Below are 72,089 nucleotides of genomic sequence, written 5' to 3' on the forward strand. Positions count from 1 at the left end.
ATGTCTCATTGTTTCATGATCTAGATTCCTTTACCTGTCAATTAAAAGCATTGTTAGACCGAGCAAAAGTTTTTTCAAAGAAATAGCTGGCCACATCTTGAATATGAACTATAGATAAGCTGTTAGTAAAGAAAGAAGAGGGAATGAAATGATGAAAGGGCAAACAAGGTCACAAGTTTAATTTTCAGCTACTTGTCCTCTATCCCAGGAAGCAGGGAGGGAGTAGCTACATCTGTGTACTAACAGGATGAATGTGAGGCTTAGGGTTAAGTCACTGGTTGAGTGGGTGTTCCATGGGAAAGGAGGTTTAAAATGATAGGAGGAGGAGACAGTTTCATAAACAGGGTACACAAGAATGTTACACAGGCTTTGTTCTGGGTCCTTTTTTTGTTGTCCTGTTGTCAACCCACCATTTTGAACTGCAGAATGAGTTTATATCCTCTAACCACTGATTCTGACCTATTGTACATTCCTAGGTTTCCAAATAGAGATTATGACCTGAATTTTGGACTGAAGTTTCACTTCCTTTTTTTTTCTTAGATCTAAGAGATTTTTCAATTGTGTACTTGTGAAGGAAATGTTAGGTATAGTTGAATATATTTGCATATGCTTCAGTTTCTGTCAGATTGTGAGTCAGTCCATGAAAAGATATGGCTCTAGGAAATCAGAGTAACGAACTTCATTGTCATAACTGTTTAGCTTAAGTAGGGGATGCTTTTTGTTTTTGTTTTTGGCTGAATCTTTTAAAATATATGTGTGTAATATGAAATCACAGTAAATTTGTTTCTTAATGGAGACACTATCTAGTTTTAAACAGCTGTAATTCTGTGTCATCAGGCATATATTATAGTGTTATTGGGAAAAGTAGGCACTGTACTAATCACTTTACTGTTTTTATTAACTGATTTTTATCCTTACAACAACTCTGGGGTCTAGGTACTGTTATTATCCCAGTTTTACAGATGAGGAAACTAAGGCAGAGATTAAGTGACTTAGCTAAGGGTCACATAGCCAGAAAATGTATGTAGCTGGATTGTACTCAGGTCTTCTTGACCCTAGACTTCATACTCTATCCACTGCATCAATCACACTAAAATAAGTATATTCTCATAACTATTTCGTGAACTGTATTGTGATGAGTTTCAGTCTCCTTTTCCTTTTGGAGTTAGGCCCAGGTTGGCCATTCATTAGCATTATGGTCCTCCAACTATATCTAACTTTCTGGACTTTACCACCAAGTCCTGTCTCCTCTTTGAGGATGTAAACTCCTTGATGGCAAGGAACAGACTATCTATCTATCTTTTTGTTTGTCTTTGGATACCTAGTGCTCAGCACAGTACCTAGAACACTGTTGTTCAGTCGTTTCAGTCATATCTGACTCTGTGATTCCCATTTAGGTTTTTTTGTTTTGTTTCGTTTTTGGCAAAGATGCTGGAATGCGTTGCCATTTCCTTTTCCAGCTCATTTTTACAGATGAGGAAACTGAGGTAAACAGAGTTAAATGACTTGCTTAGGGTCACAAACTAGTAAGTATCTGTGGGCTGGATTTGAGTTTAGGAAGATGAATTTTTCCTGACTCCAGGCCCAGTACTCTATTCACTGCATCATGTAGCTAACCAACCTAACACATAGTAAGCACTTAATAAATACTTATTGCCTGTCTACCAGTCAAACTGTAGTGTGTCTGGTGTTTGGTGAGAGGAGCTTAAGTCATGACAAAGACTACAGGAAAGACCTAAGCACATTTAGCCTAAAGAAGAGAATATTTGAAGGGGTAAGGGGATGGTGAAAAATAGCTGAATCCATATAAGTGAAGAGTATTCATAAGAAATCTGATTTGTTCTGCTTGACTCGAGAGATCAGAATGAGAGTAATATTTAAAAAGTTGCAAAGAGGCCTTAATGTATGAAAAAAAATCATACCAATAGAAATGTTGAAAAGCAAAGCTGACTGACTTGATGGTCCTAATCACTGGCAGTCTTCTAGGTGATGTTGTGACAACAAGGCACATGACAGCTACAGATTCCTGGTGGGTGACTGTTCAATTCAATTCAACAAATGTATTAAATACCTACTAGATGCGAAATGTTGTTCCATAAAAAACAAACAAACCAGAAAAAGAGTTCCTGACCTTGAGGACCTTACACTGTACGATACTACAGAGAAAGGTTAGGGAAGAAAAGGAAACGGGTAGAGACCAGCCAAGGCACTCTTTTAAAAAAAAGGGAGGGGCAGCTAGGTGGTGCAGTGGATAGAGCTCTGGCCTTGGAGTCAGGAGGACCTGAGTTCAAATCTGACCTCAGACACTTGACACTTACTAGCTGTGTGACCCTGGGCAAGTCAAAGCAAAAAAAAAAAAAAAGCTTGGAAAAGAAAAGATCTGAGAGATCTGGAAAGCCATACAACTTTAGGGGCAATAAAAGGGTTATAAAAAAGTAAACATGATGAAGGAGCCTATTCCAAGGGTAATGGGTGAGGACTTAGTCTACAGAGTATGTGTTATATATCCTTCCTGGTTACAACCTATATGAAAGCCTGTTGACTGCTTCCTGACGTATGTCAAGGAAGAGTCCTTTCTTCTCCTTCCCGCCCCCACCCCCATTTCAGAAAAGTGGTAGATATTTTTTGACTGTTTCTTGTTTGAGTGCTTTGTGGTGATAAAAAAAAAATTGGTTTCTGAATCTGAACGAAGGTTGCATTTAAAAGTTTTGAGCAGATAATCTGTGGTTTCTTCTATGATGGTTTTTGAAAAAGAACTGTTGCTATAAGCCTTTAGATGGAAGGAAGGACAGCAGCTCCTGGTATTTGGTCTCCTCCTGACAGCCAGGCCTTAACACGTCCATGAATGCAAGCACCTATGCTCCAGGTGTGTTTCTTTTGTCCTCTTCTTAGGTGGATGCCTACTCTGAGATGGGAGTGTCCAGTGACTGAAGAGACCAGGAGCTCCACCAAGGAGAATTTCCAGGCAACCAACAAGACTGGAAGATCCATCAAAGCCTTTTGAATTTCTGCTGACAATTGTAGTCTTGCTGATAGTTGCAGTAGTACTTTATTGACAGTCTGCTTTTCCTACTCCCCTTAGCCTTCCAGAAACATACATTATCCTTTATTGAAGAAGGAGGAAGAGGAGGAGAAAAAGAAGAAGAAGGAAAAGGAGAAGAAGAAGATGATGATGATGAAAGAAAGAAAAACAAAGAAAGGAAGGAAAAAGGAAGGAAGAAAGAAAAAAGGGAAAGGAAGGAAATCAAGAAGGAGAGAAAGAAAGAAAGAATAATAATAATGAGAGCCCTTATTATTACTTTGTCCTACCTCCTAGGCAACAGTATCCTGCAATGTTTTGATTTTCTAAGTCATGATCGTTAGAGACTGCTGAGTGATCAATAGCAGGCTTTTTTATGGTCAATAATGAGAATATTAGAGAAGCAAACAAACAAAAAAGGATAAGTCAGGCTTATAGGGATAGATTAAATTCCTGTTACTACTCTAATTTGAAAGATAATTAAATCACTTCCAAAGGAAATGCTTCAGGAACCCATTAAAATAAGGCAGATATTAACAATGCTGTCAGTATAACTATTCTTTTGGCCTCCTGCGACCTTCTTAACTACAACCTAAACTGGATAGGAAGTTATGTTCCTTCTCTCAAAAATGTTTTCAGGGGAAACATTTCTCTCTATTCACTTTGATAAAGCTAGTCCAAATCTGATAATGATCATAACCTCCATTTTTTTTAATGCTACTCAGAATCAGAACTTCAGAGTTGTATGTAACCTCAGGTTTAACCACAAACACGTTTTTCTTCCTTTTCATCTTTACATAATCAGGTGACATCAGGTACCTTTAGTTTTTCTGAGGAAGAAGTAGAGCCCAAGGAAAATTCTCTCAACAGAAACCAGGATTAGATTTCACTCTCACCAAGTTGTCATTCTGTTGAGTAATCACTGTGACTTTGCTGAATTAGAAGAATAGCTTGGTATCAACCTGCCTTTATCCTGTCCAGATGGTCCTGACTGAATTCCTTTTTGGCTACTAAATCTGAAACATTGCCAGCTGCCTAAACCTGGAGTAGTTCTCAGAGTATACAACCTGGTTGCCTTTGACTGAAAAACTGGTGAAAGTTCTGAAGGGAAAAAAAGCCAAACAAATGTCTGCTGGAATCTATTTTCTGTTACCCTTTCAATTCTAGGGAACATGTGAATTATTTAATTTCAATAAAATATATTTATTAAGTGTCTCCTATGTCTTTGACATGATTCAAGACATTGTGAGGAATATAAAATAAGTAGAGGGCTAGTATGGGTGTAATGGAAAGGACTTAGCGTGAGGAAGACCTGAGGCCCCATCCAAGTACTGCCACTAATATCTATTGGGTGCATGATGCTGGTAAGACTCAGGCCTTCACGCAACTCTTGAAGATTATAAGTTTCAGAGATAATGCTGTTCTTCAGTGCTTAGCACAGTACCTGGTATATAGTAGACACTTAAAAAATGTCTGTTGATTAACCTGTGTAATAGAGGAAGTTCTTCTTAGAAATTCCATACATTGATGAAATCATTGACCTCTTCAAAATTTGAACTAAAAAGTACAATACATTGTTGCTCCTCTCAAAGACTTCACATTTTCATTAGGTAGATAAGATATAGCCCTATGAAACATTTAAGTAAAACAAACAAACAAACAAACAAACAAACAAAAACCCAATAGGGAGTGGACCTGGGATTTCATTCAGGGAACTCCCAGATGGGAAAATTCTCTCCATAAATTCAGGTTGCCACTGTTCCTGAGACTTACAGTCTTGCAATATTGCCTAGAGCACTGAGCAGGTAAACTTAGAGTTGTATAGCTGTTAGGCATCAGAAGTAGGAGTCAAACCTATGTATCCTGGCTTCTTGGCCAGCTATCTTTCTAACCATTATACCACAGTGTAAAAATATAAAGTACTATATTACTGAATGAAAAAATTATCACTAAAATCAATGAGTTTAAAGAAAGGAGACTATGACTATCATGAAAAACTAAAACAGTGTCTTATCTCTGAGAGCTCTAGTTGGAGTATAGCTGGAAGCTTAAGGATATGTATATTTGGGATAAGCCCATTTCAGGGATGGGGCTGCATGGACAAAGGTTCAGAGGTGTTGTATTTGAGGAACAATAAGAAAACTGGCCAGTGTGGGGAGGAAAATTGATATTGCAAAGGAAAGAAGAGTACACACAGTACACACAGTACACATAGGACACACAATAGAGGACCTTAAAAACAAGGTTCTGCAGGGAAATCATTAGAGCAGGAAGTTAGAGTTGGGAATTCAGTCCTGCTGTTACTACTAACTGTTGACCTTGGTCAAGTGCTCAAGGCACTTCATTCTTCTAGGTGTTAGTTTGTGAACAAGTGTTTCTCTCCCAGCTTTAAACTTGTATAATTCTATAATGCTTATATTTAGAATGTTTTGTATCTGTAAGTCTCAGAGAATGGGAAGTTAGATGGACAGTAAGAATAGCTATAATAATGGCAAAAATGTATATGTTGTTTTAAGGGTTGCAAAGAACTTATGATAAATTATCTCATTTTATCCTCACAATAAGGAGGTGTGTACTATTATTATCCCTCCATTTTGTGGATGAGGAAACTGAGGTAGATAGAGGTGACCCATGACAAATAGCCATTTAGCATCATGAGAAAAACAGTGTTGTTAAAAACTGCATTCAAGAAATGTTTTTCCTCAAAGGACCTACATGTATAAAAATATTCATAGCAGCTCTTTCTGTGGTGGCAAAGAATTGGAAATTGAGAGGATGTCCATCAATTGGGGAATGGCTGAGCAAGTTGTGGTATATGAATGTGATGGAATACTATTGTGCTATAAGAAATGATGAACAGGCTGACTTCAGAAAAACCTGGAAAGACTTGTATGGTCTGATGCTGAGTGAAGTGAGCAGAACCAAGAGAACGTTGTACACAATAACAGCCACGTTGTGTGATGACTAATATTGATAAACTTAACCCTTCCTAGCAGTACAAGGATCTAAGACATCTCAAGAGGCCTTGTGATAGAAAATGCTATCCACACCCAAAGAAAGAACTATGGAAGCCGAATTGTTATTTTTTTCTCTTCTGTTGAGTTTTGTTTCCTATTTCTGATGGTTCCTCCTATTGATTTTAATTTCTACTTATAACATCACTAATGTGAAAATATGTTTAATATGAATGTAAATGTATAGCCTATATCAGATTGTGTGCCGTCTTGGGGAGGGTGGTGGGGAGGAAGGGGGAGAAAAATTTTAAACTCAAAAGCATATGGAAGTAATTATTCATAAATCAAAAAAATTAATAAAAAAAGAAATGTTTTTCCTCCCACTTTGGATAGTTGTGTGAGTTCAACTCAACAAATATTTCTTAAGTTAACTATCTTGTACAAGACAATATGCTAGTCTTGGAAACACAAAAGCAATAATGAAATAATCCCTTTCCTCAAGGTGCTTATATTCTACTAGGGGATCTAATGTGTATATAAGAGGTAAATATAATTTGAAAGTGTGATTTGAGAAGGAAGAGAGCAAGACCAGCTAAGGGATGAGGGAAGGATTCATGAAGAAGGTGACAGTTGAGCTGAATCTTGAAGTAAGATTAGAATTTTGAGGGGCAGAGATGAGAATGTATATTAGTCATGTGGGAAGGTTTGTTTAAATCAATTATGATTTTGAAGTCTATAAAATAGAATAATGTAAAAAAAGGCTTAAAAATATATTGATGCCAGGTGTTGGATGGCCTTAAATGACAGTCTAAGGAGTTTGTAATTTGCCATAAAGTCAATAGAAATTCACTGAATATTTTTGAGCGAATGACATTTGCTGAGTATATTTTGAGAGCTGAATATATTTTGAGAGAATGACATATCTCACTTATGCCTTTGGAGATTATTTTGACAACTGGGTAGAGAGTGGTCTTGAACAAAAAGATGCAGGAATTAAGACCATTAGGAGGTGATTAGTCTATGCAAGAGATGATGAGAGCAAGAATTGTAGTGGTGGCCATATGAGTGGAAATAAAGGTTAGGATGAATGCTATGATGTCAGACTCAATGGAATTTAGCAACTGATTTGATGTGGTGGATGACTGAGAGAGAAATGTCAAAGAGTACTTCAAAATATCAGATCCCCATGACTGGGGAGGATAGTAGTACCCTGAATAGAAATAGAGTAGTTGGGAAGGGAGGGGTAAGTTTAGGGAATAAGATCAATTCTATTTTGGATATATTGACTTTTTCACCAGATGGAGACTTCTGGCAGACGAATCATATTGCAGGACTCCTGTTCAAGAGAGAGATGAGGGTTAGATATTCAGATTTTGAAGGCATTTGTCTAGAGATGATTGTTGAATCAGTGAGAATGAATAGGATTGCCAAGGAAGAGAGTGCAAAGAAAGAGAAAGAGGCTAATAAAAAAACTAACCTTGAGAGACATCCATGCTGAAGAAGGAGAAAATAAAAGATAATCCCCCTCAAAAGGGGACAAGAATCAGACCAGCAGGATGAAGAATTAGGAAAGAACTCCAATATGGAAGGTAATGAAAGAGACAGTATCTAGGAGAAGCTGTAGCCAACAATGTCAAAAGTTGTCATATAGTCAAAGAGCTCAAGGACTCAGAAACTGACATGAGATTTAGACATCATATCATTGGTAATATTGAAAATAATAGTTTCTATGTAGAGGTTGAGATAGGAAGTCACATAGAAAAGGGTTGAGGAATGAGTGGTGGTAAGGAAGCTGAGAAAGAGTGAGGAAAGGACTTCAAGTGAGAGGAAGGAAAGATACTGAATAAGAATCTAAGAAAATGGTAGGGCGAAGGTAAGGTTTTGTTTAATATGGAAGAGACCTGAGCATTTTTGTTAACATTTGGGAAGTCAGTAAAAAGGGAGAGTCTGAAAATTAGGCAGAGAAGAGTGGAGAAGATGGAGAACGGAAGAGGGAGATGATATGGAGAGAGAGGAGAAAAGAAAGAGGGAGGGAAGGAGAGAGAGAGAATGAAGAAGTTGGAAAGGGATATAATCAAGGCCACCAATAGAGAGGGTATCCCTGGCAAAGAAAAGGGTCTTCTTCAAAGACTAGAACAAAGGAGAATAAAAGTGAAGATTGCTATGGTTTTGTTTTGTTTTCGAAACTGTGTCTTCCTACCTTGCCCACCAACCACTCAAAGGCTGATCCTAGTGCCAATCATCACTTAAGCTTTGATCTGTTCCATTTCTGACCTAGGTTACTTTGTTCTCCATTAGGCTGCCTTTTGCCTACTACCCTCAACTCCAAAGGGAGGGCTCACTGTATTGGTGCCAGACAACTGATCAATTTTAGCCCTCCTGTAGGTCAGAGCTCCTGAACTCAAAATCCTTCCTATGCTTAGCATAGTGACTGATACCCAGTAGGCACTTAATAAATGTTTATTGGATTGGATTGTATTGGATCCACCAGCCTCAGCCATCTCCAATAGGATGAATTACACAACCCACGGCTACTGTAGATTCCAGTGAAGGGCACTGACTCAATATAATTATTACATCATCATCTGCAACTAGGATTATTTAAAGAACTTTGCCATCAATGAGGATTAATGCTTTGGTTTGGACTTTATGTAGTACATCTTCTAGGATAATGTTTCATAGAAAATATAGCTTCCTATTTAACCCTTTGTCTACTGCAAATATGTGTGGAGGTTGTGGATAGAGGAGTTATGAAGAGTTGATTCAAGTCTTTCCTGTGCCTTTCCTAGTTACCTGACCAGGCAAGTCATATATGAGCTTTCTATTTCTATATTAGTAGGATGAATGAATTCCCTTTGAGGAAATCACCAATACTTTTTGTGTTCCTGTATTGATATATATTAATAATTCAGTTTCTTGAATACTTGTTAAATGCCAAGCCCTGAGTTAGTCACTGGAGAAGATGGGGAGGTTGGATGATACGAAGACCCTGCCTTCAGAGTTCATTTTTTAGTAGAAGAATAGGAAATAAATATCCAGAGATAATTTTCATTAGAAGGGCAGTTTATTGATGTTAAAAAAAAAGGTTGGATCTGTAGTTTGGAGACCCAGGTTTAAATCTCAGATCCACTTAATTTCTCAGTCTTTGCTTCCTCAACAATAGAATAGTTATGATAATGATTGTTTCATTAGAGTTGTTATAGGAAAATCACTTTGTAAACCTCAAAGTGTTATGTAAATGTTAGCTCTTAATTTTTACGATACATGAAAAATGTACCCAGGATATAAAAAAGTGTGGTCTAAAAGGAAAGATTACTCACAGGGTTGAAGCAAGTTATCTCATTTTGGAGATTTCATTTCAGTAAGTCAAGATGGCTGTCCCTTAGGCAACAACATACAAGTGTGATCATTTTTGTCATTTGCTAATATGCATTCTTTATCTCTGCCTTCAGCATTATCTGCAGATGGGATTATGTATACTACAAAAGTACTGAAAAAAATAAAATGAAACAAACCAATAGATAGACAACCATGTCTGTTTCCTACCAGAGACACTTCCTGAAGCCATAATCTTTTCTTCATGACATGGCCAATTACTAGCTGGCTTTGAAGGTAATTCTATGACATGCAGGATAATGACTACAAGCAGGAAAAAGGCATCAAGAAGAGATTATTAATAGGAATACAAAATCTTTGGGGGTAAATACTCTTATTATAAACCAGAAGGAATAGCAAAGGTGACTGTATCCATCACCAGAATGAGATCTATTTCTCATGAAATAAAGGGGAGAGGGGACAATAAATGTATTCTTCCTTAGAAGAAAATCTAAAACCAGAATTACCTTCTCAGTATCAAAGCCTATATACATAGTAATTACTTTCTCACCCTTAGGGCCTGGATTCAACTTGATTCTGGAGCCATCAGTATATGGCAGCTACTTCTTAGAGAGATAACCAGAGAATAGTTTGATGGGTTCCTTTCCCAGGGGCTAAGGGTCTTTTAGCCCTAGATTTAGTCACTGTTGACTTGACTTGGGTTCTAAAAATTTAGCTGAGTTTTCATCCAAGATTATCTGTTTGGTGTGTTCCTTTTCCTGGTAGGCAGTCTCTGCACTAGGTACATAATGAATAGAACACACTTTATTAGAGCCTGCAGTAGACTAATGAGGTTCTGGGAAAGCAATTATGTGATGCCAGTAGACCACTGCAAACCCTGTGCCGCAATACACTCTTCTTTGACATTTTTTTCCCTACCAATAAGCCCTACACCATGACTCCCTGGAACTCTTTAATTATTTCTTACTATACTCTGTTCCTCCTATTCTATACTTAGTTTCTCTTTTCAACTGGTTAGCCTATATGAGAGGATAAGTATAGCCACGTGGTACAATGGAGAGAGTTCTGGACCTGGAGTGATGAAGCCCTGAGTTCAAATCCAGCTTCAGACACTTATTAGCTCTATGACTTGGGCAAGTTATTTATCCTCTGTCTGCCACAGTTTCCTCATTTATAAAATGGGAACAATGATAGCACCTACTTGCACTTCATAAAATGCTTGGCACATAGTAGGTGCTTAATAATATTTATTGATTGACTGACCTACCTCCCAAGTTGTTCATGAGGATAAAATGAGAGAAGACTTCATAAAGCATTTTGCAAACTTAAAGCACTATAGAAATGCTAGCTATATTTATTGTTGTCATTGTCATTTTTATTATCATTTATTGTTGTTGTTATTCCTTCTTTACTCTTTCTTTTGGAGAATCACCTCCTAAAAAAGCAATTCTTCCTTTAGGCATTTTAAGGGTTTTATTACTGACAGCATAGCACAGTGGGGAGAGAGAGAGAGAGAGAGAGAGAGAGAGAGAGAGAGAGAGAGAGAGCTGGCCTCCGAGTCAGGAAGACCTGAGTTCAAATTCTGCAGCTGAATGATCCTGAGCAAGTAACTTAACATCTCATTTCTTTAGTCTAAAAGACTATTAAGTTTCAGCAGAAGTGCAAGCCTGTGTCAGTAAAGGGAGTTCCAGTACTGATAAATCACAGGTTTAGTCCCTATTCCTTAACTTAGGGATATGCACATACAGCCAACAGGGCCTTTTATTTTTTCTTTTTCTTTTTCAGTTCTTTCTTTGCTTCCTGACAGATCTCACTCCTACTGATCTTATCCTGGAAGTCACCTGAGCTTGTCTTCAATTCCTGGCAACATAATAGAATATCAAATTGAAGGGATGCTTTTGAACATCTAAAAAGGGAAGCAGTGGCCACAGATGGCTCCACCAAGGGCTTCAAGTCCTTCTTCTTCTTCTTCTTCTTCTTTTTTTTTAGGCAATTGGGGTTAAGTGACTTGCCCAGGGTCACACAGCTAGTAAGGGTCAAGTATTTGGTCTAAGGCCAGATTTGAACTCAGGTCCTCCTGACTTCAAGGCTGGTACTCTATCCACTGCACCACCTAGCTGCAAGTCCTTCTTGACAGAGTTATGAGATTGTTAGAACAAGAGATTGTAAATACAGTTTACCTAGATTTTAGCAAAATATTTGAACATCTCATGCTATTTTTTTTTCTGGAAAAGATGAAAAAACATAGGGTAGATGATACTACTGCTTGGTATTTTTTGAGCAGATTGAATTCCCATGCTTTAGGAGCCATTATTAATTGGTCAACATCAAGTTGGGAAGAGGTCTCTAGTGGAGTTCCCCAGGGATTGCTCCCTAGTCTTATTCAATTTAACATTGTTATCACTGATTTAGATGAAAGCACAGATTTCATTCTTATCCAATTTCTAGATGACACAAAGCTAGGAGGGTATAGCTAACATGTCAAATAACAGGGTCCAAAACAATCTTGACAGGCTAATAGAATGTTGGGGAAAATCAATGAGATGAAATTTATTAGGGATCAAGCCCTACATGTGGGTAAGTAAATCAATTTCACAAATACAAGATGGAAAAGATGGGGCTAGACAGCAATTCATTAATAATAATATAAAAAGCATAAGTCTTTTAATTGACTGCAAGCTCCATGTGAGTTAAAAGTGTAATATGACAGCAAAAAAGGTAATATGACCTTAAGCTTTACTAATATGCAATATAACTACTTTTTTCATTCCTTTTTATTTATTTTTAGTTTTCAACATTCACTTCCACAAGATTTTGAGTTTCAAATTTTCCCCCCATCTCTCCCCACTCTCCTCCCCCAGATGGCTTACGTTCTGATTACCTCTTCCCCCAATCTGCCCTCCCTTCTATTACTCTTCCCTCTTCTTCCCTCCCCAAAGGTAAGAGATTTCTATACCCCATTGCCTGTGTATCTTATTTCTCAGTTACATGTAAAAACAATTTTAAAAATTCATTTTTAAAACTTTGAATTCCAAATTCATCCAAAGAATGGTCCCCAGAAAGAAATATGAGAAGGCACTGTCACCCAATTCTTTGCAGAAATGGTGAACTATGTGTATGGAACATTGGATATAATGGCCAACTTTTTGGTTTTATTTGTTGAACAGTTTTCCCCTTCATTTTTTTATTCTTCATTATGGGGAATATTTCTCTTGGAGGGAGAAGAGAGATATTAGGAAATATAGATGATGTAAAACAAATGTAGGTAATGTTATAATGATAATACTTTATTTGTAATAAATGCTAAATAAAAATATTTTAAATATTTTAAAAATAAAAATAAATTTTAAAATTCTGCTTTTGCAGTTATTGATGAAACTAATTTCCTATCCCTATTGCTCTAGATTGGCCTTTGGGGCCCTACCCCTATAGAAATCACATAGACTTCAAGCCAAATGAATTAGTTTATGATGATCTGCTTCCCTGAGCTTCATGTCCCTGTGCTGCCTCCATTCCAAGTTCCCTTCTTTTTTGAGCTTCTGCTTTCCATCTAATCATGGATGAATTTCCAATCAGATTCCTTTTTTCAGAATCCTCTGGCTCCCAGATCGTAGACCTAGAAGCCAATAAATACCCGGCACTTTTTCTAGCCTTTTTATTGTTCTACTTGACCTCCTGCTCTCAGGTTAGGGATTTAGAGCTAAAAGGAACCTTAAAGACCATCTATCCAAAGTTATTCATTTTAAATTGAAGCCCTTAGAGGGGATGTTACCTTCCTAGGTAGTAAGAAGCAGAGCCAGGAATTAAAATCTAAGTCTAAGATTCCAAATCCAGTGCTATTTCCCAGGACCATGACTAGGAATTATTGTACCTGGGGGCAAGCAGCATGAAAGTCACTCTCAGTATTGTGGAAAACATCTGATAGGAAGAGATAGAGACCATAAGAAACTATGAGACCACTGCTATAAAGACTTCCTCTCCCTCACTAAAAGCTTCCCCTTCAGAAGTAACAGGCCATTTGAGAGCTTCTATTTTAACTAATTATTCTTCACAATAAGGTGCTAATGTTGTTTCTTTACAGTTGCACTCAGGAAGCCTGATTACAGGTGTTGGGGTCAGGGTGAAGTGGTAATCCTTAGGGCCAAAAGATAATTACTTTGGGAGAAGAGGCTGAACATGGGGTTGAAGCAAATTTCTCCCCTTCCTCTCCCCTTACAAACTTTTAAATGATCACTTTAGTACTGGAAGGGACCATAGAGATTGATTAATCCAACTCTTTCATATGACAGGAGAGAAAACTCTGGCCTCAGAGGGGACGTTACCTGCTTTAAGATCACAGAAGATCATAGAGTTAGGGCAGAAACGGAGCATGGTTTTCAAGATCCTCATTTTACAGGGAAGCGAATACAAACTGAGAGATAGGGCAGAGATTAGATCCCTGGTCTCTTAACACACTGCCTAGCCTGTCTTCTCTTTTCATGGACACACTGACAATTAGAACTAGAAGGTACATTAGAGACTACCTTGTCCAATCCTTTCATTTTGTAAGGAAGAAAAGTAGGCCTAGAGTTAGTATCAAACCGGTACCAGAATCCAGGCCTCCTGATTTCTAGTCTAGGGCTCTTTGAGCCAGATTGTTGAAATTTGTTCACCCTCAGAGGTACACAAACACTGTTCCTCCAAGAGCAACAATCTCTGATCTCCTGACTAAAGACAAACAGTTGGGCAAGAAAGAGGCTGTGGGCCTTCTAGGTGCCCTTTGGCCAAAAGCTCACTCCCCACCTTCTTCTCTTCTGCTTCATGAGAAAGTTTGAACATGTGGGGAGTGTAAAGCTTCCAGGCAAAGATAATGTTCACAGGATCAGAGAGCAAAAGCATCTCTATGGCCTTATAACAGGTCCTAGGGTCTATGTCCATCCCTGGCTTAGGACCACAGGAAACCCATCTCCCACCTCATTTTCTCTCTCCCATGTTCATAGGCAGCTACAACCAAGTATTGGGAAACCATTTTCCCCTTCCTGAGCTCTAGGTCTCCTTTCCTTCACATTTCAAATGGCTCTGAAATGCTACCTTCAGCTCAACCCAGTTCTCCTGAACCATAAGTTTGAGAAGATAAAAAGGCAAAACTTCAAAGGAAAGGAAGGGTCACCAGGTTTGGAGAGATAAAGGCTAACCAAATAAGGCCTGACCCTCTAACATGAGTGGAATCACTGTGTCTCTTTCCTTTACTTTTGCTGCCTGAAGTACCCCCACTCTTCAGGGAGATCATTGATGAAGCCTGCTTCTTAGCCCACCAACAGTCCCTGGGCTCCAGGAATGCCAGGCAGACGTGCTGTCCTCTCTCCATCTTCGTAGTGAGTAATGCTATGAGACATCCCTTCCTGTAAGGAACCAACAATGTCTACACTAAAGCAAAGTCTACACTTGAAAGGACACAATTCACTGGGCTAGGTCAGGGCCAGCCAGGTCCTCTTATTCACTTCTATGCTAGTCTTAACTCAATTTCAATCTGCTATAACCTCTGCCCATTCCTAAGAAACACTGAAAGATTTTTAGGTTGTGTACCCAGAAGGTGCTTGCTTTGCCCAACAATACAATCATCCCCAATAACTCTATCCCTCTCACTAGGCCCAACCCCATCTCATCAGGTTCTGCTCTCACCTTCTTCCTTAAAAAAAAGTACATGTATTATCTTTGGTCCTTTATATTTCCTTCCCCCCCCTTTTTTTTTTCTGCGGGCAAATCCTTTTCCATGAGAAAAAGCCCCAATTGTTCCACCCTAGTTACAGCTCTGTTCTTTTCATTAAAACATGCTACTTTCCTTGGAAATGGGCTTTCTAGTATACAGGCTTTATAATTTAAAAAATATTTCAACATTTCAATTCACAGTATCAAACAATGGTCCTGTTTCTATAAAAGCAGGACCTGGTTCTACAGACTGACTTTGGTATTAAAGTTTCATTAGAGAGTGTTCATTTTATGTGACCCTCAGAATCTAACATAAGCAGACTAGGCCTCTGAGCTGGGCACTAAAGAAAAAAATGTCAAATACCAATAGCATTTTTCTTCTAAGGTATGGAGCTTCTGTGCAGCTACGTGACACAGTGAATAGAGCTCCAGCCTTGGAGTCAGGAGGACCTGAGTTCAAATCTGGCCTCAGACACATTACACTCACTAGCTGCGTGACCTTGGGAAAGTCACTTAACCCTGATTGCCTCACCAAAAAAAAAAAAAGACATGAAACTTCTATTATACAATAATTAGTTGTCTTCTCCAGTATGTTATCTGATCTCCTGTTGTCTTCAGCAGCAGCACATAGCCTAATAGAGAATTGAGTTTGTCCATATCACGGGGGGTTAAAGGGTAAAAGGCATTTCTTATTTTTCTTCTGTTCTCTCTTCTTAGTAGCTAAATAATTTGATAAAAACATCTTAATGGAATTTGATAAACCTAACTCAATGATTAATTCAGATCACTGCATGATAGAGCTCAGTGATTGGATGACTAACATTTAATATGGTCCCTCAAAGGGAATTGAACAAAACAACAAACCTAGTAATATTCTCTTGGTTTTACTTATCAACTTCATAACACCATATTTAGTTTATAGAAGAAGGAAAAATATGAAATGTTTTTATGTGTTTCAAAGTCTCATTTTATTTTGCTTTTGTTCATTGATTTGATTTGGAAATTAGTTCCCTTAAATACTGAAATTTCCTGAGAATATTTTCTTGAACAAGTAAATTTTACAAAGCATAAATGTTATTTCTTTTTTTTAAATATTACATTCAATTTGACTCAACTAAATCACTTAGGGTTTTTGTTTTATTGTAAAAATTCACATTAGCAAAATGTACATTGAATTCAAAGTCAAAAAATCCTGGGTTCAAATCCTAGCCTGGATGATCTTAGATACTTCACTTAATGATTCTGGGCCCAGTTTCATTGTCTTTAAAATGAGGGAATGAAACTCCAAGCTTTATTCTACCTTTAAATCACATACTTCAATGCTTTGAGATAAAGATCTTACATGAATTCTAAGATGTGATATCTAATTTTTCTAGTCTTGTTCTGGACCATCATTTGCCATTTTTATTAAGACACTTTACAAATAGAGTTGTATAGATAACTTGTTTTTACATTGCCTAGATTTACCCCTTGATCCCTTCTCCTTTCCTATCCTGGAGACCTTTCCCATGTAACAAAATTTTAAAGGCATATTTGCTATGCATCTCCTCATCTTCATAATGGGGATGACAATACCATTATAAACAATATAAGGTTTACACAGTGTTCATGTCACAACAACCCTATGAAATAGTTTGTGAAATCATTATTTTATTTTATAGAAAAGAAAACCAAGCCTCAAATGCATCCATTGATTTTCCCATTCTGTGGTCACATTCTCTCTGGTGGAACCTAAGATTTGATTCTAAATGTTCTGGTTTCTAACAGTGTTTTGACCATCATGTCCATATGCCTTTCATAATAATACCTTGGGTAGTTGTATTATTTTGTATATTTTGTGGTGTAAGTGAAATTGTAACAGTAAAGTGCTACTATCATCACCATCATTATTTAAGTGGCAGTTTAGTGGAAATGAAGGTTAACTTCACAGTCAGAACCCCCTGGAAACAAGCCCTGTTTCTGAGATGTACATATTTTGACCTTAGATAAGTTGGTGACCTAGACAACTCTCTCTGACTATAAATTATAGAACAATTATCTGATGAAAAAACAGATCTGGAAAAAAGAGTTGTTATCATTTATGTCAAAAAGAGCTATGATTTCATCTGAGTGGGAACTCCCTTGGCTAATGATTTCACATGTCTTAGTACATGGTTTCATGAATTATTATGTCAAAAAAATTTTCATCACCTGATAGCTTATCTAATGATGATGATGATGATGATGATGATGATGATGATGATGATAGTGATAATGATAGCGATGTTAATGGTGGTTGGGTGATGATGATTGTGGTACAGGAGGGCAGGGACTAATTCACTTCTGCATGTGTGTTGCTAGCACTTAGTGTGGTGTTTGGCACATAACGTAGGCTTATTAAATTGTGGTTGATTAAGAGGCAGCATGGCATAGGAGTTAGGATTCTGGACTTGAAGTCAGGCATATCTTAATTTAAATATTACCTCAAATACCTGTTAATTTTGTGACTCTTGGCAAGTCTCAGAGGCTGGATCTGAAATGGGGATTTAAGAGGAAAGAAAGAAAGAAAGAGTAGGAACCTGTAATAGGAGTCTTTGTGAAAGAAAGAGAAAAGGGGCAAGGGAAAAGAAGCAGATTTACTAAGATTAGAGCAAGGGTATTGAATGTACTTCTTGCCTAATACTCTCTCTTGCTTTGTAAATAAGGGAGAAGAAGGAAAGAGATTAAAATATAAAAGACATTAGGATGGGTGATGGAAATAAACAATTAAGAATTTTGAATTTGAATGGAATAGATAGTCATAAAATTGAAAAGTCTGGAAGAACTGCTCTGAAAGCAGAATCCCAACAATATTTTGTTTTCCAGACCATAATGATACACACACATGATACATATATACACATGAACACACACGCATACACACACACGCAGTATTGTTGTATTATAAGGGCCACTGAAGAAAAGGACTGAAAATTAATTGAAGGCTAAATGACAATCCTAAAGAATCAGTAGGTCAAAGATTAAATTATGGGAACAATAGATAATTTCACTAAAGAAAATGACAATGGTGAGATAATATACCCAAAATTTTTGGATATAGCCAAGTCAGTCTTTAGCAGAAAATTTTTAAATCCAACAAAAGAGAAAGAGCAAATTGACAAATAGGTCACATGTAAAAAAAAACCTAGAAAAGACTACAATTTTAAGAAGCATAATTTCTGAAAATTAAAGAAAAATATACCAAATTGAAAGCAAAAAATCCATTGAATTAGTATCACTAGAAACTGCTTTTGTTAAAAAAGACAACATAGATATACAAATAGCTAATTTGATTTTTAAAAAAAGAAAGAAGGAAACCAAATTACCAGTATCAAAAAAGGAAAAAAAAGTGATCTCACAACAAATGAAGAAGTTTTAAAAATTATTAGAAACTTTTTTGCTCAATTGTATAACATAAATGCCATATAAAATTTACAGCCTAAATGTAATGGATGGAGGTTTAGAAAAAAAAACAAACTGAAAATGTACAGATTAACAGAACAAGAAAAAGAGAGTCTAAATTACTCAATCTCAGAAAAATAAATTGAACAGTGTATACATGATATTCCAAAACAAAGTGGGAGGTGGAGAGGGAGAACAGGAGCAGATGGATTCACAAGTGAATTCTATGAAGCTTTCACAGAACAGTTAATAAAAAATTACTTATGGTCTTTGAAAAAATTAGAAAACATCAGTAACTCAATAAACATTTATTAATGTGTCTACTATGTGCCAGGCACTATGATTAGTGTTGGATATAAAGAAATTTTACAAAAGACAATCTCTGCTATCAAGAAGCTCACCATCTAATGGAGGAAGGCAACATGTAAAAAAGAAGATGAAAAGGGGAGAGGAGAATACCATGATAACGTCTTGTAGCTGGGTGAGAAATGATGAGATGGTAGTTATGGACACTCTCCTTAAATGGTGGATTTGGAGGAGCTCTCCAAAGTCTACCCTCCACCTTTTCCAGTCAGAGAGAGAGAAGTACCTTAGGGCCTGAGGGCACTGAGGAAGAATGAGTTATAGAGCTTAAGTAAACAGGAAGATGAGTTTCTGGAGACTATGATGAAGTCCAGAAGAGCTACTATGCAGGAAAATCATGTGTTCTGGGCTGGACCTGACTCAGGTGCAGTTTAGGATTGATGTTGGAATAAAATAAGACACACATACATCATTTAGCAGTTAACAAAAAAAGATATTTACTTAGCCATAGCAGGAGATGAATATTTAACAAGGACAGGTATTAAGAATCTCTTGAGTTGATTCAGTTGAATAAAGCTCCCTTTAAGATCTACCAGCCAAGCAGCTGAGAACCCCTCCAATTCCAAATAGCTGTTTTGTACCCAAATGGTGAGAAAGAGATACCAACTATCTGAACCTTTAGTTCTCTGAGTCAATAAAATCTCGAGGAATATCTCAATGCCATTTAAGGAAAAAATGTAAAACTAAAACTAGCCTAACCTGCATGGGAGAAGAGTTAGGTTATTTCTTCTATAATAAAAGGAATCTTTCAAAATTCTTTCCATGGTCTTGATATCATTACCAGATAGACTGAAAAGAGAGAAAGAAAATCATTGTTCAATAGCTGTAATGAACCTTGGCACAAACATTTTAAATAAAATATTAGTAAAGAGCTTACTGCCACATATCAATAAGATGACACATTTTGACCACGGTAAATAATAGCTAGAATGCAGGATTGATTCAATATTAGCAAAACTATCAACTTAAAAGATCAAATTAAATACAAGTACAACAAAAACATATGATTATATCAAGAGATGCAGGAAAAAAATCTTGTTGACAAAGTATATTAATCATTTCTTTTAAAAACACTAGAAAACATAGTACTAACTGGACTTTTTCCTAATAAGATAAGTAGCATCTATCTAAAGGTAAGAAACAGCTTTATTTATAATCAGGATAAATTAGAGACATTTCTAATAAGATTGGGGTAAAGCAAGTATGTTCATCATCAATGTTTCTATTTGGTATAGTACCAGAAATGTTAGGTATAATAACAAGAAAAGAAACTGAAAAATAAACTAAGCAAAGAGGAAATGAAACTATTGCTTTTTGCAGATAGCAGTTTACTTAGAGAACCAGAGAGTCAACTAAAATTTAATTGAAACAATAAGCAGAAAACTGCAGGATACAAATATATCTATATTAATCATTAACATATAAGTATTTACCAATAAAAGCCAGCAGAGGCTGAAAGAGAAATTTCTTTCAAAATAACTATATAATATATTAAATATTTAGGAATCTATCTAAGCATAAATATTCTGGGAGTATATAAATTCAACTACAAAATGTTCTTATAGAAATAAAAACAGATCTAAATATTGTAAAAAAAAACAAATTAGTTGTTCATGGGAAGGCCAAATCAATACCAAAAACAAAGACAAAAACAATACTACCTAAATTAATTTACTTATTTAAAGGTTACATCAATCAAAAGTATTTTAATATGGCTAGGAAAAAATGGAAGTCATCTGGAGGAACACAAGGTCAAGTATCTCAAGGAAAACAATGTGGGTGAGAAGGGATTGTATTAATACCAGATCTCAAACTCTTCTACAAAGATGTAATCCTCAAATAATTTCTTACCAGTTAAAACAAATGAGCTGATCAGTGGAACAACATAATGAAGCAGAGGAACAGAGTAGCCTAGTGCTTGATAAACCAAAGACCCCAGCTACTAGGGAAAGAACTCAGTATTTGACCCCAAAAAACAAAAACAAAAAACCCTGATGGAAAAACTGGCAAGCAGTCTGACAGAAACTTAGTATAGATTAACATCTCATACAATCTACCAAAATAAGCTGATTAAAGAAATATGTATGTATATATAATATATTCATTATATTCATATATATACATTTTATTATATACAGATTATATATATCATATACATACATACACATACAATTGTATTAATATATTTTAAATCAACTTTGCCAATCTTATGAAAGTGGGTTAAAACATTAGTTATTTTAATTTGCATTTCTCTATTAGTGATATGAAATATTTTTTCATATAACTTGGTAGCTTGAATGTCTTCTTATAAGAAATACCTATTCATATCTTTGAGCATTTGTTAATTGAAGAATAGATTTTATTCTTATAAATTTGAATCAGTTCCTTATATATCATGGAAATTATGCCTTTATCTGAGAACTTGCTGCAAAGATTTCCCCCTCCCATTTAACTATTTCCCTTCTAATCTTAAATATGAATACACACACACACACACATATATATATACATGTATATGTGTGTATATAAATACATGTATATGTATATGTATGTGTAAGTGTGTGTGTGTGTGTGTGTGTGTGTGTGTGTGTGTGCAGCTAGGTGGTACAGGCCTGGAGTCAGGAACACTTGAGTTCAAATCTGACTTACTAGCTTTGTGACCCTGGGCAAGTCACTAACCCTTGTTTGCTTCAGTTTCCTCATCTGTAAAATGAACTAGAGAAAGAAATGGCAAACCACTTTAATATCTTTGCCAAGAAAACTCCAAATGGAGTTAGGAAGAGTCAGACAAGACTGAAATGACTGAACAACAATGAAAATGTGTGTGTGGGTGTGTGTGTGTGTGTCCACCAATCTAAGATTAGAAGGGAAATAATAATAGTTTAGTTAGATACTAGTATTTAAATAACTATCAACCAATGAACAACTAGGTGGCACAAAAGATAGAGTGCTGGGTTGGGAGTCAGGAGGATTTATCTTTCTAAAGTTGAATCTGGCATCAGATAACTACTAAATGTGTGACTCTGGGAAAGATTCTGGGGAACCCTGTTTGCCTCAGTTTCCTCATTTATAAAATGAGCTGGAGAAGTAAATGACAAACTATTCCAGTATCTTTGCCAAGAAAACCTCAAATAGAGTCAAAAAGTATTAAAGATGACTGCAAAGTGACTGAACAAAAACAACAACAGCTAAATAAATGCTCAAAGCTATGAACAGGTAGTTCTCATAGAAAGATATCTAAGCTACCGAGGTCTATGAAACAGTGTTCCAAATCACCAATAGAGAAATGCAAATTGAAAATAACTGTGATGTACCACCTCACCTCCATCAGATTGGCAAAACTGATAAAAAATAAAACAAACAATTTGGAGGGGCTGAAAGAAAACTGGTATATTATTCAATTGTTGGTGGAACTATGAATTGGCCTAGATTCTAGCCTTTCTGGAAAGCAATTTGGAACTATACCTCTAAAGTTACTAAATGATACATACCTTTTTTTAATTTAAATTTATTTATTTATTTTTAGTTTTCAACATTCACTTCCATAAGATTTTGAGTTCCAAATCTCCTCCCCCTCCATTCCCTCCCTCCACCCCAAGATGGTATGCAATCTGATATAGGCTCTACATATACATTCATATTAAACATATTTTCACATTAGTCTTGTTGTAAAGAAGAATTAAAACCAATGGAAAGAACCACAAGAAAGAAGATATGTGTGTGTGTGTGTGTGTGTGTGTGTGAGAGAGAGAGAGAGAGAGCGAGAGAGAGAGAGAGAGAGAGAGAGAGAGAGCAAATAGTATGTTTTAATCTGTATTCAGACTCCATAGATCGGGGTGCAGAGTCAAGATAGCAGAGGAAAAGCAGTGACTTGCTTGAGCTCTCCCCCAAACCTCTCCAAATACCTGTAAAATGGCTCTAAATAAATTCAAAAGCAGCAGAACCCACAAAAAGACAGAGTGAAACAAATTTCCAACCCAAGACAGCCTGGATAGTTGATCAGAAAGGTATATCATGCCCCATGGGGAGAGGTACCCAGTTTGGCATGGAACACAGGCAAAACAGGCCTCAGTGAACTTGGAGCAGGCCTCAGAGGACTGAATCACAGGCAGCTGTGGCAGTTTGCAGATTTCTCAACCCACAAATGCCAAAGACAACTTAGAAGGTCAGTAGGAAAAGTCTATGACTGCGGTGAGAGAGAAGCTCAGTCCTAGCCCAAGTCCCCAACCTGTGGCGGGGACTGCCTCTGCAGCTTCCAGGCCACAGACCAAGGGGAAATCAAGTGGCTGATTGGAGGGGCTTTGCAGAGATCTCTTTGCCAGTGCTGAGGCAGGAATCTTTTGCTTTGCCTGTGCTTGGATCTGGGTTACAGTTCTGGGTCATGGTCTTGGGGCGAGGAGGAGCGCTGGCATGGTGGAGGAGAGGGAATCCTCCTTATAATTTCAAGGCAGAAAAGAGTGCTTGTGGTCACTCATAGAGCACAGGTCAGGAAAGGAGTAAACACCTATCCCCTTATCATACCACCTTGGAAAAACTGAAAATTTACAGGTCTCTAGAAGTATCTCTGAAAACAGCTGCACAAAACCCCCAAGCTTGGGACAATATATTCTCCACACTGGAATCAGACCCCTACCTTAACAAAGAATTTAAAACTCAAGTAATTGTCTGAGATCATGATCAAACAAAGGCGCAAAAAAGTCAGACCATAGAATCTTTCTTTGGTGACCAAGAAGGTCAAAACATACAACCAGAAGAAGACAACAAAGTCAAAACTCCTACATCCAAAGCTCCAAGAATATGAATCAGTCCCAGGCCATGGAAGAGCTCAAAAAGGATTTTGAGAACAAGTAAGAGAAGATTCCACTGCATGTGGATAGTATTTTCCATTATGAGTCTTTTGCAGTTGTCTTAGACCCCTTAACCCATTGATGCAGGATTGCTACTATTTGTCCTATATCTCAAAGATATCAAAGAAATAGAAAAATGATCTGTAGTGAAAATAACTTATAGAAATTCTTTGTGGTGTCAAAGAACTAGAAACTAAACAGATGCTAGGGAATTAAACAGGAACATATGAATAGTTTATGGTATATGGGAGTACTGGTATACTATTGTACTGTGAGAAATTATGAAAGGGAAATTTTCAGAGAAACCTGAGAAGACTTGTATGAATAGATGTAGAGCAAAGTTTGCAGAAGCAGAACAATTTATACAATAACAGCACTATAAATCCAAACCACTTTGAAAGACTTAACCACTCTAATCTATGTAATGATCAACAATGATTCTAGAAGACCAATGAAAAAGCATAATACCTATCTCCTCACAGAGTGGTAGAGGCAGGGTACAGAACTGTGCATATATATTTTGGTTATGGCCAAAGCATATGCATTTTTACGAGGGTTTTAGATCTTATTTTGTTTTCAGTGGGTCATGAATGAAAAGAGAATATACATACTTACATACATACCTACCTACCTACAGATAGATAGATAGATAGGTAAGGCAATCAGGGTTAAGTGACTTGCCTAGGGTCACACAGCTAATAAGTGTTAAGTGTCTGAGACCGTATTTGAGCTCAAGCCCTCCTGACTCCAAGGCCAGAGCTCTATCCACTGTGCCACCTAACTGCCCCTGAAAATAGATACATTTTTAAATAAAAAAACTAATTTAAATATTCCCAGTTTTGTTTACTAACTGTGTGATCTTCCATAAGTCATTTGCTCTCTTATTTTCACTTAAAAAAAATCTGCAACATGAAATGATTGGATCAAATGACCTCAAAGTTCACCTTCACTTTTAAATTCTCTGACCTAGAAAAGAACAAGGGAAAATGACCTCAGATTAAATAATAGAGTAGTTAAATGAGACATTTCATGATGATGACAATGGGTCAACCATGGAAAAATATGACACTTTCTGAAAGCTTTAATTTAAAACAGCAATAGAATGGATGATTACATACTGAAATCCATTTAACTTCTTTTTTAAAGTTTCTTTTTATTTATGAAATAAAAGAAGCATTTCTATAACATAATACAATAAAAAAAGATGATTGCACACAAAAGTGCAAATCTACTGTGTACAACTTACTATTCCATTTATATATAGGACAAAGTTATCATGTCAATTTCTTTTCTCATTTTTTTTGCTCCCCTGCCCCAGAAATGGCCAACATTAGACACAAATAAGTATATCTATATCTATATCTATATGCTCAAAATCTTAAGTCTTTATACTTGTCAAATACAAGATTATGTTTATTTACTGCTGTAAATTGTATGTCTACTCCATTTCATTGATCTACCTTAATATTTCTTAGCCAGTACTAAATAGTTTTGATAATTATTGCCTTATAATATAGTTTAAGATCTGATACTGCTAAACCTTCTTCCTTTGCATTTTTAAAAAAATTTTTTCTTTTGGATTTATACAAGATTTCCAAGGTTGTGTTAAGGTACTCACTCATTTCATCTTCACAGCTTTTTTCTTCTGGTTTCTTATAATCACTGAATGTTTTGAACTTCCTACGTGTGTCCTTGCTGAAAGCAGCTGTTATTCAACATCTACGTATCATTTTTTATTTTTATCAAAATGTGCCTGTCCAACATCTCATTCCCTCCACACATAACTCATTGATTTCAAGGCAGTATTTTATAGTAGAAACAACACTAGTCATGAAGTCAGAAAACCTGGCTTCTCACTCTATATCTTCTACTTTCTAACTATGTGATTTTAAGCCAATCAATTTACCCCTTCTGAGGGTCTACTGTCTCTTACATAAAATGGACAAAATAATTACCAAGTCCCTGAAATGGAATGAATTTCTGATGGTAAAAATTTCATTCACTACAGAAGACTGTTGAGGGACATATTTTAAGCTAGGAGGTCTTTGGCATCCTTTAAAGGAACATGTAAATGCAGCTATTTATTTTGCCTACCCAGCACACCACTTTTGTGTAGCTTCAATTAGAGTGAACTTTCCTTTTTTTCCCCAGGGTTTCTGTGACTCAAATAACTTAATTAATATTCTTTTAAATAGAAAAAAAGGATTATACTACTCTCTATAATCACAGAAAATAAGAAGGTGGATGCTTCAAGCCGAAAAATCTAGGGTTTCTGAACTGAGAGTTACAATCATGCCACAGAAGGAAAATAATCAAATACTGCATCCCTTATAGGCAGGCCTTTGGAAGATCATTTATTCATGGGCAACAGTGTCCATCTCTCTTTATGGAAAAAGTCTTCCAAAAATTGTCTTTTTATCGGCCAGCCTAATCCATAAAAAGACCAGGCAGATGGGGGGAAATGTAATTTCTTTGCAGCTTAAAATAGCTGATCTGTTGTCATCTCCTAAGAACTTTTTAAATTCTTAAACTCATGTGTCCATTTAAGTAATCCTATGGGTGTTCCCTTGTGAAATGTGGTCTTAGTGCCTTTCTTCCTTCTAAAAAATTACTCATTTTAAAAGCTAGTAAAACAGCCCTGGGTGCTACAGACTTAGGAATGAACTCCGGTTTCCCTACTTTGAGCTGCGACCGGTTAAACTTAAAAAAAAAAAAAAAAAGACCCCACCCGGCAAAGAGAAATATTATTCTAAGAACATGATCTGTTTAGAGATACTCCCATTATTCATTTCTGGCCAAAATGATCCAAATCTTCCTCTTCCCCTCTCCCCTTGCAAATGACAAACCTTTGAGTCATCAAATCAAAGTTAGACTTCTTGAACTTTCTCAAGCAAAGTAACTCAGCTCACAAAATTTGTTTCCTTTCTTGATCGATTTCTTTCTGTTGTAGCATCTATATTTCAGCCTTTTCTCCCATCCTTGTATTTAAGGCATCGTTTATATAAAGACTTTAAAAGTAACGAATGCCCCATAGCTACATTTAACTCAGTGTAGTGTATCCATATATAAATGTAGCAAGCTAAACCTTATAGTTGAGAGGAAGTGGGGTGAAACTTTTCCCTTGGCAGAGTCCATGAGATTGTTCTCTTGCTCTGCATTTAATTTCCATATTGCAAATATCAAATGCTTTGGACAATATTTGTACAACCCATCTTTCCAATCCCAGGATGTTTTACATGCTCTCCTGCTGCCCCCCAGACTAATCTTTTATCCCTTTCAGGCAGAGAGTACTTTAAGTAAATTTACCTGTGTCCATAATAAACAAGCCACAGCTCAAGGCAGCTGACTTCTTGTTCACCCAGATGGAAATCAAACTGAAATGTGGATAATGCAGGCACCTGCCACAGTCTTCTTAAAAATGCAAGACCTTAACCAGGCAACAGGGTCCTGTTTCAAATAGAGAGAAAAGCCTATGAAGTGTCATAGGATTGTTCACTCTCTAAGCTATCAAATGGCATGCCACTAACTTCATTGTTTTGGGGATTTTCTCCCCTCATTTGGAGACTTCATCTGGAATTCTAGGAATTCTAGTAAATGTTTATTTTCTTTTCCTTCCTTCCTTCCTTCCTTCCTTTCTTTCTTCCTTCCTTCCTTCCTTCCTTCCTTCCTTCCTTCCTTCCTTCCTTCCTTCCTTCCTTCCTTCCTTCCTTCCTTCCTTCCTCCTTTCCTTCCTCCCTTCCTCCCTTCCATTCTTTGTCCCTTTTCCCATTCCCTCTTTGCCTTCCTGCTTCCCTTCTTGCTTTCTTCCTTCTTTTCTTTTATCCTTTTTTCCCCCCTGCATGTGTTCTTCCTTCTTCTTTCTTCCTTCCTTCCTTTTCTTTCCTTGGAAGCACTCATGGCTGGGTATTAGAATTAGTAAAAATGTTAGACTATGTATGTTTATTCAAAGCTTTAGGTAGAGCTACTTGAAATCTCCTTGTTTTGGGGGGCATTCAATTACCAAACATTTGTTATGTTCAGACACTGTGCTAAGTACTGGGGATAGATAGACAAAAATGAAATGTTTCAGATCCCAAAGAGCTTTTATTCTATTGGAAGAGATGGCACATCCATTTATAAAGTTCCTACAATATAAATATAAGGCAAGATAGAAAGGCTGGCACTAATAGCTAGGGAAATCAGGGAAGGCCTCATGTAAGTTGTAGCACTTAAATTGAACTTTGAACAGTTCTACAAGCTTTCTAAAAGGAAGAAGTGAGGAAGAAGCATACTCCTTATCTGTAAAACTAAGGGCCTATAAGGGCCCTTCTCACTCTAAACCTATTATTGTATTTGGTGAAGGGAATTACAAAGTTCACAATCAAGGAGTTAGTACAATATGACTAGAGGAATAAAAATATGTTCACTATTATAGGTGGTTCAGTTAGAAAGAAGGCAAAGATCATAGAATTGAGAAAATGGATGATAAAGGAAGGTAAGATGTGAAGTCACTAACTGCTTGGGGGCTAGAGAGAGACACTTAAGAATGACCTAGAGATTGATCACAACAACGTTCTGGACCACTTGACATAAATTTGAATCTCAGAGGATAGAATGTAAACTTACGGAAGCAGATAATCTGGAAATAGAATTTCTCCTCCTTAACTAGTGTTAAGCTGTTAAACTGATTTTGGAGTTCTTTCTATGTCTTTGTTGGACTAGTAATAGGAAATAGTTTGTACTGCTTCTTCCTATCCCACAATCTTTTTATTTTCCCTTCTCAGCAATTTTTGAAAATTGTTGATCACTTTTTCCTTCTAGATATTCTCTCCTTTTTTGGCTTCTATGAAACTGCACTCTTCCAGGTTCTCTCTCTACTTTTTGCCAACCCTAATTCTCCTTTTCTGTGTTTTCATCCATGTACTGCCTACTACTCTTGGGTGTCCTCCAAGGCTCTAATCTGTCCCTTTTTTTGGCATTCTTGATACACTCTACTTTTATGAGCTTATGTACTCCTATGCATTCAGTGATCATCTCTATGAAAAAGACTCACGTATCTATATATTCATATCTAATATTAATCCTGAACTCAAGTCTCACACCACTCACTTTTTTTTGAGGCAATTGGGGTTAAATGACTTGCCTAGGGTCACACAGCTACTAAGTTTCTGAGGTCGTGTTTGAACTCAGGTCCTCCCTAACTTGAGGGCCTGCCCTCTAACCTCTGCACTACCAGGCCACCCCAATCCATTCACTTTTGGACAACTCTACCTTAATGTCCCATCAGACTCTTATATAAAATACATCCAAAAGACAATGCATTGTTTACTCCCCTAAAGTTGCTTCTTCTCCAATTTTCTTTTATAGCTCATTTTAAGGACCCCTCCTGTGAGTATCTTTTACTAGGCCTATGTGTTGTTACTACTCTTTTCCTTTCCAAATCTTCTCATTTATTTATCCTTGAGTATGTTTTCATAGGAAGTATGTTCCTTTCAAGAAAATATGGTCTCATTTTTGTTTTTGTATGCCCAGTATCTATACATTGAACATAATAATTGCAAACCTTTTCCTACAATACTGGAACCATGATTAAATTAGCTCTGCCTTCATTCCTGGATGAGATGTGTCAATCTCTTCTCCTGTGGCTTCACTCACCATCCCTATAATCTTCCAGACTAAATCTTCCCTTCCTGTCTATCACTCCCCTATGTGTGGTTATTCCCCCATTTCAACATTAGCTCTTTGAGGGTAGGGATGTTTTTTCCTTTTGTATTCGTATCCCCAGAGCTTAGCACAGCTTGACATGTAGCAGATGCTTAACAGAATCCCCTCATTCCCTTCATTCTTTGAAATTTATCAGTGAGATGGTATAATAGAGTATGGGAATTCTTAGCCCGGGTCTCAATTTCTTTTAAAAACATTGTGATAACTATTTCAAAATATTTGGCTTCCTTTGAATTCTACATATTTCAATTTATGATTTAAAATATCATTCTCATAAGGGGTCCATAGATTTCATCAGACTACCAAAAAGCTTTATTATATACAAAAAGGTTAAGACCCCCTATTGTTGTACAAAGGGAATTGGATTTATAATCAGAGACCCTGGGTTCAAATTCTGCCAGTTATAACCTGTGTTACCCCTCTGGTTTTGGTTTTCTCATCCCCAAAATTATATATTGGACTAGATAGTCTCTAAATGGCTTTTTCAGTGTCATGTCCTATGAAAATATTACAATGTATGTTCCAGAAATAAAATAGTTTACTGTGCTATAGCCAGAACATGATGAAACCAACTTGGAGGCCAAGAATTATGAACTGTTATAGGCGAGTCATTTGTATGAAAGACAAACAAACAAAAAATTCATTGAAGCTATAATTATAAAGCATGACCTTTTACAATGTTTGAATGTGAATAGTTTTCTTACTAAACTTGGGAGTGAAAACATCAGGCCACACCTCACCTTTGCTTTAGTGGCAACTTTTGAAAGGAGGGATTTGGAATGAAATTAATCATAATGACTAACAAAGGGCATGATGCAATTTATGTTCTCTGCTCTTTGGCTTACCTATAGAAGAAAATAGATGCTCTAATCAATGATAACAATGGATTTTTGAAATATTATCTTGTTAATCCTCCACTGGGAAGTGTCTTTTATGAATCACCAAGAGGGTTGGGTGACTTATCTAAAGTCATACTAGGACTTGGGCATAGAGATACCACTAGAATTTGGATTATTGCTTTTCTAATAGTGAACTCCATTTTGAGAAATGACAGGATGTGATCTGATCACAGGTATAGCAATTGTCCTTACCAATCCCATAGTTCAGGGAAACAAAATAAGAAAGTGGAAAGTGAGAGTAGCAAGAGTGTACAGGAAGAACACATATTCAAAATGTCAGCTGATTAACCTATTAACAGTTTGGTTGGTAGCCATGACTGAAGTCACTTATAGATTTTGTGTCCAGTTCAATAGTGACGAACTCTTCCTTCCTTAGACAGCTCAACTGTCCTCCTTAAAAATGTTTGCTGAATTTTATATAAAGCACCCAGCACATCATGATATCCACCTAAGAATTTTAAAAGAACTCAAGGATGGAAATGTGGAAAAGTTGGCCAAAAATACTTTTAGCTCTTTATACAAATGCCTGGAAAACATCAATATTAATGAACTGATTTCTATATAAGAGTTTTAGAGTGGGTGACATGCTCAGGGCACACTGCTGAGTGCTATTGAAAGTAAGTCAATCATAGTCCTGACCTCTGTTTGGTAGCAAGTTGAAATCGTCTACTTTAATAATGCATTATCTCCAATTAAGTATGGACTCTGCCTAGCAATGCTAGCAAGTGAATGGAGTTTTGTGCTAAATATTATGCTGCAATTAGCCTCAAGCCATATTCTTTCATTGTTTGCCACTAAATTCAGTTTGTCCTAAACTTTTTTTTGTTTAAATAACCTTCATGTAATTCCACCAAACTATTTTGGAAAGGAACTTTAATCTTCTATATTGGGGCTATTTTCCCTCCTCTCTGTTTACTAGGTTGAGTCATTTAATCTGACATTTCGCACAATAGAACTTTGTGTCTTCATCCCTTTGTCCTATCGGAATAACTGAAGCATTGTAGAAATACCTGAATAATAGTACCTTTCCTGGAAGTGATCCTAGAAAAATCCTCATTATTTCATCTAAAGAGAAAGGATTATTTGGATAATTTGGCCTAGCACACTTAGATTTTTGGCAAATCTCTCAACTGGATTTTCTAATGTTTCCTTACACTGCAGGTTTTGCTAAATCACTCACTATGTTATTCTATGCTATCAGATTTTTGTATATGGAATACATAGAATCACTAGAAAGGAAAAAAGTTATAAAGATGTATCACTCTGTTACCAGCAGTTATAGTATTCTTTCTTTCCTTTTTAAGTGGGTGGAATTATAAATGAGTCATCAGCATTCAGAAACCAGAATAGGGATGAATCACAGTCCTGAAAATGTTAACCTAGCATTTCATTCTAACAACAGATAGAGGCCACAAATGGTCTTTAAGTGTGTACATTGGCATCAATTATGTTTTCATTCATTTCTGCCAACATACTTATTATTTTTTTCTTGTTTTAAAATGTGCTAATAACCTATCACCAGGATAATTAGTAGATCTTTTTCTTTCTTTCTTTAAGAGTGGGAGTTTCATTTTACAATGGTGTGACTTTATCTTGCAATTATAGCTGGTTGTTTAAAAAATAAAGCCTTTCCACTTTATGTTTAATTTTTAAGTATTCAATGCTCAGAGATTTTCCAATAAATTTGAATCCAAAAGTATAAACCACATCCTTTAGAGATTTTTATGCTTATCTTCTCACAACAGCCACAACAACAATAATAATCATAATGATAAGTGATTGCTGAATTTGCTTAAAAAGAATAAGGACCATCTTTGTTTTAAGTTTTTGTCATTTTTCTGGGTTGGAGCCAGTAAGACCTGACTTCAGTCCTGCCCCAGACACGTATTTTAGGTATGTGACATTGAGCAAGTCAGTCACTTGCTCTTTCTCAGCCGCAGTTTCCTTATTTGTAAAGTGGGGGAAATAACTGTAGCATTTCCCTCCTAAGCTTTTTCTAAGGGTCAAAGGCAATCACATATGTAAAGCACACTGCAGACTTCAAAGTAGGAAGGAAATAAACATTTATTTATTTTTTGAAATACAGATTTTTAAAGTGCCTACTATGTGCCACGAACTGTGCTAATTTGTGCTACAATTGTGATTTCATCTGATCCTTGTAATAACTCTGGGAGCCTAGCGCTATTGTTATTCCCATTTTTACATTTGAGGAAACTGATAGATACAGTGGTTAAATGACTCACCCAGGTAAATGCCTGAGACCAAATTTGAACTCAGGTCTTCATGATTCCAGTCAAGATTCACTACACTACACTGCCTAGCTACCTCTAGTATTATATAAATATCATTCATAATGATGTAAACTTTGTAAATCCCATTTTATAATTACATTTTAATTAGTAATCATTTATATTTCCAGTTATTCATTAAAAAAACTACTGGAATCACTATTGATGTTAGAACAAAATCTCCACTCTTACATCATACAGGAAAATTCTTAGAACACCTGTTCTGTGATACCTCATCATCCTTTCATACACCTTATAATCCTACTTCGTTGCTTCGCATTTATTTTCACATTTACAAAATTGCCACGAATTTATTTGCTTTAGAGTTAACATGTAACTGAATCCATACAAAAGAGGTTACACAGACATACCTATTCCTGATAATAATGATTACATCATGGTATTGTAGATCACTTCCTTAAACTTTTTTGGGTGGAGATGCAATATGGAGATCCTTATTTTTAATAGACAGCAAATATCTCATAAATCAAAGCCACAGGTTCAAATTTATATTAGCAAAATATAAGACTGTGGAAACAAAATAAACAAACAAGGCCTCAAAGGATGCCAAGATCACAGTGTTTTACATTTTTAAAAAATGCATTCATGCATTTAAAAAATGTTTGAAACAGTGAGACCAATTTATCACTGTGGCATTATACAATTTTTCCAAAATTATTTTCTAGAATAATTTAGGAATTTAAAGTTTGGCACAAACAGAACTGAACTACCTTGTAGGCCAACTTTTCTTCCTCAAAACCTACTGGCAAAAACCAAAAACAAAACAAAATAAAAAAAGAAACTGAGTAAAACCTATAAAAAGAATTATTTCCCCCCAACGTATTCCTAGATTTTTTTTTTCTTTTTTGGGGGGGAGGTGGGTGGATTTTATATTCAGCATCAAATGACAGATAATTAAAATAGTTGAAATTTCAACTTGCCATGGGGGTAGGGGAGGAGAGGGGGAGGAGAAACACTAGGAAACAAACCAATTTCTCTTTTTTAAGTTTCCTACCCATGGCAAGGAATAACCCTGGGAGAAAATCTATCTGCCAACTGTCTCAATTCTCTGGTCAGGATACTGTACTGTAGCTAAATACAAGAGCAATATTTTTCAAATTGTGCTTCCAGGAACCCTGAAATACCTCAAGTATGCATGTGTATGGATGTGTTCAGTGAACCTTGGTTTGTTTGTTAAAAGCATTGACATATTAATTTCAGAGAATTTTACTCATTATGCAGACTTATGCAAAAGTTTTGTTTCAACTGAAGGTTCTATCTACCACTACTATGGAAAAGTTTGAGAACCACTGATATAGAAACTTTCTGCCCTTGCCCTAGTTCCTTGCTCCTAACCTGCTACTTTAAAAGAGAGGATTCCAACAGCTTTCTCTAGCTCCTTTTGGAGGGAAGTTAAAACCAAGAGAACTGATAAATTGCAGAGGGATTCACGTTCATCCTTCAGGAATCAAAACAGGATCACATATTGAGAGGCACATTTAGAGGTCATCTAATCCAAAATTCATATTTTACAAATAAAGACATTGAGGATCACTGAGACATGCCGAAAGTAATCCAGGCAGGAGGAAGAGCAGGGATTTGAATCTAAATCCTCTGACTCCTTATCAATATTTTTCCCATGTGTGGGCTACACACCTTCTATATGTGGACTTCTTAGGCCAAGTCATAGCTGTAAATCTTGGAACTTAAGCTTAGTAGAACATAAAGACATAAGCTACCTGAGGGCAACGACTTTACTTTTTTCCTTTATATCTCCAATCTACATTGTAGTGGTTTGAACATTGTAGGCATTTAACAAATGTTTTTGGAATTGGATTGTCTCTGAGTTTTCCTCAGTAACATTCCACATATAGAAATCTTTTTTTTTTTTTCATGGTTAAACAGAAATAAAAAGTAAAAAACAAAATTAAAAAAGTGACATATTCATCCTTCCTAATCTGTTCCCCTTCCTTTTTTTTCCTTTTTCTTTTCTTTGAGAAGTCAGTTATGAGCTGGCTAGCTTTGCAAGCCTGATTGCATTTTGTTTAAGGGGAGGACTTAGTCATGTCCTAGACAAAAGGCAGCCAATCACTGGAGTTTGTACTACAACTCTGGTTGCTAGGTGTGGTCAGTCCTCCCAAATATATAAAAATTACAAGCCTGGGTTTTGCACTTCCAGCTTGAAACTTTCTCTGAAGGTTCTTTCATTAGCTGTTTGGGAGAGAAAGAAAAAGGTGAGTTTTCATTTCCTCCTTAGGAGTAGTCTGCTGCTTTTTAAAAACTTCCCTAAATTCCCTATCCCTTAAAACTTAGCTCTTAGAAGTGGTTAGCTCTGGTATTTACAGAAGAGGTGGGTGTGACTTGCTATTTTCTAAGTCTTTTTTTTTTTGGTAAAAGTGTTTATGCAATTATTTTCAGAATCAATGTGTTGAAATCGGCAAACTGTTTACTTTTGTTGTCCACTGGATAAAAGAATAAAACAGGAAGAATGACGTGTGGCCAGTTTACTTGGCATTAGAATCCTTCACTTTCTGGGCAGTTACCATGGAAAAGGGTGTTTTTTCTTTCCCCTTCCCCTGAAAGTTAGGAGTTTCCACCAAAGCTATGCATGCCTTATATGGACAGGAAAGGGAGGGGAAGGGAAGAGGGAGCCTGTGGTTTTCAGTGAGTCTCTGAGAAAAAAAGGAGGTAATTCATAGTGTAGTTTATTGCTGCTGGAAGCCAAGTTAGCTTAATCTGAATTCACAATAGTAGCAATTGTTTCTAATTAAGCCATTTCGAAATTCATGCTTTTGTTTTAATTGTCCTTAGTAAGCTACATAAAAGCTTCTTATCACTTTTCCTTTACAAGGGTGTGGTCACATTCCTTTTCTAGGTAGTTCATGTGCTAACCTGTTTCTCAATTATGTGTGTCATACTTGAGGGGAAAAAAAATAAATGATTTCCTGGGTGGTGTACAGTAACGGTGTACCTTGCAGAAATGGGAGCTGGGCCTCCAAAGCCTTCCTCATTTTAGGGACCACTGTCATTGAAGAAATTGATGGGTGGGGCAAGCAAAATGAAAAGAGTCATTGTGGAGGTGCTGGATTAGAATTTAGAGGAACTGTATCTTTAAGTTTTAGTTCTGCTTTTTACTACCCTTTTTATTGTGGACAAGTTACTTAAGTACTCTGTCTCAGTTTTCTTATCTTCTCAGAGGCAGCCTGGCAGTGTTCCAAAAATCAATCTGAGTTCAGGTCCTGACTGCTACATATTAGTTTGTGACCCACACCTCTTTGTGGTGCCTGCAGATCTCTAAAACTCTAAAGCACCAATTTGGATTGCTATAGGGAGTTCCTAGTATTACAGACTGTGTTCTGAAAATCCCTAAACAAATCCCCTCTCCCTCAAAAAGAATATTTGAATTACATGAACTCTACCTTGCCCTTCTAGCTCAAAATGTATAATCTTAATGAAATTTCTTATGTTTTGAGGCTTAAAAATACTGGGGCTGCACTAAATTGGAGCTATTCATTATCTCAAACTATCCTTTAAAGATTATTGCTGAAATCTTTTTGTGAATGTTAAGTTTATAAACATTTAGTAAAAGTTTCTAATAGTTAAATACCATGTGCATAATTAAGCACTTGATTAATTTAAGTTTAGGATGCTCTTAAAATCTTCCTCTATTCTCACTTTTGGAAGATTCATGTTGAAAATAATTTAAATGTGGTGAAATTTTGATTCAATCATATTCTTAATAGTATAATTTTGGCTTCACCATGTGTGCTACCTAATTTGGAAGGTGGGGAATTAAAACCTGGTTAAGTTGATACTTAACAGGTAATTAGTAATGATTTCATTGTCTAATCTAATAATGATTTTGCGAAATGTTAAAATGTGTACTTGTTTAAGAGCTTCCTAAAGAAGAGTAAATTGTTAGAAATCTAAACCAGGTGAACTGAGTACCTACCTCCCGGTTCCATTATTCAATTCAATAACGATTTATTAAGTGCCTATGGTGGTAAGGTGAGTGATTGCACAAGGTAACATGAGAGACAACACGATTTGTTGGAAAGAAGTCTGGCTTTGAAGTCAGGAAGACCTGGCCTCAAGTCCCTTCTCAAATACATACCATCTGTGTGATCACAGACAGCTCATTTGACTAGTTATCTTTTCTTAGTTTCCCAAAGAACTGAATTCTAAGACTATAAGGTGAGTTGCTGATCTGCATTATCAATGGACCAAGTTTCCACAAGAGGAGTTTCCTAAAGGAATTAAATTATAGATTAGAACCATCTTTCCTTCTCTCCTTCCTTTTCTTTCTCACTCACTCTCTGCCTCTCCCTTCTCTCTCCCTCTCTCTCTCTCTCTCTCTCTCTCTCTCTCTTTCTCTCTCTCTATTGGTCTCTGTCTCTCTGCCCCCCAGGCATGGGGGACAGCACACACAAAGTCTATAGGTATGCCCAGGGAAGGCAGATTTTGGAGAAGAACAATTAGATCAGTTTGACTGGAATATAGAAAATTTGCAGGAGAATAATGTGAAAGAAATCTTGAAAGATAGGGTAGACTCAGATTTTGATGGGCTTTAGATGTCAAAGAAAGTCACTTATGTTTTCTCCTGGTAGCAATAGGAAATCACTGAAGATTCTTGAAAGTGAGGGGCCGACATAATCAGACTTATACTTTGGTGAGATTACTTTGGCAGCTGTGTGTATCTCTAAAACAAGATTTTTGTTTGAAATAAACTGAAACATAGGTAATATTTTTTTTCCCTGTAAGAACACTAATCCGAGAGGCTTCAGTCCCTGCTGCACCACTAGCTAGCTAAATAATCCTGTAATTCAAGGGAACTGAGGCCAAAGAGTTTTAGTAACTCTACTGAAATCACATTGTGGGTTTCCTTCCAATAAGATTATCTGCTAAAATGGAAATCTTAGCAATTAATACAGTAATCTTTTCACTACATTAATCAACAAGCACTAAAATGCCTACAATGTGGAGGCAGCTAAGTGGTATAATATAGTATACTGGGCCTAGAATCAGGAAGGCCTGAATTCAAATCTGGCCTCAGACACTTATTAGTTACGTGACCCTGCTCAAGTTTCTTAAACCTCAGTTTCCTCATCTGAAAAATGAGATAATAATGGCACTTGCTGCCCAGGGTTATGGTGAAGATAAAATGAGGTCGTATTTATAAAGTGAAACTGAACGTGCTGTTAATCACTTTTGTTCCTACTGTGTAACAGGAGCTGTGTTAGATGCTGGTTGATTTTGGGGGAATGGAGCAAAATTAAATTAGCTGCAGTGTTTTGCGATTCCTTATGTGGGAAAATTATGATTTTCCAAAAAATTAGCATGTCATTTACGTTTTCAGGGGCTAATCTCCCGTAGTTGGTATTTGTGGAAGGGTAGACCAATTGTCTTTCTCATTTACATAGGTAGGTATGGGAGATTCTTGTAGGCAAGACATAACAGGGCAGAGACTGACAGATTTTTTTTTTTAATCCACCCCTAAGTGCCTTTAGAAACTTGCCACTTACTGACTCAGTCTCCAATGAGCATATGCTTTCATTTTTAAATGAATTTGAATTGCAAGTGGAAATATTACATCAACAATTGAGTTGCAAAATGCTCTAGGCCTTGGAATTATGATGGGTTGCCATATTTGAGTTATGCTCTAGTCTAGGTCTGTCATCAGGATAATTCCCTAGCCCTACCAGAAGTTTGTCTTCTCAAGCTCAAGAAACACGCAGTCATTAGGTAGTGAGAGCAGATAGCAATTAGGAAGAAAACAATTAACATTTTAAAAACTTGAAAAATTTCAAGGTCTATTCTATTCAAGTGAGTTGTCTAGTATTATTAATATATTTCTTTCGGAATGCTTTTATCTCAGTTTGTACTTAAAAGGTGTTCTTTGTTTATTTGGTTGGCTTTAATATTGCTTAATAAAGCAATTATTTGCCTTGTCAAAATATTCCTCACTGCAAAAACCGAACAAAGGTCTCTCTGGACATGCAAATACAGAAGCATCACTAATCTCTTAGAAATCGACATATTCAGTAACAGATATCCTAGGATTAGTGAAGAGTGATTGTTTAGTAACATATTAAAGAGAAGAGATATGTATTGCTGCTGCATATGTGGCAGGGGAGGCTTTACACTTTACAATGAAAACAGCCACTCTGCAAAGGGATTGGCTTATTGATCTTAATATGAGAACCAATGAAGCACAGAGAAGCTTTATTTCTGGGTTATAATATGAAGTTAGTGTTTTGTCAGTGTTTTTATTAAGAGTTCTGGATTTGGAATCTGAGTATCTGGGTTCAAATTCTGCTCTGTCATTCCCATTCTGGGAAAGTCACTAAACCTCTCAGCCATCATAAGTTTCTGTAAAATGGGGGAGCTGGACAAGATGACTATCAAAGTTTCTTCCAGGGGCAGCTAGGTGGCGCAGTGGATAGAGGACCAGCCCTGGATTCAGGAGGACCTGTGTTCAAATCCAACCTCAGACACATAACACTTAGTAGCTGTGTGACCCTGGGCAAGTCACTTAACCCCATTGCCTAGCCAAAAAAACAAACAAACAAACAAAAAAACCCCAAAAAACCCCAAAGTTTCTTCCAACTTTAAATCTTCAGGTCCTTTGACACGCTGGCAGTATTGCCATGGGTAAGCTGCTTGTCTTCTCAGTGCCACAAACTCTCAAAAGCTATGCTATTAATGATGTTCTGAGGTCAGAGGACATAAAAAAATCACAATCTGAAACCCAAATCCCAAGTTCTTCAAGTATTTTCAAGGCATAAGAAACTCTGAATGAATAAATATTGCAGACAATGAAATATATTTTTTATTTAAAAGTAAGTCTAAATCTTCAATTAAAAAATTCTAGTCATTTGATATAAAGAAAACAAAATGCATTTCTGCCTCCTTGGAATGTATCAAAGATAATTTAATCTTTGCCTCATAATTATAAATATATATTGTTTATATAATGTGCAGTATATTTTTAGTATAATATACACAATAAATATATACTATATACATTATAAATATATATATATACAAACATGCATGGATACATATAAAAACATACATATGCATGTATACAAATATATCATTATTAAAATAATACATTGTGCCTTCAAGGGAATGTATTGCAAATGTGTACACATGCACATATGTATGTATATGCATTCATGGGGGTTGTTTATATATGTACATTGTTGTCCTCAGGGGTTATTTGCACGTATAGAGCCGAATGTTCTGACTTTTCCATGAAGGTTAGCTTTCAAGTCTCAGTCTTAGAGTACTTCCCTCTAATTGACTGACTTCCTTACTTCCTTTTTTTCTACTTACAGTTCTCTGTGGGCTATGAAAGTAGATATCAAGATTATTAGAATGGTGAGTCAAAGAGAATCTATACTGAGTGCAATCCTAAGGGTCTCTGAAAGAAGTGCATGAGCTTTGTGTTAGAGATAGGAGCAGTAGTTTCTTCTTCAGATTCTCATTTTTGTCTTCTGATAGAACAACCCACCTCTATCAAAGTCAAGTGTGATTAGAAAGCTGTGTGGTGTATAGCTTACCTCAACTACCAGTTACAGTGGATTTGTGGCAAAATACTCCAGGAAAATGAGCATTAAAATGCTATCTAAGTGTTGTTTCCCCTCAATTTAACATTTGCTTATGTTTTCTTTTCAGATACCTCTTTGAAAATGGCTATGGTAGCAGAATTCCTCAAGCAGGCCTGGTTTATAGACAATGAAGAACAGGAGTATATTGTAAGTATAGATGTTAGTGGTTTATTAAAATTATGCTATCTTCTGCCACCTCCTGTTCCCCTCTTCTTTATATGTTGTATTCCCATATTAGAATGGAAGCTCTCTGAGGGGACGCACTGCCTTGTATCTTTATATTTACTTCCCCCTGCCCACAGTGCTTTGCACAGTGCCTTACCACGGTACTTACCTAAGGAGCAATTAAGAAATGATGTACTTATCTATCAACGTATCACACAAAGCTGGGTATTTAAAAACAAATTCCTTTATTTTTCTTTCCCCTTTAGAAAACTGTGAAGGGGTCAAAAGGAGGACCTGGGCCATCAGTTAATACCTACCCTAACTTCAACCCATCTTCTGATGTTGCTGCATTGGATAAAGCTCTAACTGTGAAAGGTAATTAGACCACATCAGAACATTCCCCTTTGGAAAACATGTGGATACATAATCTTTAAACAATGATCCATGAGGGTAGGAATTATCAGAAAGTTTTTCTTCCCCAGTGCCTAGCACCAAGGTGGCCATAAATAAGTACATGTTTGAATTGAAACAAATGGGGAAACATTTCTACTTCCATTTCAAAGTTGAGGGATTTCCAGGTGAAATAAAGTTGCAGTTTATTAATAGTTAGGAGATGCTCAATTTCTTATCAGTAATTTCATATTTGTACAATCACATGCTCTAAAGTTGGAGGGGTTAGTAGTATCTTAGGGTTGATATGAGAAAGAATTATATTACTCTTCCTATCAGCCCATTGTCTGGTCCAAGTTTGAGTTGAAGATAAAAATAATCAGGATCGAAATTTCTTTTCTCTATTCCTTGCAGTCCAGCCACAGATCTGTCTGAGAATTACAAGTTGGGGAAGAGAAGGAGCTATTTTACCCCTTTCCTTACTAATGAGAGGTCAAATGACATAATAGGTCTCAAAGCTATGAAAGCCTAGGTTCTAATCCTGCCTCTAATAAATATGTGGCTGTGTGACCTCAGCAAGTCATTTAATATGTCAGGTATCTAGTTAGCTCTTTGACACTGTAAGTTAAAGAGAAAGGGCCAACCTGCTTTGGTAGAGGGAATTTCCTCACCAAAGAGTTTCAGTGGTCTATGAAATCATAAATCCAGTCTCTATCTTCTATCTCTGCTATTTTAATAGGTTAGAAAAGATTTATCTATTGACTCCAGGAAACTATTCCCATAATATACCTTCAAGATTAAAAGAAGAATAATTTTGAGGTTATCTATTACTTAATCTGCTCCTTTGATAACCATAGTTGGAAATTTTGTTCTATGGTTTTTGGAAACAATTGTTAAGCTAAAACACAATCTAAAATAGTCCAGAATTTTGTAACTTTTCTTGAGTATAATTTAAGCTTACAAGTCTAAGTGGTGAATTGACTTTATAAGACAATCTAATCCATATTTTAATGCCCAGCAGAGTATTTTCCCCCCAGACAAAAATGTAATAGATTGTTTATCTGCCATTTTGACATTCAACCTAACCAATAACATCAAAGATAAGAACATAATTCTGAAAGTGTGGTTGTCCATCAATTTTTTAGGTGTAGATGAAGCAACCATCATTGATATCTTAACAAAGAGAAACAGTGCTCAACGTCAGAAAATCAAAGAAGCATACCTCCAGGAAAAAGGAAAGGTAAACTGAAAACTTCTTTATTGAGTCCAAGATCTTAATTTTAGCCTTGTTGGAGTAGCTCTGAGGTAACAAGCCACGAGGGAAAGAGAACTACCTATGAAGTGAGAGGATCCCGTTTCTGCCACTGACTGCTTATGTTACCTTGGACAATTAACTTAGTATGTATAGGCCTCAGTTTCCTCACCTATAAATGAGGTGGTTGGGCTAGATGACCTTGAAGTCACTTCTGTCTCTAGGTCTAGGATCCTGGGACTTTTAAAGCACATTTATAGTCAAACACAATCTTAGGTAAGAAGATAATTAGCCTTCAACCACCATAATTTAACCTTTAGACATTCAAACTCAAAACAAAGACTAGAGGAACTAGGTCACACTTCTAACCTCTTTCCCCAGCAAGAATTTGTTTGTAATAAATGAAGAGCCTAAATAAAAAGTACCTTATACCAGCATTGTTTGAAAAGCACTATTTGAACTGAGGGCAGTTAGGTGGTTCAGAGGATAGAGCGCTGGGCTTGGAATTAGGAAGACTCATCTTCATGAGTTCAAATCTGACCGCAGATACATACTAGCAGTGGGACCCTGGGCAAGTCACTTAACCCTATTTGCCTTAGTTCCTCATCTATAAAATGAGCTGGAGAAGGAAATAGCACAAAGAATTGGATGCAACTTAACAGTGAGTGAACAACACCAATATTTGAGTTGGAAGGAATAGTTTGCTTAATATTCATTGGTATCCCAAAACTCATAGTGCAGCTTTAAGCTTTAATAACACTAGAAATATAAATGTTACAAACCTACAAAAATATAACTTAAAAGTTAATTTTAATATTTATTCTTATCCAGTTTTATGCATTTTGAATAATAAATTTTTATTTTTAATTTTAACAAGATAGTGTACCTTGTCATGCATTGTGTGTATGAGTTTCCGGATGATACTTTTTAAACACACTAGTATATCAGTAGAGGCAGGTCTCTTGCTTAGCTACCTCAGTTATCTGACCTATCTCCATGAGATTTTTTCTTGTAAGGTCAAAACCACCACATATGCATCAAAACCTCATATTTTGGGAGGGTGATCTTAAGGGTAGGGTTACAAATGCATTTCATTAAGTCACTTAGCATCATCTGATAAAAGTTTTTGCAAAGTTCAAAAATCAACTGGAATGATTTAGATAGCACAAGTTGGTGGCTGTGATAAATTTTAATAAGAAGCATATTAATATCTGAAAATTTAAATAATCAACTTTTTAAATGTTTTTGTAAGTTTGTAGTATTTATACTTCTGAAATTATTAAAGCTTCAAATTGCACTAAAACTTTTGGGACAAGCTGTATGTTTACGTAGTTGTGCTTATAAAAATTTGCGTGTGTGTTTTCACATTTGATCTCTTAGAATGATAGGATATTGGTGCTGGAAGGGAACATAGATCATCTAGACTACCCTCTCTCTCTCTCTCTCTTTTTTTTAATAGATGAGCAAATGGAGGCCAAGAGAAAGGAAATTACTCTCCCAGGGTAGCATAAGTATAAATGACAGAGCTCAGACTTAAGTTGACACCTACTTCCTCTAAATCCATTGTTCTTTCCACTAGGCCATGTTGCTATTTCTCTTTTCTCACCCGAAATAAATGCAGCAATATTTATGATGTCCCTGTTATACTTAGACTTTGTTGAGTTTCAAATGCAATGTAGCTTGCTTGGATAATTATACATGTATCAGTTTAAAATTTCACTTTATATAGATGATTTTGCCTTCTCGGAAGCATGGTGGAATGAGCAATGGACTTGGCATCAGAAGATCAGGGATCTTATCCCAGCTTTGCCATTCATTACCCTCCCCAGGCCTCAATTTTCTCAACTGTAGAATGCAGGTGTTGGGCAGGATTGACTTTTATCTTTTCTTCTAACTCCAAATCTACAATTCCTCTGAAGAAAGGTTCATGACCATGTTGTACTGCTTTCTTCCCTCAGTGCCTTAGAGTGTTTTAATAACTTGTCAATGCCATTTTATGGATTCCTCCTTAACCCCATTAGAATGTCTGATCTGATTACTCATAATGTAGGCCATGCTTTTCAAGAATGGCTTTGTTTAGGTAGCAATCAGCTTCTCCTAGGCTTCTCCAGGGAAAAGCCTTAGAACTACAAGGAATATCAAAGTGCTTCATAACGACTCACAAATGCCACCTATTCTTTTCTATAGCCCCTGGAGGATGCTCTGAAGAAAGGCCTTACAGGCCACCTGGAAGATGTTGCTCTGGCTCTTTTGAAAACCCCAGCCCAGTTTGATGCCCATCAGTTGAGGGGTGCTATGAAGGTAATTTATGATGTTTGAAAATATCTAACTGATGTGCTTCTTGTTGACCAAACCTATAGGACCTAATGCACAAACTGTGGCCATCAGTAATTTGATCAATAAACATTTTTAAGTGCTTATTATGTGCCAGGCACCATGCTAAATGCTGGGAATACAACAAAAGGCAAATACATGGTCCCTGCCCTCAGGGAAGTCATATTCTAATCAGGGTGACAGAATGCAAATAATTATGTACATGCAAGATATATATAAGGTTCTATTTGCCAAATTTCCAATTAACATAACATGTTAGTGTGTGTTGTAGGGCTAGGATGTTATGATGCAGACCCAGGCAGCTTGCTACCCCAGGCTGTTGTGAACCAGGACATTGTGAAACAGCCTGGGGAGTTTGAATTATATCCAGCTGTGGGTCCATTGGGTGATGAGTATACAGCCTGTGCCAAAATTCTTAGTGCAGCCTTTTACTTCTAAAGTGAAGTTCTGTGCTGAAACTTTTGGGATGCCTTTTCTAAGGATTGCTTTCTATACGGAGTAATAAGCTTCCAAAACCTTTAGAAACTTCCTTGCTGACCACTTTTACCTGGGGATCACTGAATATATTTTAATTAAATAACTGTTTTTATGAACTTTTAAGGTCTGAGTGGTTCATTGCAAAGGATGTGGAACCCCTCTTCCAATGGTACAAATTGAATATAATGATTAAAACTCATTATTACTAAATGATGAAAAAAACCCAGCCAAACAAATCAGATACTAATAAATGATATTATAAGGCTGGTCTCTGAGAGTATATTTAATGGTAATGCCTACCTATCCAAATGCTTTCTCAATAAGATTTCTCTCTCAATAGGAGAGGGAAGGTAGAGTTAAAACTAATAGACTTCAAGGCCTTAAACAAAGTAAAGAGTTATTTTTATTTAATAAGGCCTTTCCTCATATATTTTGTGCAGGGACTTGGAACAGATGAAGACACCTTAATTGAAATTCTTGCATCAAGAAATAATGGGGAAATCAGGGAAATCAACAGAGTCTACAGAGAGGGTAAGTCGACATTGGCTTATACAAACATAGTGAGATAGATGAGGAGAATTGTATGTTTCCTAAAATTTTAAATTTGTTAGGGGTGACAGGCTTTTTGTAAACTCCACACATTCAACTATTTGGAACAGGCAAAAGATCATCCAAATAGGCAAATTGAGAAAAACAACAAATCAAATAAACTTTTACAATCAAAATCAAATTCAAATAAAATCAACATGTTGCCAAAGAATTGGTCATTAAATGGTATTCAGAGATGAAATGTAGTAAGTATACATATTTATTAGTTAGGTTTTTGGAAGTCCACTCCATTCAAATGTTTTGAGGCTGGTTTCTGAAGGAGAGCTTTTTCTTTGAAGAGAGTCTGAAAAAATGACTTAGCTGTCCCCTTTCCTTTACAAGATAGCCTAGCTATGAGGTTATAACTGGCATTATTCTTAATTTTGGCTTTTCAAACATGGGTAAATTGCTACACCTCTAGGTGTAAGAGTAATAGAAATAATTATTTACCTCCTGTAAGGACCTGAGGACAGAGATATCTTTCTTTTTCTTTTTAATTTTACTTTTTCACATTCTGTTAACAACATGCTAGGCATTGTCAAGAGCAGAACTGTAGAGAGGAATTCTCTGGGAGCATTCCATATTATTCACCATCTTTTGTTTCTCATCCTTGTAAGCAATGCACAGCAGTCTAAAGTATTTTCACTGGGGACCAGACTTACCACAATTCTCTGAGTAACACATCTTGAAAGAAGTAGGATATGGAATTACTCCTGATACAATAGGTTTATAGTATAATTTAATAAAGTATTTGAAAGCTTGTGTTTTGAGATCTTATGTGAAACCTGGTATCTTGGGCCTTTTGGAGTCCAACAAATAAGGCAATGGCACCCTGTGCCAAAGATTGTAAGTTCATGGCCTACCAGAGCCATTTAGGTTTTTGGAATTTCATAAAGCACTCCCATTTTAATAACAATAGCAACAGCAGTTGCAGCAAATATTATATAGCACTTTAAAGTTTGCAAAGCTCTCTACATGTATTATCTCATTTGATCCTTACAATAAGCCTATGACTTGGGTGGTGCTATTATAACTAAGGCTTACAGAGGTTAAATAACTTTCAGGGTCGCACAGCTAGTAAGTACCTGAGGTAGGATCTGAACTTTTATCCCGGCATTTTATTCTTTTGGGCATTTATAAATAATTTGAATTCATATTTATGTACACACATATTTTATCATCTCTACCTGATGATAATCTTATCAAGGGCAGTGACAATATCACATTTATTTTTGTACCTCATCTGGTACCAAACATTGCACTTAATAAATGTTTTTTTTTCAATGAATAAACAGTGGTAACATTAAGCAGTAGGAAAAATGAAATTATTATTCAACTGTTCAAGAATGGAAAAAAAGTACCCATTTCTAGTTTCCATTAAGGTTCCATATTTTCCTGCATTTTGCAACCTCTATGTATTTTCTAGAATCATATTGCTCTTAGTGTTTCCATCTTTTTATGTTTTTTTAATGTAACCAAGAACAATGAATACAATCTGAATTTTATCCTAGCATCTCACTTTATAATGGGAAAATATTTCTTTTTTCTCACTTTGCCTGTATAGGTTTAAGGACCACATATATTGTTGAAAGGATTATCTATTTAATGGGTATATATATGGCTTAATTCTGCTAGCAATGCAAACCAGTCCTTGAATGTCTCTGATGGCAATGAAATGATGTGGCCTTCTCTCATTTACTGCTGCTTTACTGAACACATGATTTTGATAATACAAAGCCATACTTACTTTGATTCTACTATTATGTAGCAAAGAATACATTTTTCTCTCATTTAAAGTATAATTTCTCTTATTTTTCAATCTTGTAATACAGAATTTAAGAGAGATCTGGCCAAAGATATCACCTCAGATACATCTGGAGATTTTCAGAAGGCTTTGCTTTCTTTGGTCAAGGTATGTCATTGATTTAAGTAACTTCAGGGAATGTCACCTTTTGAAAAACATAAACCATAATTTTGAGATCTTTCAAGACATTTATCTTCTTTCCTTTGTGTATGATTCCTAAAACTTTTATGAAAAAATTTATTATAAAAATGCTTTGGGTTATGTTGGAGGAAATAAGTTTTAAAAGAAGAATAATGGCATTTTTTATTCTCCCCCCCCCAACCAGGGTGACCGAAGTGAGGATATTGGTGTGAATGATGATCTGGCTGATAATGATGCCAGGGTAAGGATGTGCTTGTTACTGTGAATTTTCTTTTCTAATGTCCTGTCCTTGCTGTAGCTACCTTTTCTAGATAGAATTTTCCCATTTTCTTTATTTATGAATGTCTCTTCATGACTTTCTTTTGGAGGCCAATAGCTGACTAGCATTATCTATATTCTTCCTCTATTTTTCCTGTATTATTTGAAGAATTAATGAAGGAAAAAGTATTTATTAAGCATTTGCTACATGCTGGACCCTGTGCTAATCACTATTAATACAAATACAAGCAAGCAAAAAGTCCCTGTCCTCAAGGAGCTAACATTCTGATAGAGGAAAGCAGCATATATACATGGAAGTAGAGTTGGAAAGGTGAGGGATGGGTAAGGCAAAGCTTAGAGATATTCAAGAAGTAGTGTAGTCTTGAGATTGTTCAAGATAAAGTGGAAGGTCAGCAATTAGAGTCCAGGGTTCCCAGGGCAAGAATAGAATCATAAATCTCATGTTGGAAAGGATCTCAGAAGCCAGCTAGCCTAATCTCCTCATTTCCCAGAGTAAGAAGCTGAGACCCATTGTAGTTAAGTACCTGCAAAGTCATGGAGGTAATAAGAATCAGAAGACAGACATAAATTCAAGTCCTGGGATGCCAGAATCAGTATTCTTTTCACTATACCATTTATATTAAATTATTAAGAGAATGAAAGTAGGCATTTATTTGATCCTTTATATTTGTTTATGTATTTGTTTATAAAATAATTCCATGAATTCTTGCTGAATCCATTAGTACTTTCAAAGGGTAAACATTTAACTTTAGAATAAATCCATTTATTCAAAAACATTTCTTATTGGTCACATAATGTTGACTTTTTATTGTTTCAAAGTCAGTGATAACCTGTGATATGAGATGTGTATTCAAAGAGGAGAGATTCATGGAACTAGAGCTAGGGGCAATTCTGAATTAGCAGTATCAGTTTGGGGTTTTGAAAAAATAATGAAGCTTCAGATGATTTCCTCTTGTTGCCACCAACTAAATCGCTACTTCTGTAGCCCTTACCAATAATGCTGGGTGCATAGTAACCACTCAACAAATATCTATTGAGTAATCCCTCAGGAAACATACCATGCATTTTATTTCTCCAAGTGGATAAAAATCCAATTTTTGGCTTGCCTTGTTTTTGTCTGAAATTTTTATTTGGGCAATATTTAAGGAGGAATTGCTGCTTATTTTCTGCTTTACAACAGGCTTTGTATGAAGCAGGAGAGAGAAGAAAAGGAACTGATGTGAATGTATTCAATACTATCCTTACCACAAGAAGCTTCCCACATCTTCGTCGTGGTAAGTAGAAGACATTGTTTTTTGGTAGGGGGTGGGGTAAGAAATGGGGTCTATTACTTTTTAGAAGTGGATTCAGAGAACTTCCCTGGAAATAGAGTAGGCAAATTGGAGAAATATAAACTATCAAGCTTATATTCATTCTTTCCTTGTCATCTTGCAAACAAAATCTCTGAGTTCCTAGCCCATGTTTGTTCTCGAATGAAAGGAAACCAATCTTTTTCAAGATCATTCCTATATTTCATGGTACTCCAAGAATAGAGCCCTTAACATAGTTTTCTTTCCTGTGTCTTTTCTGATTACTTTTTCAGATGTGTAGCATTTTTTAAAGCCCAAATTTAATCCAGTTTATAACTTTGCTTTGTGATTTATTATTCTTGGTAGTTAATGAGATTGCTTGAGATCTGTATTCCCTCAAGCCTGGTTCCTGCCCCCCTTCTCCAAGGGTTTGTTTCTTCTCTTGGCCATAAGTTTGGATCTGGGGGTGAGATCATTTAGCTTGATTTTATTTTTCTTTTTTTAGTGTTTCAGAAGTATTGCAAATACAGCCAACATGACATGAACAAAGTATTGGACCTGGAACTGAAAGGGGATATTGAGAACTGCTTAACTGCTATTGGTATGTGACTGTAGTTGAGAAAGGCTATAGTTTGAAGTTTGAAAATACTCTTCTTCCTACAGAGAAATTATCTCTTTATTATATTCAGCTTCTGCTGGAGTAAATCTGGCCCAAATTCTTGGTAAAGATCTTTCCTCTTTTCCTCTGACAAGAGCTGCTTTTATAAGAATTCCAGCATTGCCCTTTTATTTCAAATATAGTTGAGGGTAGACAATGTAGATTAGGAGAGGAGGAATGTATCAGTTCAGTCAATTGCTCCTAGTATGTTCTGGGGATTGGAAATATCACTGCAAAAGTGAGACAGTCTTTGCCCTCAAAGAGCTTGCACTGTACCAGAGGACATAGCATGTTCACAGGTAAGTATTTCAATGATATATACAAGACAAATACACGATGATTTGGGAAGATGGTACACCAATGACTCTGGAAATCAGGTTGAAGCTTCTGTTATTTTATGATTTAAAATTGGTATAGAATTTCTTCTCATTTGAGAGGGGACAGGTTCTAGAGAAAACTGTGAATGCTCAAATGTTGGCATAACTTGTCCTGGCAAAGAGATGGCTATCCACTTAGCATCATAGAATCTTAGAGTTTAAGGGAATCTTAGAGTTTCAAATAATTCATTCTGTAAGCAATAATAACAGCTAGCATTTAAATAGGTTTGCAAAGGGAATTACAGATATTAACTCATTTAATCCTCACAACAACCTTGTGTTGTAGGTACTATTATCCCCACTTTATAGGTGAGCAAACTGAGGGAGACAGAGGTTAGATGACATGTCAGAGGTCACCCAAGTGACATTAGGGAGGATTCAAACACAACTCTTCTTGATTCCTGGTCCTCCATTCCATCCACTGTACCATCTTGATCCCTTTACTGGTTAATATTCCTGATAGATGCTCATCTGGCTTTCACTTTTAAACTCTTGATGATAGATACCTACTAATTTATAAGGCAGTACATTTCATTGGACAATAGAAATGTATCCTTACCTTATGATTTACAATCCCTCTCCTGAGTCTGCTTTCCATTGATCCTAATTCTACTACCATTTGGAACCACATAGCCTATTTCATCTCTTCCAGATGGTAATCTTCTTGTATTTGAAGTCAGGTATCACAGTCTCCTTAAGTTTTGCTTTCTTACACATTCTAGGCCCCTTTAACTGTTCTTCCTATCACATCATTTCAGCACCTTCTCATAGAGATCCTCTCAATTTTCAATGTCCTTGAAATATGACACCTAGAACTGAATACCATACTCCATGTGTGGTCTAGTGACCATTGAAATTTATTATTCCCTTGTTTTGGAAAACAATGTTTTTATTAATATAGCCTTTAAGTTTTTATTTTTCAGCTTTCTTACATGTCACATTCACTCATGTTGAGCTTGTTGTTAACTAAACTTCCAACCCCCTCCACATGAAGTGCTCTCTTACCTTTTCCAATATTTGTACAGTTGAGATTTTTATCTCATATTGTATTTTACATTTATCATTACATTTTAGTTTGCTCCTCATCTTTTTTAGTGCTCTTGGTTTTCCCCTAGCTAGAACAAATGGAGATTGCCTCAGGTGCTAATAGATCTTTAAAACCTACTAATTTCTCCCTTAAGGAAAGTGAGCATTCTCATAGCAGTGAAAAAAAAAAAAGAATGGAGGAGTTTCATAAAAACGTATTTTGAAACAGCATAACAAACATAAATCAAAACAAACAAAAACCTGCCCACAATTAAAGCTCAAAAAAGTGGATTAGGCTGCCACCAGAGTTAAGTTCCTCTCTACCCCCACCCCATCACTAATGAGCTTCAATTAGAGATGGTTTTATTTGCTGCTGAATCATGTTTCTCATCTGCCTAATAAAACTCATTCTATAGAGTCCTCCACACATCTATAGGATGATAGGGCAGTTTTGCCTCCATATGCTGCAATGGGGGAAATACTACATAATGATTTAAAAAAAACCCACATAGACCATATGAATGACCATTTATTAATCAGCAAATATTTATAAAGCACTTGCTGTGTACTAGGCACTGTGTTAAGTTCTAGGGCTATGAGCAAAAGGAAAAGTGGACCCTGTTCTTACAAAAGAGGAGAACATATATAAAAGTAAGTATATATATAAAATAAAAAGAGTAGATAGAAGGAAGCCTTTGAGGAATGTTATAGAATTCTGTCTATTACAGGCTGCATTAGATCACCTCTAAGGTCCTTTCAAGTTCTAAGAGTCTATGATCCTATAATTTTATATCTGGGAAAAGACAGATACTCATTTACCAGCCCTCCATAATGTCAACATGATTTTTCCCCGTGATAAGCATACCAGCTATAAAATATTCATTCTTATTTGTTTGTTTGTTTGTTTATTCATTCTCTCTCTCTCTCATTCCTCCCCCCTCCCATCCCTTCCCACTCTTTCCCTTCCTCTCCCTTCCTCTCTCTCTCTCTCTTTCTCTCACACAGTGAAATGCGCCACAAGCAAACCAGCTTTCTTTGCTGAGAAGCTTCACAAAGCCATGAAGGTACAGTTTACCTAAAGTACTTTCTTTTGGGGGTGTCTTACTATTTACAAGTAAAGAAATGATATGTCTATACTGGTTAGGTGGAAAAATACATTTAAATGAGCAACTTTCATTAGGCTGAATCAGTGTCTTCAATGATGAAGAGAAGCTTATTTCACATGTTTAGAAAGCTGTAATTGGATTTGACATTTTTGAGGTGATAATTAAGCATGCACTTGAATTTGTAAATAAATTCCTTTTATGAGAACCTTTGGTTTGCTTTGAGCATTGCGGAAAATTCCAATGTACTTGAAAATTGTGACATTTTCCTCTTCCTCTTGGCCCTTGTTGTTTAACTAGTGCCATCAAAGTGACTGGTTTTCTAATTTTCCTACGATTAAATTTCATCTTTTAATTATGTCCACAAAGCAGTAGTAGAATTTAAGAAACACGGAGATCAACAAATATTTTTAAGTTTTGCTTTGATTTTTAGGAATTATTTCAAACAACCTTAAACCTTATTTCTGCTAATAAAACAAAAGATGCTTTGGACTTAGGTGTTTTTTGCTGGGCTAATAACTTCACAACATCCCTTACACTCATTTGTTTTCTGGTGATCTATTCCATTAATTACTAAGAACCACCAGTGGAATGGAAATCAGTGGTTTCATCTTTTAGTTCCCATTGATTTCCCCTTGTCCCTTTCTTCATAAAAGAAATAGAGGGGAAAAACTTTCAAACTATTTCTATGTTTTATTATGCAATAATTGGATTGGAAAAAAATACAAATTTCCATGCCTTATATTTTTAGCTAGCTGGGATAGAATATATTTGTTTCCTTTTCTATTAGGTTTTCTGTCTCAAAACCTTATTTTATGCATTTTGCATAATTCCTCTCACAGGGATTGTTGTCTTCAAATATCAACCTCTTACAATAGAAAAAAAGTTGTTATTTTTCTTCATTGCTAAAGGTTGCTAATCAGAAAACAGAGTACAAAGAGATAGACATATATGTTTATTTGTTTATATCCATTCACATAGCATACATGCATATATATCAGTTTATACATGTTCATATATATTCTCAGTTTTAAAAAAATTAATAGGAAAGCATGAAGGAAGATAGCAAATAGAAGATATGTTCATGAACCAACCTCCATTCCCCCCATGATAATAAATCTATTCATTATTTACAAAATAAAGAGGTTAGACTCGACCAGTGGTTCACAAACTTTTGGGTCTCAGTATCTCTTTACACTCAAAAATTACTGAGGACTCTCCAAAAAGCTTTTATTTGTATGGGTTATATCTATTGATGTTTAGCATATTAGAAATTAAAATGTCTTAGTATTATTATGAAAATAGTTTTGGCCTCACAGACCCCCTAAAAGGGTTTTAGAGATCCACATGGGGCCCTAGATCATACTTTGAGAGCCATTGGACTGGATGATCTTCAAGTTCCCTTATAGCCCTTAAATCCTGTGAACCTATAAATATTTTCTAAGAAGTAATTCCTTCATATAGTGTAGAGCTTTGGAATAGAGAAGACAATAATGATTTGAAGTATAAAACCAAACAAACCCTTAAAAATGTCTCAGATTCTTTTCCATTGAATGTGAACTCAGGTCTTCTTACTACAAGTCTGACTTCATTCTACTGTTCCAAGAGAAATCCTAAATTGTTGCATTTTGTGCATAGAGAAATGTTCAAGGTCATACAACTAGCTTCAAACATGAGCTTGTGTCTTTCAAACCCCAAAACCATCACTCTATCTACTATGCTACATGGTCTGTATGTGTATGTATGATACCACAAATTCTTTAAGAAATGAAATTATGTAGATGAGTACCCTTACCTCAATTTACTGAGAATGTCATATGAAGGAGTTAACAGTGTCAATATTTGTTTTGAATAGGGTGCTGGAACTCGTCATAAGGATCTTATCAGGATTATGGTTTCTCGTTCTGAAATCGACATGAATGAGATCAAGGCATACTATCAAAAGATGTATGGTGTCTCTCTGTGCCAGGCCATTCTGGTATGTTTTGTTTCTTTTTACAACATCATATGATAGTCAACAATTCTTTTTGTGGCTTAATGTATTATTTGTTCCAAGGAGACAAACAAATATTTGCCTAAGGATAATGGTTTTTATTCATTTGCTCTTTGGAAAACTGCTGATTTTTCAATTTAATGGAAAATCAGGCTGATTTTCATTCTTGGGGAGAAATATTTCTAGTTTTTAATGATGTTTTCTTGGGTTGGGGGCCTATTTGAGAAACTACTGTCCTAGGAATGAATTTCCTCTGTGACAAATGTTAACTTTCAAGTTAGGAGATCTTTGATCATAGATTAGGGTAAAAAGAGTCTTTAAAAATCTAGTCTAAACTCTTCATTTAAAAAAAATAGAACTGTAGAAATTAAACTATCATACAGCTCTTTAGTGGTAGAGTCAGGACTAAAACTCAGCTCCTGATATAGGCATGCTCTCGTTTCCACTGAACCACACTGGGTCAAATAAAATTAAAGAAAAAAATAGTAATTGAGTTTGGTGTAAATACCTTTTTTTTTTCATAGATTTCTCAATATTACAACTAATTCCTTTCAACTATAAAGGGACCTTGTGTGTTCAGCAATCGATTGTTGGTTAGCTGTTCAGTTGGAACCATCTTCCAAATAGCATTTTTGGAGGCTTAATTTGGGAAAATAGTGCTTGGTTCTGAAAATGGATTCATTTGTTAAGCATTTGTCAGTGAATGATTAAAGCATGTCTCAATTTGCTATCTTAAGGGGGAGACAAGAGAGGTATAATTATAATTTCTTTTAATTTATATAACTAGGATGTTGTAAGAATAAATGAATGAGAATTATATTTATAGATGAATTCTATTAAACTTAAAAATCTTTAATACTAAATTATACAAAGTTTTCTCAAAAATTAAGAAAGAAAGCATGCTGCCAAACTCACAGTTGTCCTATTTTATATTTGAAGGAAAACTAAAGCACAGAAAGAGAATTATGGACCAATGTCATTAATAAATATTAATTCAAAATTCTCAATAAAACTGGCAAAAAATCCCTATAGCAATTATTTACAAAGTCATCCATTATGGCTAAATTGAACATAATTTATTATGAACATAATTAATCATATTAAAACAAAAAAAATCTAAAACCACATTATTTTATCAATGAATGCATAGAAAAGGGAACACATGAGAGAATAAATTACAGAGCTCCTTAAAAGAATTGGTGCTATTTTAATTGAAGCTATATTTTTTTATAAGGTGACAAAAATCCACCTAACAGAAAGGAGTGGCCAAAGAACTATAACTATCTCTGTTTCTGATGAGCTATCATGAACCAGTCTAACATGTGATATGGTTAGCTTGATATCATGTTACATCTAGTCATAATGTATGGCTTTGTATTCCATCATGTGATGGTATTACAAAACATTATCTGCTTCAATCACTTTGAAATCTGAATCCAGTTAGCTTTGCTCATTCTGGGAAGTAATCAACAAACAATTATTTGTTAAACGCCTACTGTGTCAAGAGTATTTAAAAATCAGTTATCTTACAATTCCTGATGACCACAAAGAATTGATGGTTGTTTTCAGGTAATATTAATATTTTTTCTTAAATTTACAGGATGAAACCAAGGGAGATTATGAAAAAATCCTGGTTGCCCTGTGTGGAGGAAACTAAATGGCATTATTCTGATATACTCCAGCTTTATCATCAGAAGATATTATTACATTTATCTCTGCTACTTACAAAATATAGCATAGATTCAAACAGAAGGTTTTTTTAAAAGCTTGGATTATTATTCAGCCATCTGCTTTCTGGAAACTTTAGTCTGGAAAACTTATTCTTTTTTTATCTCAATGCTGTATAATAGTGCTAAGATTTTTTAAAAAATATTTATCCAAAAAGCATGTACCCAAAATGTTTACATTTAACAACATTAACAGGTACAACTTAAAGACTTTATATAACATGGAAAATAAAGCAAACATGTAAAAAGGATTGATGTGTCATTGGTCACTTTTTACTGTTTTAATTTTTGCACCAAATACGCATGGATACATACAGGTATTGATTGAAAGTATTGGACCCAAACCTAAATTACAGTGTTTTAGGGGAATAGGCATTGAAGTTTCCCATTCTTAGATTGAAAGGAATTGGCTTACACTTTAGAAAATAACCACTTAGATTTTATTATCTGGTAGTAGCTCTATTATAGGTAAACTTTTTCATATTAATGAATTTGTTTAGTTTGCAAGTATTATAAACACTGTACAATTAAATTTATATCAGGAATTAGCATCAAAATAAAAAAAAGACCATGTCAGTAAAATCCTATTTTTAAAATTAGGAAAAAGTATATAAATATCATGAACAATTCTTTTTTGTTAATCAAGTTTATTTTTAACATAGCAAATTTATACATTGTGGGTCTCTACAATATCAAAAGAAAGTAATTGAGACTAGTTGTATCTACTGATGTAAGCTTATCCTCTTGTGAGGGATGAGTGTGTGGTATGACTCCAATAAGAGAGCACCATGCTAATATTGCCTCTCAATTTGACCAGATTTTTCTTGCCACTTAATGTCTTCATTTGAATAGGGATACTCTTTCGGTTCTGAATTGCTTTCATATAAGTCTTTCCATATGTATTTGTTAAAAAAGGGGCTGGAATACAGGTTGCATGGAGGTAAAGATTGGAATGATGGGAGTTTACATATGTCTTCCTCTTTACCTTTAATGATAGTAGGTTAATGTATCTTAATGAAAACCAGAAATAAGGGTAGGAAAAATAGGAAGTTACTGAAGGTACATCATGTGGGGTGCATAGAAAGGAACACTATTTAATATGACTTTTAAAATAAACACATATTTTTATGCAAAATGTCAGAATATTCCACTTCCCATGACATCTTGGTTTTAATTTTCTAAGTCAAGTGACATGTGGATACTTAGAATAGGCACAGGTTTTCAAGGTTGTCATATTTACATAACTATCTGATCTGGTTCTGAGCATTCCTTTTTGTCCAGTACTTTTTCGTTTGTCCAGTAATAGGCTTTTTAAAAACAAATCTTTGAATCAGAAATCTAGAGTTCAAAGGTACTTCAGAGCCCCTCTAGTCTAACCCTCTCATTTCATACAAGGAAACTGAGGCCAAGAAGATAAATGACTTTCATTGTATTTCTCCTAAAACCCTCCACTTTTCCTAAATTCCATGTAGGGCACCACCATCCTCCTAGTTAGCTAGGCTTCCTACTGCTGGGTCATCCTTCATTCCTCATCTCACCCCAGATAGCCAATCTATTGCCAAGATCTTTACATATCTCCTTCTTTCCCCTGACACTGCTGCCATTCTGGTTCAAATGCTTATCACCTCATGCTATGACTATTGCACTAGTATTCTGATTGGCCTTTCTGCCTTAAGTCCCTCCCCACTCCAATCCATCCTCTACTCAGATGTCAAAGTGATTTTCCTGATGCTTAGGCCAGATCACAGTACCCACTTACTCAGTAAATATCAGTGGCTTCTTATTAACTTCAGGATCAAATATAAATTTCTTTGTTGGGCTTTTAAAGTGCTCCACTACCCAGCCCCTTCCTACCTTTCTAATATTATACTTTACTCCCAGCTACACTGGCATTCTTGGTGTCCTCCATATAGGACGTTCCATATGCCTTTTCACTGGTTGTCCCACATGCCTGGAATGTGCTCCCTTCTCACCTCTACTACTTGGCTTGGCTTCTTTGGCTGCTTTCTGGGTTTAACTCAAATCTCATCTTTTTCAGGAGGTCTTTTCCAGGCCCAGTCTCTCCTATCCATGTCCCGTCTCCTAGGCAACTGCTAGTCCCTTTCCTCTGAGATTATCTCCATTTTAGCCGGTATGTATCTCATTTGTAAAGATGTCTGCATATTGGCTCCCCCATTAGCATCTGAGCTCCTTGAGGGCAGGGTTGTCTTTTTTTCCACCCCTCAGTGCTTCGTGTAGTGCCAACTTAGTAAATGTTTGTTGACTCATAGAACCAGTAGTCACTATCTACCTTTGGGTAGAATTTGGCTAGCAATTCCATAAATGACACACTCTATCAAGCTTCTCTTTAAGAAGAAAAATCACTTCTTGGGATTATGACAAAGGTGGATTTAGGAGATGGGTCTGAGGCATCTTGCCCAGGGCACAGATCTGAAGGAGTTTTGCCTTTTATGGGTTAGGGAGCAGTGTAATTTTCCCATAGGCTGAAAAGAGTTAGGGGTGCTTAAGGATGATGGGCAGCAGAAGTACATGGATCTTCATCTCTCCAAAGAAGAGAGGGGTACAGAATGAACTGTGGTGATGAACCTTTGGCAATGAAGTACACTTTTCTTCAGGCCTGAGCAGGGTAAGAAGGAATAGGGGATACAGATATTAATATAAATATAATTGTATCTGACTCTCTGTGATTCCATTTGGGGTTTTCTTGTCAAAAATACTAGAATGATTTGCCATTTCCTTTTCCAGACAAAGAACTAAGGCAAACAGGGTTAAGTGACTTGCCCAAAGTCACATAGCTAGTAAATGTTTGAGGCCAGCTTTGAACTCAGGTTCTCCTGACTCCAGGGTCAGTGCTTTATCCACTACATCACTTAGCTGCCAGAAAGATAAAAGTAAAGAAGTATTTTAAAGTCTATACCTTCAACTTTGTCCAATCTAGATTCATTTTACAGCTTTCTGCCAAATGTGACTAACCTATGTCATACATTAAATCCTAGGAATAAAAGTATGATCTTTTGAACTTGGGATGTTATTTTAAAAATAAATATCACAAAAGTTAAATAAAAATATCCTCTTGTACTCTAGCAGCAGTTGATTTTAGCCTTACTTGACTTGGTAGCAATCTATTCATAGGTCTGAGACATAGTGAAGACTTTCTATAATAAAGTTATACATTACCATCTTTTTTATGGATAAGTTAGTATTTATTGAACAGAAAGAAAGGCTAGAAAATAGGGAATAGTAGCAGTTTCAGATCTTGAGTAATGAAAGCCTTCTAGTAAATTTCATAGGAATACTGAGCAAAATCAGACTACATTTGAAGAATAGTTGTGTATTTTCCTCCAAGACCTTTCAAGTATCCTACACTTGTTGAATTTTACTGGAGTGGAGATGGGTTTGTTATGATCAGACGTAGTAGTCATGCACATGCTGCTGTCTGGAAAATATGTCTAATAGCCTGCAATCATGAGTATTTCCCTATGCTGCTTAAGGAAACTATCATAATCCTATTTTTGAGTGAGGGGACTTAAAATGAGTGTAATCTTGTGATTAAACTTAAAAATGAGAGTAATCTTGTGAAACTACAGATGCCAAGCTGTTTTAGCTACCAGTGAATTAGCTACCAGCTACCACGGGCAATTTAGTGATGGTGTTGTCTCAATGACAAGAATAAAACAATAAGGTTGTATGGTAGAGAACAAAAGGAATTGAATTTAGAAGCAGAGGACTTGGGTTTGAATCTCCCCTCCTTTGTTAACTTGCCATGTCATTTGACCAAGTTTTTGGAATTTTTTTTTAATAAATAGAACGAGAGGTTTGATTAGATGATCTCTAAGACCCATTTTTGCTTTAATTCCTAAGGTAAGTAAACAGACTGGAATATATCCATATGAAAACAATGTGATTGAACAATATAGATTCATAATTAATTTAAACTCAGAAAGCATAAGATAAAGCTAGAAGAAAATGAGATACGAGGAGCAGGGATGTTCCTGAAGTTTTGAAATGAAACAAATCACTTTTCTACTGAAAAAGATTATAGCATGTCAGAATTGTAAAGAACCTCAGAAGTCATCTATTCAGTTCTGTACCTGAAAATGAATCTCTTCAACAACATTTCTGGGAAGTGGTCACCAAGTCTTTGATATGACTGGTGATAGGAATTCACTACCAAAACAACTCATTCCATTTTGAACAGCTCTTTCAATGCTTATAAAATATCTTCATTCAACTTTTATTTCACATTAATAATGAACCAAAACTTCCAAGGAAGCTTTTTTTTTAAATCACTGACCATAATCAATCTAGATTAAATCATCTTTATAGTTTCCAGTTATGTATATTTGCTTTCTCATAAATCAATCATGCCAGAGAATTTGATCATTGTAGCTGATTTCATAAAACTATTAAAGGCAAGATTCATTAGCTTATGCTGATAATTCAGTCTCAGTGAGATTAGCTCTTTTCTGTTGAAAGGGCAAATTCATAAGATCATGGGACTTACCTGGAGGTAATGGAAGGGACATGAGGTTGTTTTAGAAGTTACTTTTTTCTCAACCTTCTTTTATATAAAGCTAACCAAACCAAAATGATACTCACTGACAATTTTAACATTCTGAACATATACACACCCTTGTCTACGTTAAATCCAAACTAGAAAATCTACTTTGTTCTTCAAGCCTATACTTGTTAAATAAACCATGAATAATGATGCATTCTTCTAGTGGAAGAAACATTTGTGTTCATTACAATATTTCTGTTAGTTTTGTCATGGAAATGTAGGGATTGGGACACTAAGCAAGGAAACAGTTATTGATAGCATTATTACTAATACAAACTTATCAATCCATAGGGTATTCCAGTATACTTTAAAATAAGCTGTTGACTCCAAAGAACAGGAACTAGTTGAAAGTAAATACAATGATTCTATTACTATTTATTAGAAAATTTTAATTGATATAAAACAGTTGCTACACAAAGGTATCCAAATGAACATAGTAACCAAGTCAAACAGCCAATAACACTTCATCTCCTTGCCAAGCAGAGAGACATAGTATTCAATGTAGGTTTGCATAAGCTTATTTGCAACATTATAAGAATGAAGAAATAGATTATGAGCATTTTTGCTTTGAAAACCAGAGAAAATGAGCCTCCAGAAAATTTGGAGTGAGACAATAAAACCAGTCCCAACATTGCTTTTGATAGAAATAGATAGGAGACCCTTCCAGTCAATATGGCTACTTGAAAAAGGCAGATCATCTAGTTCTCATATATCTACTTCAAGAAAAATCTGAAATTCATACAGGATATATACTGATAAATCTATAAAAACAGTTACAGCCAATTTTAGATTTTATACAGAAGTAATATTTTTGGTTGTGGTCAGTCATGTCCAACTTTTTGTGATTCCACTTGGGGTTTTCTTGGCAAAGACACTATAGTGGTTTGCTATTTTCTTCTCCAGCTAATTTTTACAGATGAGGAAACTGAGGCAAACAGGGTTAAGTGACTTGCCCAGGGTCACACAGCTAGTAAGTGTCAACTCAGGTCTTGCTGATTCCAGGCCAGGTACACTATCCACTATGTCACCTAGTTGCCCTAAGAAGTTATAGGACTGACAAAACCAGATATTCCCCTATATAGCATTTCTTTTCCTTGCAGACTTTTGCAATCTCCTATCCCCAAAATTCCTTTCTATTCTGTTCCCTTGCTTCTCTTGTCCATTTCTAAGGGCTTTAAAGAAACAATTCCCATGTTATGCCAAAGTATTATCATCCCTTCTCATTTAAAGTATAGTTTGGGCTTAGAATCTCTATTTCCGCTAGGGTGTAAAAGAAGGATAAAATTTTAGAAAATAGTGATCTTTCATTTCATTCAGACTGAGCTTTAAAAAAATAACCATATGAAACAATTCTGACATTATACTTTATGTGGAAACATCCATTTATTTGTGTTATTTTTTTTTTTGCCAGAAGCATGAAAGCTTTGGTTGGATTGAGTTTATATTAATTGAATCAAAAGATTATTTTCTGATCTGAGTAATGTATTTCTCCAAAGCTCAATATCTTTCTACACATCTGTCCAAGTATTTCAAGTACAGTTTCATTGCCTCTTTCCAGATTGTTGGTCTTTTGGGGAAGCTGTGTGCTGCTTTGGTTATTAATACAAAGAGAAGTTATCTAATACTTTATGCTCATGAAGCTTGATAAAGTTTTCTAACATACAGTGTTTTCTTATAAATGTCTCCCTATTATCCCTCCTATAGAAATTTAAAAAATGAAGATAAACATCACATAAAACTGTGTATAATTGAATCTTCCCCCATTCTACTCTGACATGCTTCAACATTTTTCAAACCCTCACAGCTGTTTCAGATTCTCCAGTCACCAACTTTCATGGACAACAGTGCCTGGAATGGAGGGAATACTCTTTCGGTTCACTCTCTTAAGATGTCATTAAGACTCCAACCACTTGGCTTTTCCCTTTTCCCTGGGGGCTTCTTTATTCCTGCTGCCCTCAGACAATTTAAATGTTGGTGCCCACTGCATTTCAGTTCTGGTTTCTTCACGCTTTAGGAAATTGAACAATCAGCTGTAGGCCTAGCTGGGGGGGGGGGTGTGATTGAGACTGAGACTCTGGTTCTAGGCAGATGTGGCCAGATGATGACAAAGGAAAGGTAGGTATAGGGAAGGATGTAATGTGATCTTGGAAAGAGAGGTATGGCTTGAAGGAATACGAAAATGATAGTCTTAGTCCTTCTGTACTTTGCCCTGCTCAGATCACATCTGTAGTATTGTACTCAGCTCTGCTCAGTAACAGATTTTAGGAAGGACATCAGTCAGCTGGGAAACATTCAAAAGAGGATAACCAAGATGTCAAAGGTCTCCAAGATGTGTATGGATTAGATTGAAGGGTCACTGAAGTCACTTACAACTCTGAAATTCTGAGATTTCAATAATGGAAGTGTTCCTTTTTCTCAGAAAAAAATCAATAAGTATTATGAACTGGGGACCATGACAATCCTCCTCACTTCCACTCCATTAGCAGCTACCTTAGAACTCCTGCTGACTTTCTTTGGGGACACTATTCCTATTTGTTTGTTTTTAACTAAATTTAGGTACTAAAATTAGTATCTAAAACCCTATTTCTCTTCTTTTTGCTTTTTAAATGTCTGAACCCTCCTTTCTCCCTCATTCCCAAACAATAGGCAAAGCTTTTGTTTCTCATGAATTGAGAATTATTGTCAATTTTTGTAATTATGCACTGATATGCTATAGGACTCAAAATCCTCTTGGGATGGCTGTTGGTTATGTGAAAGCTACACAGTATTCTTTATGAATTTGCTAGCTTATGCTTTTAACTTAATGATATGGTGGCATCAATTTCACCCTGCATTCTTCCTTGTTATTTATGGTGTCAGCTAGTGCTGTGGAAAATAATAAAAAAAAATCAATAATTTATATACAGTGGGAATAAATACAAGTTTCTTACCCAAGGATTTCATCTAGTTTCAGAGGTAATGGCTAGTGGTTTTTGATACCATTGTCCTCTCTAAGGAAGTTAACTGGACTGCTTTAAATATTACTGTCCATATTATTACAAATTACAGAAATGCAAGAAACATTCAGTATAAAAAGTTATTACCTTTAACTAAAATCCTAGGGAGAGAAAGTGTAATTGGCTAAGGTAGCAAAAGGTAAAACTTTTGCTGGCCTAACAGAGTTCTTAATGATGAATTAGCATTTATTATAAACAATACTCAGGGTACTTTGTAATAAATTTGACATAGGATTTGTTTGAAATACAATGTACCTTCCCTTCCACAGACATACCTGGTTGAAAATACACCAAAATCTTTTATTAAGAAATGAATAAGTGGAAAGATACCTAGATTCTGCTCCTGGCTCATTATGTTACTTGGGACAAGTCATTTAACCTCACTGGACCTCAGTTTCCTCATCCAGTAGGTAAGGGATTTGAACTAGATGACCTTTAAGGAAGGGCTTAAAATATTCTAGGGAATTAGGAATTGAATGCTGGGGTTTGAAGGTCATGAGATAGGTTTTGGGGAGAGGCCCTCTACAGCTTAGTAATACTTCTATGTCTCTTCATTACTTAAATGGTATCTCCATAGTTTTCTTATGAAAATCTATACAGTATCTCATATTCAATTTTTTTCTGGTTTATTGAAAAATTTTATTTTGATACAGCATAGAAAGTCCATTTAACTCATAGTTATACTCCACCAAATGTAAAGACCACAAAATAATGCAAAGGGATGATTGAGCTTGATTATGTACACAATGTTACACTCTAATAAATATATCATTTGTTAAAATGAGTGGACAAACGAATAATAAAACATATTAAATGCTTTATGTCAGGAATATATATGTTTATATGTCAGGAATTGTGCTAAATGTTGCTGATATACATACAAGCAAGTAAGATTGCTCTTGAGGAGCTTACGTTCTATTAAGGGAAGAAAACATGGAAGAGAATGGTGGTCTTGGAAGAGTGTTTTGGATATAGAAGACAGATGGAAAGATGATTGGAGTAATAGGGCAATTGCTTAACATAGCCTTATCAGGAATGACAGTCTTTGATGGTAGTTCAAAGGAGTCAGGGATATTTCCTTCAAAGTTAGTACTAAGTCCATTTTTTTTCTGACTGTCACTTCTACTGGTACCTGATGGTATAGAGTCTGTTTTTTGTCATTTTCCCCCCCATACCATCTAGTATGATGCTCTATACTCAATGAATATATAGTTAACTAACAGATATAATAGAAAAAGTGAAATCATCTCCAAATGCCTACTTCATTTTCAAGCAGTTTAAATCTAAAGAGAGATAAAAATCATTTAAATGTTTTACCTCTGGTAATATTTTCTTGAACTGATAAGGCCTATTCAATTTTCTTTATCTAACAATTTGGGGAATTCTACTGCTTATTAGGGGGAAAAAAAGAGATGCTTCCAAATTGATACAAAATCTGAGCGTCAAGCAATTTGTGAAATGAGTATCACTGCCATTTCCCCTTCTATGAAAATGAAAGTACATTGAGAGCAGAAAAAGGGAAAGAAGCAACACACAACACATTCTTGATTATTTAAAGTGTACCAAACACTCCCATTTCTCCATTGAGTCTATGCATGCATCTCATCTCTGATTCATAATATATGACACTGGGAAAGTCACTTAACACTTCAGAGCTCGAGACAACTTTTTAAGATTATAAGTTATGACCCTTCATTGGTAGAGTGAATTCCCTTGTCTAGGGGTTCCTTTACAGTGAAATCACAGGTTTGATTTCCCTTCATTTCCCTACCTCTTCTTTTGGTTTCAAACCTCCAAAAAGAATGAGAAATATTCTGCCAATCTGTAGGTTTCTAAATATTCAAATTTTGGCACTGGATGTCCAAATATTTGGGAAACTGACACTATTTGTTCGTGCTTTCATCCAGAAGTCCTTTGTGTCATGCAGTCATGATAGAACTTGGCTGGAGTTCATTATACTGTACGGCAGTGCAAAGAGTGCTAGACTTGAAGTCAGAGGACCCCAGATCAAGACCTGGTGTAGCTACTTAGTACCTGTGTGACTATGGACAAATTACTTAACCTTTCTGAACCTCACTGAATGGAAGAGTTCAGATTAGATAACTTCTAAGACAACATAGCTAGATGGCAGAGTGAATAGAGTACAAGGCCTGGAGTCAGAAAGACTGGAGTTTAACTCTGTCCTCAGGAACTTACTAGTGGTATGATCCTGGGTAAATTTCTTTCTTTTTGCCCAAAATTGCTGCTGTGAGAGTCAAATAAGTTAATATTTATTGAGTGATTGGCACATTGTAGGCACTATATAAATGCTTACTATCTTTGAACTTTAAATTTTGTGATCCAGTTTCCTTATAGAAGATGAACAATTAGTTAATTAAGAGTAAATTCTAAGCTACCACAAATTGGAGAAACTAAGTTTTTCACATTTTAGCTCTCTTGATTTCATTACTAAAATTCAGTACTACGAGAAGAAACTTGGCCATTAGATGGACAGCATCCCTGTTTCTAGTTTGGCTGGAAATGCTAGAAGAAAGAAACTTCTAACACAGAGATACTTGAAATTCAGCCATGTGGAAAAGAAAAAGCTTTCTTAGCTTTGGGACAGGTTGAGGTTCATTTCAAAGGTCAGTATTGGGGATTGTATCTGAGAATCCAATTTGACCCACCCTCCCAAATCCTTGCTTTATACTGATGTATAAGTTAATTTATGATGTTACTTATTATTTACTTTCAGAACATGACTCAGAGGGGGTTTGCACATAATGGAGAATTAGATTATAGACAGAGTAATCTATTGGGAAGACTAATCCTGGGGATAAATTGACAATGAAGTTTCTAAGAGGGGAACTTTTATTTCTCAATTTTTAAAGATAATTTCTAATTAACATCTGCTGGTGAAATTTTCAATGATTAAAAAAATCAGATTACTTTTAATAATAATAAAAATACTTACTAAATGATTAATGGAACAATAGCTTAAAACTACATTGACTTGCAAGATGCCTTGTATGTAGGCCCTGTCCTTTCTGAATATGAGATTCCATGTTAACAGAAAATGTTTGTATGAAAGGGATCGTAGATCATAGATTTAGAGTTAGAAGGGCCCCCCCAGAACACTCTTTCAGCTTAGCCCTCTCTTAAATAGATGGAGGATCTGAGGACCACAGAGGTTAAGCATCTGGGTCAAGGTTACCACACAGGTGGTAAGTAGCAGAGCTGGGATATGAAGCTAGCTCTTCTGACTCCAGAACTAATTATTATTTTTTCCCTATTGCTCCACAGAGTGTGAAGAAAAGAGAATCTAGAGAAAGGGAAAGAAAAAATAAAATGGCTCTAACCTCTATGCTCACAATTTTTGTTGACTCTTTTCAGTTCAGTCAGAGGAGTTAACTGCCATGTTAATTGACACATATGCTTGTTTTTTAAACCCTCAGAGAGCTGTAGGCCAACTGGCCCATCTGGAATGAATTTTGTTTGTTTCTGGCCAAGCTAGTGGAAATAAATCTTCTATTCCTTGCTCCTTTGTGGAAATAATTATTGTTGCACTGTCTCTGTGGAGTCTATGATCACTGGAAACTTGGAGTGTCAGAAAAAGCAAACCAAGTATGAAGATGGGTGCTATTGATTTCTTTCTTCCCCCCAAATTCAATGTTTTTAATGCCTGAATCTTGCATTTTAAAATATTGAATATGCATCTTCTTTGAAATATTTGAAATAAAGCTTTGAAAGCTTTTCCAAAAATATAAAAACGTAACCAAAGAAACACTCTGGAACATCAAAAAAAACCCCACTGTACTTTAAAAAAACAGCACTTATCAAATAGGCATAAGAGAAGTTATATTTTAAGTCACATTTTTTTAAACCATATTTTCTTTTCACTTTTTTTTTGGTGAGGCAATCAAGGTTAAGTGACTTGCCCAGGGTCACACAGGTAGTAAGTGTTATGTGTTTGAGGCTGGATTTGAACTCAGGTCCTCCTGACTTCAAAGGCAGAGCTCTATTCACTGCACCACCTAGCTACCCTTTTGAGGCATATTTTCAAAGCAGACTGTCTATATCTATCTATCTATCTATCTATCTATCTATCTATCTATCTATTTAACTCTTTTTTTGTGGCAGCAAAGAATTGTAAATTGAAGGGATGTACATTAATTGGGGAATGACTGAACAAGTTGTGGTATATAATTTTGATGGAATATTATTGTGCTATAAGAAATGGCAAGCAGGGTGGTTTCAGGAAAACCTGGGAAGATTTATATGAACTGATGCAAAGTGAAGTGAGCAGAACAAAGAGAATGTTATATACATTTATAGCCCCCAAAACAACTCTTTTTTTTGCTAGGCAATGGGGTTAAGTGACTTGCCCAGGGTCACATAGCTAGTGAGTGTTGTATGTCTGAGGCTGGATTTGAACTCAGGTCCTCCTGACTCCAGGGCCTGTACTCTAGCCACTGCACCACCTAGGTGCCCTAAAGAATTTTTTCTTGAGGATTTTAATTTATGACATAGCTATCTCTTAATCTATAGAACAGACATTTCTGAACAGAAAAAGTTTCTGGAAGTAAATCTCTATTTCTCATATCCAATTCTATTTTCTAAGGTCTACAGTGACTTCTTTTATGATGAACACTGTAGGATCATACTATCAAGACCCACAAGGAGCCATAGTCTATATATGTTCTTTTATAATTTGTTAATAAATTTCTTGTTTGTCCGAATGCTTGGGCTCCACCCTTCCTCTTCCTCTTCAAATCATACTACCTAGTCTCATCTTCTCATTTTGAATATGAGAAATTGCAGTTATTCAATCAGTCAACTAGCATTTATTAAACATCTACTAATGTGCCAGGCACTGTGCTAAGTTCTGGGGATGCAAAGAAAGGCAAAAAAAAAAAAAGACAAAACAAAAAACCAACTTTCAAGGAATTTACAGTCGAAAGGCGGAGACAACATGCAGACAACTATTTACAAACTGTAGTCCAACCAGGTTTAATTACATGTCCAGGGTCAGAGAGCTAATGAGAAGCTGCACTAGAAACTGATCCTTGGTTTTTCAGTGCTCTTCAGAGTCAATGTAGCATATGGGACAGATAACTAGACTTGGAGTCAGAAAGACCCAAGTTCAAGCCCCATCTCTGAGGCTTATTAACTATGGGACTCTGGGCAAAATGATTAACCTCTCTGCCTCAATTTCTTTAACTGTAAAATGAGGGGTTTGGATTAGAAGGCCTCTCAGATCTAGCAATAAATCTATGATCCTATGACCTCTCCATTTCCCAAATCTTCTCTCCAAGACTAAGTTATAGATAAGATGCTGATCTGCACTATTGATTGCATGCTCTACATTGTTTCCCTACAAAGATGAAAGCATAGATCCAACCTCTCACTCCTTCCCCCCAGACCTTCAAGGCTCAATATGAGTCAACAGTACAATGTGGCAGTGAAACAAGCTCATGAGATTTTAGATTTTGAAAGGAGGGAGGCCATAGTCCTGTTTGCTTTGACTTGGTCACACATAAAAGTTGTAAAAAATGAATAAGACCCAGTTAAACCCCCAAAGCCAAGAGATTTCAGTTGTTTGAACAAAGGAAATTGAGTTAGATCTCTCTGGATACTGCTCCTATTCTTCATGGCACCAATTTACATTTTAACTGGTTTTAGGGGCAAATGGATAAAGCAATGGAGGAAAAATGTCAAGGATATTGTAACATTTTTGTAATTTCTATGGTACATTCTTAAACATGTTGGCTCATAATTATCCTTGTGATTTTATATTAATATATAATTTCATATATAGTATGTAAAATAATATCAGTTATAATTGTCAAGGTTGCTTCAGTATGGAACTGGCATTCATTCTTCTTAGAATGCTATACTTAGTACTAGGCCTCACATTTTAAGAAGGACATAAGGGACCCAAAGCATTATCTGCAATCAATATGGCAGATGGCAATGCACGGCTCTGCTGACTGAGGCTCTATTGAAGAAACTGGGAAGGTTTAACTTTGAGAAGAGATGGAGAAAGACATCAAGGCTATCTTTAGGTACTAGAAGTACTGTTATATTGGGGAAAAAATGTGAAGTTCTGCTTGGTCTCAGAGGGAAGAAGTTAGAATGATGAGGAGTTCCAATGGGCAGATTTAGGCTTCATATACAGAGAAACTTTCTAAGAGAAAAAAAAAAAAGGAATGTATTACCTCTGTGGGTAGTGGGTTTTCTCTCATTAGAGCTTTTAAAGTACAGGCTAGATAACCATTTGCAGGGATGTATAGGCGATTTCTGTTTAAGTAGGGGTTATATTATATGGCCTCTGAGGTCCCTTCTGACTCTGGGATTTTATAATTCTGTGCTATTTTAAATTATTTATATATTTTTGTTTGGACACTTTTTAAACTGAAAGATTCAGGGAACCATTGATATATAAACAACAAGAGAAAAAAATTCCAAAATGCAGATCTATTATAAAATTAAGTGGGTCATTCCCTACTCAGAGGTGAACCTAAGAAGTGAAACCTGGGAAGTGAACAGAGATAATACTCATATTCCTATAATAGTCAGGTACAAAGAGGATAATTAGGACGAATTTGTGCTATATAAAATGGTTTTATTATCTAAAAAAACATAGAGGGTTGTCTCTATCGATGAGGCTATGGAAAAAGTTGTCATAAACAACATGCACAGTACTACCAGGCTACATTTTGTGATGATAATGCTTTAGTAAATCCCATAACTAAAGCTTATATATATCTTATTGGTCGGGTAATCCAGTTATGCAGACAGTTATAGTACGTTAGTGTAATTGTTCATTACTCATGATTAAGTAACATTTGACAGTGTGGTTTGTTTTTGTTCTTTCTGTTATTTTTAACTGCAATTTTAAAAAAAATATACTTCATGTTTTTAATTTGTTATATACATCACGGTTTATCCAATTTTTGACCTTTACTGCCATCTAGTGGAAAGTGTTCACAGTATTCTTTTTCCATCAACTTTCTTTTTGATATGAGTCATTTGACATTTATTGAGCATTGTACTGGTGTGAAGGACTGTACAAGGAAATAAAAATCAAATGGATAACATCATGCCTTTTCCACAAACAGTTTCCAGAACATTGGTGGAAAAATTTTACGTGTACATTAAAAACACTTCTCTATGACATAGGATAGGAAATGAACCAGTCATTTCATTGTTCTAGGGAATTTTTTGGTGAGGAAACTCCCTCTCTCAATGCAGATTGGCACTCTCTTTGCAATTTATAGGCTTAGAGAGTCACCTAAAGCACTGAGAGGTGGTGATTTTTCCTGAGTCAAAGGGTAAGTATCAGATACAGAGCCAGTTCAACTCTCTAGCCATTGTGTTACATTGCCTCAAAGTAACATATAAGAATGCAAATTGACTCAGCGAACACTATATAGATATCTACGTGCAGAAGAACAAAAAGGAGAACATCAGAGTCATAGGATACTAAAAGTAGATTCAGAAGACATGAGTTTAGATCCTGGCTCTGCTATATACCCAAATAACCTTAGAAAATATAATTTCCTGATCCAACCATTTTTGGGGAGCAATTTGGAACTATGCCCAAAGGGCTATAAAATGTGCATTCCCTTTGACCCAGCAATACCACTTCTAGGGCTGTATCCCAAAGAGATCATACAAATGGGAAAAGGACCTACATGTACAAAAATATTTATAGCAGCTCTTTTTGTGGTGGCAAAGAATTGGAAATTGAGAGGATGCCCATCAATTGGGGAATGGCTGAACAAGTTGTGGTATATGAATATAATTGTGTTCTAAGAAATGATGAACAGGCTGACTTCAGAAAAACCTGGAAAGACTTGTATGGTCTGATGCTGAGTGAAGTAAGCAGAACCAGGAGAATGGTGTACACAATAATAGTCATGTTATGTGATGACTAATATTGATGAACTTAACCCTTCCCAGCAATACAAGGATCTAAGACATTACCAAAGGCCTTGTGATGGAAAATGCTGTCCACATCCAAAGAAAGAACTATGGAGTTTGAATGCAGATTGAAGCATACTATTTGCTATTTTTTTTCTTCTGTTGAGTTTTGTTTCCTCTTTCTGGTGGTTCCTCCTAGTGGTTCTAATTCTTATTTACAACATCACTAATGTGAAAATGTTTAATAGGAATGTATATGTATAGCCTATATCAGATTGTGTGCCATCTTGGGGAGGGTGGTGGGGAGGAAGGGAGAGAAAAATTTTAAACTCAAAAGCATATGGAAGTGATTGTTGATAAATCAAAACAAATTAATTTAAAAAAGAAAATATGATTTCCCTTTTGGGACTTAGTTTTCCTCATTTATTAAATAAGGGGTTGGACCAAGCAAACTGTAAAGCCCCTTTCAACTCTAAAACTAATTCTAAGATCGCAAAGATACCTTCTAGCTCTAGAACATTATAATCCTACTCTTTTGGTATTATAGATTTGAAAACTACAAACCAAAAAGGGAATTAGATAGATTTGCATGCCTAGGCATCCACTTATATGTACTTTGGAATTGATTGTATGATGTGGGAGACATGGCAGAGGACTGCCCAGCATGATGTGCCTGCATCAAAGAAGGCACTGTGCTCTATGAGAGAAGCAGAATTGCAGTAGCTCAAAAGCAACATGAGTTGCACAAATTTAGAGATATCTTCATTCCAAATGTTCATACTGACTAGTTGTGTCTGACCTGTGGTAGAGTCTTTTGAGCTCATATTGGCTAGATCAGCCATAGCTAGACACACTGTACCTTGACTCCAATTTAGTGATGTCATTTTGGTTCTC

General features: G+C 35.9%; 1 protein-coding gene across 1 annotated transcript; it reads left to right on the forward strand.

Annotated features, from left to right (window-relative positions):
• The first annotated feature begins 34,643 nt into the window (after positions 1-34,643).
• On the forward strand, positions 34,644-55,758 carry ANXA1 (annexin A1). Its single transcript, XM_027875056.1, has 13 exons — positions 34,644-34,751; positions 40,198-40,277; positions 40,562-40,670; positions 41,831-41,925; positions 44,125-44,238; positions 45,189-45,279; positions 47,169-47,248; positions 47,466-47,522; positions 48,741-48,834; positions 49,355-49,450; positions 51,916-51,974; positions 53,869-53,991; positions 55,607-55,758. The coding sequence occupies exons 2-13, from the start codon at positions 40,212-40,214 to the stop codon at positions 55,661-55,663; spliced, it is 1,041 nt and encodes a 346-aa protein (XP_027730857.1). The 5' UTR covers positions 34,644-34,751; positions 40,198-40,211; the 3' UTR covers positions 55,664-55,758.
• The last annotated feature ends 16,331 nt before the right edge of the window (positions 55,759-72,089 follow it).

This window comes from Vombatus ursinus, unplaced genomic scaffold (assembly GCF_900497805.2).
Source record: "Vombatus ursinus unplaced genomic scaffold, bare-nosed wombat genome assembly UNPS02014807.1, whole genome shotgun sequence".
NCBI classification, from domain to species: domain Eukaryota; kingdom Metazoa; phylum Chordata; class Mammalia; order Diprotodontia; family Vombatidae; genus Vombatus; species Vombatus ursinus.

Coding starts and splice junctions, on each gene's coding strand:
- ANXA1 (XM_027875056.1), top strand. CDS start 40,212: ATGGCTATGGTAGCAGAATTCCTCAAGCAGGCCTGGTTTATAGACAAT. Junction 40,278..40,561: donor ATGAAGAACAGGAGTATATT/GTAAGTATAGAT, acceptor TTTCCCCTTTAG/AAAACTGTGAAGGGGTCAAA. Junction 48,835..49,354: donor CTTCCCACATCTTCGTCGTG/GTAAGTAGAAGA, acceptor TTCTTTTTTTAG/TGTTTCAGAAGTATTGCAAA.